This window comes from Salvelinus alpinus, chromosome 13, assembly GCF_045679555.1.
Source record: "Salvelinus alpinus chromosome 13, SLU_Salpinus.1, whole genome shotgun sequence".
Taxonomy (NCBI): Eukaryota; Metazoa; Chordata; class Actinopteri; order Salmoniformes; family Salmonidae; genus Salvelinus; species Salvelinus alpinus.
In genome coordinates this window covers 12,258,824-12,319,001 of record NC_092098.1, presented here as the reverse complement: position 1 = coordinate 12,319,001, position 60,178 = coordinate 12,258,824, and the positions used below count along the sequence as shown (strand labels likewise).

The 60,178-nt window shown below is 41.9% G+C and overlaps 3 protein-coding genes and 1 long non-coding RNA gene across 9 annotated transcripts; 2 read left to right on the top strand and 2 right to left on the bottom strand.

The window, feature by feature from the left end:
* The first annotated feature begins 1,887 nt into the window (after positions 1 to 1,887).
* Positions 1,888 to 18,482, top strand: LOC139537101 (nuclear RNA export factor 1-like). Of its 2 annotated transcripts, none has more exons than XM_071338001.1 (21): positions 1,888 to 2,093; positions 2,743 to 2,974; positions 3,079 to 3,223; positions 3,323 to 3,406; positions 3,542 to 3,646; positions 8,366 to 8,446; positions 8,571 to 8,640; positions 8,759 to 8,847; positions 8,928 to 9,035; positions 9,254 to 9,363; positions 12,437 to 12,473; positions 12,619 to 12,690; positions 12,801 to 12,856; positions 13,116 to 13,223; positions 14,862 to 14,920; positions 15,120 to 15,235; positions 15,327 to 15,369; positions 15,485 to 15,557; positions 16,772 to 16,954; positions 18,130 to 18,190; positions 18,308 to 18,482. In XM_071338001.1, the coding sequence occupies exons 1-21, from the start codon at positions 2,060 to 2,062 to the stop codon at positions 18,344 to 18,346; spliced, it is 1,905 nt and encodes a 634-aa protein (XP_071194102.1). In that variant the 5' UTR covers positions 1,888 to 2,059; the 3' UTR covers positions 18,347 to 18,482. The 2 variants fall into 2 exon arrangements, with proteins under 2 accessions (XP_071194102.1, XP_071194103.1); XM_071338002.1 differs by having other exon boundaries at positions 1,914 to 2,103.
* Positions 18,483 to 18,692: 210 nt separating this feature from the next.
* Positions 18,693 to 25,638, bottom strand: LOC139537104 (peroxiredoxin-5, mitochondrial-like). Its single transcript, XM_071338009.1, has 6 exons — positions 25,069 to 25,638; positions 22,036 to 22,170; positions 21,760 to 21,891; positions 19,252 to 19,290; positions 19,106 to 19,170; positions 18,693 to 18,976 (listed from the first exon to the last, which is right to left on the bottom strand). Exons 1-6 carry the CDS (start codon positions 25,159 to 25,161, stop codon positions 18,868 to 18,870), a joined length of 573 nt encoding a protein of 190 aa, XP_071194110.1. The 5' UTR covers positions 25,162 to 25,638; the 3' UTR covers positions 18,693 to 18,867.
* Positions 25,639 to 25,742: 104 nt separating this feature from the next.
* LOC139537105 (uncharacterized) lies at positions 25,743 to 40,080 on the top strand. Its single transcript, XR_011667465.1, has 2 exons — positions 25,743 to 25,838; positions 39,511 to 40,080. It is a non-coding gene; the product is annotated as an uncharacterized lncRNA (long non-coding RNA).
* Positions 36,633 to 58,922, bottom strand: LOC139537102 (steroid hormone receptor ERR1-like). Of its 5 annotated transcripts, XM_071338006.1 has the most exons (8): positions 58,430 to 58,922; positions 45,357 to 45,474; positions 42,213 to 42,596; positions 41,947 to 42,063; positions 41,626 to 41,739; positions 40,798 to 40,965; positions 40,260 to 40,529; positions 36,633 to 39,760 (listed from the first exon to the last, which is right to left on the bottom strand). In XM_071338006.1, exons 3-8 carry the CDS (start codon positions 42,589 to 42,591, stop codon positions 39,507 to 39,509), a joined length of 1,302 nt encoding a protein of 433 aa, XP_071194107.1. In that variant the 5' UTR covers positions 42,592 to 42,596; positions 45,357 to 45,474; positions 58,430 to 58,922; the 3' UTR covers positions 36,633 to 39,506. The 5 variants fall into 5 exon arrangements, with proteins under 5 accessions (XP_071194107.1, XP_071194105.1, XP_071194108.1 ...); XM_071338004.1 differs by lacking the exon at positions 45,357 to 45,474 and having other exon boundaries at positions 39,370 to 39,760; positions 58,430 to 58,563; XM_071338007.1 differs by lacking the exons at positions 45,357 to 45,474; positions 58,430 to 58,922 and adding an exon at positions 44,845 to 44,974 and having other exon boundaries at positions 39,370 to 39,760.
* Positions 58,923 to 60,178: the final 1,256 nt, after the last annotated feature.

The window sequence follows — 60,178 nt, the reverse complement described above, 5'->3', positions numbered from 1 at the left end:
TCTGATATGTGTTTGTGTGTGTCAAATTTCATTGGTGATGTTAATTCAAATGTGAATGAGGGTAATAATGCAATGAATAGAATATGTTTTGACTTGAGTATGAATAAAAGGTTATTTGAAATGTCTTCAAGATAATGTGAATTTTATCAGTATATAACTTGTCAGCTTTAATGCACAACTTAATAAATGAAAGGCAATACATTCAATCTTTATTAATCAGGTAAAATGAAGCTGATACATACATGTGTATGTTAAGGATAGACAACAAATATGAGGTTATTTTCTGGTGAAGTAGTTTTAGTTCATTTTGTCCTAGCAGTAGGATGGTAGTCTGTATTGTTATTCCAGTATGAAAAACAGTGATGTTGCTCTGTAACTTCCTGGCTTTTGTGAAATGTGAAATGTGTTTATATGACAGGGGTTTCTTTGTACCTAGTTCACACCAATGTTGAAAAAAGCCAGTGGTGTAAAGTACTTAAGAAAAATACTTTAAAGTACTACTTAAGTAGTTTTTGGGGATATCTGTACTTTATTTAGATTTTTGTACTTTACTTTGTACTTTACTACATTCCTAAAGAAAATTATGTGCTTCTTACTCCATACTTTTTCCCTGACACCCAAAAGTACTTGTTACATTTTCAATGCTTAGCAGGACAAAAATGGACCAATTCACACACTTATCAAGAGAACATCACATGTCATCTCTACTGCCTCTGATCTGGTGACTCACTAAACACGAATGCTTTGTTTCTGAATGATGTCTGAGTGTTGGAGTGTGCCCCTGGCTATTCATAAATAAAAAATTGTGCCACCTGGTTTGCTTAATATATGGAATTTGAAATTATTTATTATTTTACTTTGACTATTTATAATTTGACTTTGACTTTTGATACTTAAGTACATTTTTGCAATTACATTTACTTTTGACACTTAAGTATATTTAAAACCAAATACTTTTAGAATTTTACTCAAGTAGTATTTTACTGGGGAACTTTCACTTACTTGAGTAATTTCCAATTAAGGTATCTTTACTTTTACTCAAGCATGACAAATTGGTACTTTTTCCACAACTGAAAGACGCAGCTTCTGGTTTACAGTATCATATTAAATTGTTTTTAAAAATCCTAATTGAATATTGTATGTATATCACTGTAAATATTGATCACATTCCCTGTGCATGATCATATATTTTGATACATTGAATGTTAATATTGTGAAACTGTTATACATTTTAAAAATATACCTCATGTTTCAGGAAGTGATGTCACTGAGTACTGCCCCTATATACAGGACATTCCACTCCCACCTGAGATATGGATGCCTGATGAAGACCTAAGGGTCGAAACGTTGTTAATAAACATCACCTGGGAGCATGAGCAGCAGTGTGCAGTGTTTTCCATGAGTTTGCCTACAACTCAAGCACCTGCGGAAAGTACCTTGATGTGTGTATGTTCTTCAGCTTTGGTTTGACACTGAGCAATGGAGTTGGCAAGAGCACAAACAGATCTGGGACCATGGCCGTTTTCATAAAGCATCTCAGAATAGGGGTGCTAATCTAGGGGTGCTAACCCTGTTCATTCATAATAATCTAAAGGCCAAACGGATTCTTAATTTGTTTATTTATTTAACTAGGCATCAGATCCTAGGCCAGCCCAGCACATACTCTGAAATGCTTTATGAATATGGGCCCAGGTAGGCCTACTATGAAACAAAACATTAAAAAACGCACACAGTGAGATCAGTGTGAGATCCAACATCTGAGGACCACACACACATAATACTTGTATTGAAGACATATCATGAACATGTGTGAGAACTTTTCACAATGTTAGAGAAATAAGTTTTCATGACGTCATTATCAGAGAGTGTTGTGAGCAAAACGAGTTCAAATCGAATGCACATGCTCAGACTGCGGGGTCAAACATTGCATGCTACGAACAAAGCGAATGTCTTTGCTAGCTTCGGATGATACACTCGAATTGATCTACATATAGAAGTGATAATATCCAGTATTATTGAACTTACGTCTTCGTGTTAAGTGTGTGTTCGGTTCCTGATTATGTCAACAGCCGACGATTCACGTTACCACAACGGTACGATGAGGTTAGTTAGCTAACGCGTTAGCTAGCTGTTGTGGCTTAGCTAACTGACGTTAGCTAACAAACCTGTAAACAGCAATGTTCTTCCTTGCCAGCTAAAGTTTTTCGTAATACTAAATGTAATACGACAATAACTATCAATTGATACGTAGGTAGCTAACGTTAACTAGCTACATAAACAAGTTAGCCAGCGAACGTTAGGGGTTAGCCGCAGAAAGCAGCTAGATACTGTAGCTAGCCAGCCATCTATGTGTGGTTTATAAGTTAGCTAGCATTGTTTTTATTTTATTACACCCATGGCTCGCGTGCTGATACTCACTCTGACAGCATATATATCTGGCTAGCTAACATTCACACCTCTTGTGTGACATAAGTAACGTTAGGTAACTAGTTAGCTAGCCAACAGCAACGTTGAGTGATTCCATAGCTAGCTAGCTAACTACATCGTAACGTGGCTGCAAGTCTGAACGTGTCGGCGTAGTAAAAGAGTGCATTAGCTAGCGCTTCTGCCAAACATGTATGATAACAGACGACGATGACAATAAATATGGGCCATTACCAGGCTAATTGCTGTAACCTTGTTTAAGTACTTATTCTGTGAAAGCAAAAACAAAAAACTAATTTTGGTGACATTGTCCATCAGATCATGATGACAGAGTTGGAGGACAAACGTTTCGCAACCGCAAAGGCAGGGGCCCTTTTAGGGCCCATATGTATATTGACCAGGGGCCAGGAGCACCAGGGACAAGAACAAGATATCGTGGCGGCCAAAAAGGCGGTGGCGGCCAAGGATCCAGAGCGAGATTCGACGATGAGGATGGAGACGTGGCAATGACAGACAGCAACTCCCAAGATGGGTCCTCCCAACACAGATTGTGGGTTTGTCATGCAAATTCTGGAGAATATTTAATTTAACATGTTTATAGGTTTTATCTTGGAAGTTATCCTTTTAACTCTCTCATGGTTTTACCTTTTCCAGTAACCCTTACGGAAGGCCGAATCGCCGTGGTGAAGACCGCTTTGATCGTGGCCGCAGAGGTGGCGGTGGAGGAGGTCACAGGGGTCGTAGTAATAACAGAGGGGATGGAGGTGGAGATGGCCGCAATACCTGGTTCAAGATATTTGTGAGTCAACATTGTGAATGAATTGGGTGGCTTTACTGATCTACTAAGCTGTCATTGATTGGATTGTAATTAACTAATGCTAAATTGTGACTCTTACAGGTCCCCTATGGAAAGAAATATGACAAAGACTGGCTCATAACAGCTCTGCAGAATATCTGCTCCATGCCCTTCACCCCAGTACATGTAAGTGACCACTGCCTAATGGTTCTTTTGGTTAGTCCATATATAGTTTAATTCCCATGTCCCTTGAAATTGTTTCATTTTATTGTTTTTAATATAACCTAAACTACATTCTTTCTACACCTCTGTTTTCCAAAGTACCAAGTAGAGGGCAACCGAGCACAGTTCTATATTGACGATTCCACCACTGCGAATGCCTTGTTAAAGGTATCACGGAAGATCACAGACAAAGAAGGCTACAAGGTACTATTTTTTTTTCTCCTTCCACAAGACCTCTGCCAGTTTTATCAATTAGTGTTAAGTGGGACATTTTGGCAGACTGGGAACCAGACATGAATACACATTATGTCATCAGAATTGTTTTATTAAAGGCCCAGTGCAGTCAATTGTATTTTTCCTGTGTTTTATATAGGGCTGACCCCCAATTAGTCGACTTGTCGATTGTTTGGTCATTAGGCCGTTAGTCGACCACGATTGTTTTAGTCGAGCAGTAACAAATATATATATATGCGCCCATCTCAGTAAACTAATCCATTGCGGAGGCCTCGACTAAAAGACAATTTATGTTTGATCCGAAGATGTGGTCGGATGCGCCATATGCAGGGTGTGAAGTAATTGCGGAGCCTGCAGAGGCCAAATCGAGATCTGTACCCCATCACCTTACACCTCCCAAATTTTGTAACAATGCGGAGGGCTCTGTATAACTCTGCATTGACATGATTGGTTGACGGTAGATGGGGGCGGTTTATCCTATAGAAAACGCAAACTCACTTCATTGACAACTGCTCCACAAAGCTCAAGAAGTATGAAGCTCAAGAAGACTTCTGCTGAGGCCATATCGCCATAAATGCTGCATGGCCAGTGCAGATGTCAGATATACCACTTCTCTCTCCAGAATGCGCTCTCTCCCACCAATTTGTGCACGTATATTGTTTCATAACTTCATTGTGTGAATTGCTTGTGTTTGATTGTTAGTGTATTCAATTCCCCATTACATATATCACCAGTTGTACATTTACCGTTAATTCCTATAATTTCTAATCTACAGTGTTTGTTACTTTGATTTTGGTAATTTCTCTCAATTCATTCAATATTATTATTCCAGTCTTCCTGTTATCATTGTCGTAGTGGACACATTGTTGGCAGAGTGCACAACCTACAGTGGTTCCTCCTTTAAAAGTTGCGAGCTTACACTGCGGGACTTAGAGGTACTCAGCATCACGGCTTCATTGCTCCAGACCACCACAAGGGGGAGTTAGAGCACTCATTATGCATTTGGGTCCCAAGGTTTTTATATGACCAATCATATCGAGTGTGACTTCAGCAAAGATGGCTGACAAAACATTACAGGGAAGCAAATGTATGTAGTTATAACGTCATAACGAGTCCAGCAAAAAATGTGCAATTGAGAGGAATATGTTAGTTAATGTAGAGGCAAACGATTGTGCATATTATTTTGTCATAAAGTTAATTTACTAAAATCCCTATTTAAGCAAGTTTTTCCCCAGCCATATCCAATAACAGGTGTATCATTATAACAAGCAGGGAGCAGGTTTCGAACCCTCAAAATTCTAGCCCGAAGTCCAGCACGCTATGGACGGTGCCCAAATGTATTAATTGGGGTTGGGGCCGATTGTAGCTAAAAACACTATCAAACACTTTAACGTGGAAAGGGGGAAAAGTATTATTATTCGCTTTTCACAAGCGTAGCAGGATGGGCTATTAGCTGAACAATAGACTATTCAACCTTTACTAAAGAATTGTCTAATAGCCGAGCTAGGTGTGAACCGCCCTCCTCCCCAACTTGGAACAAATCATTTTCAGGACTATCTAGAAAAAGCAGCAGAGATGCGCAATAGGTTTCTAAGAAGAGGCTATTCTCCACAATGTGTGGATGCTCTTAAAACACGAGATGAACTGCTACAAAAAAGACCCGCTAAAGAACACTCTATAATGTTCACAACCACATATACTTTGAACTCGCAAAAAGTGGGACATGCGGTCAAGAAACACTGGCATGTTTTATTTACGTGATAAATTGGTCCGTGCCAACTGCCAGCCACAAAAGAAAATCAGCCAGAATGTTTTGGGATTTTCACCCTACAGACATGATTTCCTAGAGGTCTTAATGATGAAATGCATATGTATGTTATGTTGTAAATTTGAACATGAATTATGATGTTTTTCTTACACTGTACCCAAGGATTTATGAAAACTTGCTTGGTAGGTCGATGTCCCCATTGTGGTTTTACAGACGTGTTTACTACGTTTTATGTACACCCTTTATTTGAATATTTATGAAATGCATGTTATATTTGGTAGCACTTACTTGTTTTTCCTTCGCCTCCAACCCCTTCCGATGCGTGGAACGGATGTGGGTGTGGCTAGGTCTACATAACGGTGCTAATTTAAAAAACTCACAAAAGCCCTGGCGAAGGCCGTGAGGCCGATATGTAAAGCTTATTAAAGATCAGTGATAATATCAAGAGCAGTGTGCGGGTTCCTTCCTCTTTTTCCTCATCTTATCCGGCTGTTGCCATGCACCTGCAAAAAAGATAGCTCAGATGTGCGAGTGCCTTTTGAATTTGACTTTACAAACAACAAGAGGCCTTAATTGGCTTAATTGGAGTCTAAGTCTGCACGTTCTAACTAAAACAGTGTAACTAAAAAGAAAGCGCACATTAGTTATTCCCAAACTCTAAAAGTAATTGGAAAGATAGATACAAATGATGTGTGACATTGTGGTTACAATAAAGAATGTAGCCCATCATGCAAATGTTTCCTATTAGCAGGGCAATATACTTTTTATACCCGGCTACTGTTGTGAAAATCCCTCAACTTGCAATGTATTCGATGCTTCAGTTCTCTAAAGTGTTACGTTTCTAACTCAAAACAGCAGTACAGTATTTCTTCATCAACATCTTTATGCTTTCATAAATAAAATAACGAGAAAAAAGGACATTCAAATGTGGATGTTTATTTTTCACTTAATCTCCATTTGGGTATTGGTTAGACAAGAATTAGAAAATTAGGGTGTAGAAATTTTATGCTCTTAGTGTAAACTTTATTTAACTAGGCAAGTCAGTTATAAACAAATTTTTATTTACAATGACAGCCTACTCCTTCCTCGTAAATAGCCCAGTACTGTACTGCCGACCGTCATTTTCCGTTCCAGCAAGTACCAGTCAAAAGTTTGGACACACCTACTCATTCCAGGATTTTTCTATATTTTTACTATTTTCTACATTGTAGAATAATAGTGAAGAAATCACAACTATGAAATAACAACTATGGAATCAGTACAAGGACAGCCTACCCCGGTCTCCCGCGTGCCCTGCATTATGTTGTACAGACATGGCCTGCTCTCCCTTATGTAAGGAATTAGGGACTTGTTTTCTATAGTATGCATTGTAGACTGCACAGTAGCCTAATAAACAAATAAACACATTTCCTTAATAAAATAATGATAAATACTTTCAAAATGCAGATGTTGATTTAGTTATGGATCCATAACGAATTATTATGGGAATAAATATCACTGATTTACAGAAATATTGGAAAAAAGTTGTCTAATGAAGGCAAACAATTTAGAATCCTCCAATCCTGTAGCCTACTCTCGACCGTCATGTTGTACATCGCCATATTTTCCATTCCACCCTGAGGGTTTCGTTTTTCTCTGAATAGAAACACCATAATATTAATCAAATTAATTAAGCCACATTTCTTAAAATCAATCCCATATACTATGTTATTACAAAAAAGGTTTTACATTCTCTGGTAATGCCAATACGGAATACTATCAAACGCTTCTTAAAGATGCCCTCTGGTTGTCAAACTTGCAGTAACAGGAAAAATGGCTGAGAATTAAATGACGTGCTGCGGAAGCACACAAGGTGTGCCGCACTATGACGCAACTTTTAAAGGAGGAACCACTGTATGCTACACTTGTGAGAAACAAGTTTTGGTTTATTTCATTTCATTCATTCCATTTACAAGTTTTGTCAATTTAGTCATTGTCTGAAAACCATAACTGGCATGCAGACCTGTAGAAATGGTAAGATGAATTGGCATTCCACATGAGAAAGGTTGCCGACTCATCGCGTAGCTTATTACTGTCAACTTCAGGAGCGTAATGGCAGAATCTGAGTGAGGAGAAAAATTGGGTCAGGTTAAGTTTTTTTTCTTCTGGTTATCTAGATCTCTGGCACCCTCTTGAGGCATTTGTCTTGTTTCATCAAACCGCGAGCTCAATACATATAGTTGAATTTACTAAAACACAGGGTGTGTGTATATGGAGAAATACACGTACATGTTTAAAAAAAATTGACCAATCGATTGGTCAAAAGAACAGAACTTTCTGTTTTAGTCAAGGACAGCCCTAGTTTTATATCATATTGTACAACAGCATCTGATGAAACTAACACTGTAAAAGTGAGATGGGGGGAAAAAATCTGTGTTATTTCCGGGTAGTTGCTGGTCTACATAGGACCTACTAATCAGCAGATTTGCATGGGTGGGAGTTTCGGCTTTGCATGGTGACATCACCATGCGGTAAATTTAGTTTTTTAGACCAATAACAAAGACGTCCAAATAACGGCTAGTTTTCAGTTTTCCCCTCTCAACTCACACCACAGCCAGGCAGTCCTATAGCAAAATTATTTATTGATAAATAGTTTTTCGCTCAAAGGCTATTTTTGCCCATTTTAATGGAGATTATTACAGTACGGTTCTTAATTGTTACCCAGAAATGATTTGATATTGATATAAAAACAGCTGGGGCCAGGGTTAATGGTTTGAGGATGGCAAATCAGTAAGGATAGGACCATCAATAGGATCTTGAGAAGGGGTCAAGTGGTGGTTAATGATTAGGGCTTCCAATCGGAATTCAAGTACAACCATTTCCCCTTGGGGATACTCATTAGAAGACATGCCATTCACTCCTCCAACTTCCATCTTTTCCAGGTGACTGTACTGATGAATCCCTGTCCTCCACCCTCCTTTCTTCAGTCTGAACTAAAGCCAGCTGATCTGGAGCACCTAAAGGTAAGACAAGGAGACCAGCTGTTAACGAATAGGAGATGGCGTGATGGGTTTTAATAAAGTATATTATTATGTATGGAGAGATGTATGGGCTGAATGTCTATTAAAACCCTTTTCCCCTCATTAGCAATGCATGGCTAAACGCTTTGATGGCTCTCAACAAGCCCTGGACTTGAACAACATCCGGATAGACCCAGGTAAGCACACGGCAAGAGCAGTTAGTCACATCAAATGTTTTTCCCTGTACATTTACATTATAAGACATGGATTCTGGTAGTGCCATCTAACACTCCTACGCTTCCCTGATTTTCACAGACCTGGTTTCCCAGAACATTGATGTGACATTGAACAGAAAGAACTCTATGCACGCTGTTATAAAGATAATTGAGGAGAACATTCCAGAGGTATGGATGTGGTCCTTACTTGTAGCCAAATAATATGTATGCTTTCCTTTCCACTGATCCCTACTTGTTTCCTTCCACAGCTTGTTTGTCTGAACATCAGCAACAACAAGCTGTTTCGGCTGGATGACCTGTCAGAGCTGGTCAACAAGGCTCCAAACTTGAAGACACTCAATCTTTCTCATAATGAGGTGAGGAGACCGGGTCTGGTTGAGGCACAATGGGTTGTTACTCAAACACTGATTTTTACTGGGACTGCACAAAGTCTCGTTGCTGTTCAGTTATCCACATAATTCATTTCGTAAATTGACTGCTCTTGGGGACTAGGAGTTCTCTCTCTGTCAGGTCTTCAGAGTATCAATTAGGCTAGTGGTTGTTTGATTAGATTTTATTGTCCCTACCATTCCAGTTAAAGACAGAGCGTGAGCTGGATAGGATCAAGGGTCTTAAGCTGGTGGAGCTATGGCTGGAGAGGAATCCCCTTTGTGACTATTTCAAGGACCAGGCTTCTTACATAAGGTCAGTCTGTGCTCAGGATGGGTGGGTGGGTAATAGTATGATGTTGACAGTGTGTTGTGAGGTGTATGGGGGGGGGGGTAGTTTAGCTCTCTATTCTCTGTATTTCAGGGGGGAACTTGAATGTATTCAGAAAATTCCCGTGCTGTGGGAAATGACATGTTATTTATGGATTATATGATCCAGGAAGGACATGTTTGGTGTGGTACTACTGAATATGTTTGGTGTGGTACTACTGAACATGTTTGGTGTGGTACTACTGAATATGTTTGGTGTGGTACTAGTAACGCACCGCTCAAATTTGAAAGAACTGGAGTGGCTTAGTGAACACCATCCTATCAGAGAGTCTCTCACTGAGCCCTCCCACTTTACTACAGTAACATATGTGGTGAAGAAGTTAAGATTTCAGATGATCTGTTCTTAGACATTGTTTTGGTTTATGTTGGAATCCTACAAATACCCTACTCCATGCTTGTGGGGAAGCACCAGAATTCAAATGTAATGCCACCTTTATGATTCTTTTAATTTAAGGTCCATGCATGCCATACCTGCCGAAGTTTTGACATGATCAAACCATTAACCTCTTCACGCCATATACCTCAACATTAACTAGCTTAACACATGGTGTATTTGAGGATAATTGCTACATCTATCACTTTAAATATTCTCCACCCCTCCCCCCTTCTAGTTGCATGTTCAACTGTCTGAGTGCTCTTTGTCTGTCTCGCTCTACCTCTCTGAAACTCTGCAGCTCATCTTTACCTTCAATCTGTTTTCTGCAGTGGAGATGGCCCTGTGCCCCCTACAGACACCTCTGTATAAAATGTTTACATAAAAGAAGGAAATCCATATAATTTAAATGTCAAGAAGTATTCGCTCGAGCATACACACACACTTATCTTGGATAATACTGACCACAGCATTTTGACCCCTAGTAGTCATTGAGACCCATACTTTGGGAAGAGCTTGGATTAATAAAATGGCATTGTGGAAAGGGATTCCTTAAATATTCATATGGGAAACATGGTATTTACTATCTGCTTGTGCTACATGCTGATTGGGCTGATGGTACCTCCTTCCATCCTCCCCTATAACGGGTCCTGAAATGTGGCCAGTGAAGAGGGCTGGTTAGCCAATGACGGGTAAGATCCCACCTTTGATACCGGGACAACCTAAGACAGGCACAGCCGTGCATCTGGCCACATCGTACGCACGCACGTACATGCAGTATATGCTGAACAAAGAAGACATTGAAGTGAAGAAGAAAACGAAGGTGATGATTTGCTCTACAGGCCTGGGGTTGGAGAGGGAGAGAGGTTTCCACAAAGCCAAGCAGAGTCCCCAAATACAAGCTTTCTCATAATTCCCTTAAATATAACATGCCTTTACTTCAAGGCTTGTTTGATTTTCGCAGGTTGGTGGACACGTCCTCAGAATGTAACAGCCAGAGAGGAGGAGAGGCTTTGAAAATGAGGGACACAAAGATACATTTATTGAGAAACCCTCAATTAGTGGGATTTCAATATAGGAAGTTGATTTCCTTTTAAGGATATGACTCTTAAAGTTTCTTCTGTGGGCATAAAGACATGCAGTCATGTCAGAATCTTCACTGATCAAGTCCTCAGATATCGCTCTCAACATGTTTCCCTAAAAATATCAAACAAAAACACCTTTGCTTGAATGCCTTATTTATTTTTAACCACCCCCGGAATGTTAAAGTTGAAGTGGGGTCCAAAATGTAATTTATAATTTTTTCTGGTACAAAATGCGTTGTGTGAGATGCAGTATCAGTCTTACGTCAATCAATGCTAGCAACAAAGAGCTACTTCCAATAGTGCTCTGTCTGTAGTGGTGCTCAGGGCCCAACTCATGTTCTCTAGCACTCTGTTTATCTTTTCATTTCTATTTGTGTGTATTTTCTTCATCTGAAGGGGATGCTGTGCATGGTCTCCTCAACTTACTCGTTTTCTACTAGTGACATTGCATCATCTATCAAAGCTTTTCGTGAACTCCCCTTTGCTGTTTTGGTTTGATACGGCGACTCTGTCTTGTTCTATGTTACCATAAGTCTAGCGCTTCCCTCCATCCCCCTCTGTTCTACATATCGCTATGGCTTTGGTGAAATACACTGATGACAAGTGTGTAGTTGCTTTCTACATGAAACGACATGGTGTAACTTTAACCAGCCTTAATGTAATGGATTAACCCCTCATAACCCTGCTTCATGGAATTCAGTCATCTCCAACAGTCTCGATCATCACTTCTACATCTCATCCCTGCAGTCTTTAGATTCCATTTCACTATCTCTTGGTTCTATGACGTGTGTGTCGGACAGCTCAAACTTGCAACATCTAGTTTTACCACGGTACCACCCTTGTAGACTCTACCAATCACATTGGCCACATCACACGTCTGAATCACCAGTCCACTCCCCTATGTGTGTGAAAAGCACTGATCTTTCTCTTGTTGGTATGAGCGCTCACAACCAACGTTCACACCCCTACCCTACCCCTACCACCCCTTCCAAGACAGCGTGTGTCAGTGTGTTTCGGCGTGTAGGGGGGACGGTGAGTATCACAAAGGGGTGAGTACATTGCCACAGGAAAGGGGGCCGGGGTGGGTGGCGAAGTCGGGGCTGTCGCCGTAGATTTATTTTACATTTGATTTATCTGTATTATCTGTATCCCTGTTCATATTAGTACATGAGGACGTGTAGCATTTAAGTACCTCTTCACTGATATGCAGAGCTGATTAGTTCATGATCAGGCATGGGTGTGGTCTATCCTGAACAATCAAATATGAAGTTCAAACCACCCTGATAATGATGAATCAAGTCCGTTGGTCTTTGGCCAAATTCCTCCCCTAATTTTAGTTAATTGTCTGGACGGGGATTATATCAACAGTTGGGCAGCTATTAGAGATTATTATCCATGGATGAGTGCATGAGCAAACGTGTGTGTGTGTGTGTGTGTGGTTTAAATGGTATTCAGGGGGATGACTCCGAGTCTCTTATATTTGGTCAGCAGCACTAACTCCTGTCTCTTGTATCTTCTGTGTTTTTGTGAATGTCGGACAGCACGGTGAGAGAGAGGTTCCCCAGGCTTCTCAAACTGGTAAGGATTCTAAATGCATCCTTTTCCATTCAAGTTCATTTTTCCCCCAACTCGTTTTTGATATTATTATAATTCTATTTGTGAAGCTCAACTCTTTAATGAGTTATTTTAGTTCTCTCCTTGACCTCGCTCTGCCTCTCACTAGGATGGTCAGGATCTCCCCCCTCCTATAGTCTTTGATGTGGAGGTGACTCCTGCTGCTCTTCCACCCTGCAAGGTAATACATACAGCCAATTGTTTATCATGAGTGGCTGTGCATGTAACCACCTCTGTCAAAATAGATTTTTCTTTACTTTACAATTTCTTTACTTTTAACTGCTGTCACAGGCCAGCTACTTCTGCTCAGAAGAGATCAAGACTCCCATCCTCGCCTTCCTACAACAGTGAGTTTGCACTTAGCTCTTTATATGTGTAACAGGGGAAGACAAAGGAATCCACAGATACAGATTATTACTGTACACACTAAGCCTGAACCCAAAACACTGACTCACTACAACATATATTATTGTTATAACAAAAGGGGAGAATGATTTGATGTCATTTGGATTATTCTTTAAAAGACATTGATCTGCAATAGGTAGAACATCTATCTGTACTGACTGGAAATGTAAGTTGTATGTTTCTTTAACGTTTTTTTTTTAGGTACTACAGTGTGTATGACTCCGGGGACAGACAACCTTTGTTAGATGCCTATCATGATGGAGCGACCTTCTCCTTGAGCATGTTCATCACCATGCAGAACCCATCCAGGTACCCCCTCGGCTAGTTGTTAATGTCTCCAGCAGCATAAACAGTGTATTATAAACACACTCAGCAGCACCTACAGTTGAAGTCGGAAGTTTAAATACACTTAGGTTGTCATTAAAACTTGTCAATAAAACTTGTTTTTCAACCATTCCACAATTATTATTTTTTTTTAACTATAGTTTTGGCAAGTTGGTTAGGACATCTACTTTGTGCATGACACAAGTAATTTTCCCAACAATTGTTTACAGACAGGTTATTTAACTTATAATTCACTGTCTCACAATTCCAGTGGGTCAGACGTTTACATACACTAAGTTGACTGTGCCTTTAAACAGCTTGGAAAATTCCAGAAAATTATGTCCTGGATGTAGAAGCTTCTGATAGGTTAATTGACATAATTTGAGTCAATTGAAGGTGTATTTGTGGATGTATTTCAAGGCCTACTTTCAAACTCCGTGCCTCTTTGCTTGACATCATGGGAAAATCAAAAGAAATTAGCCAAGACCTCAGAAAACAAATTGTAGACTTCCACAAGTCTAGTTCATCCTTGGGAGCAATTTCCAAATGCCTGAAGGTACCACGTTCACCTGTATAAACACCATGGGATCACGCAGCCGTCATACCGCTCAGGAACGAGACGCGTTCTGTCTCCTAGAGATGAATGTACTCTGGTGTGAAAAGTACAAATCAATCCCAGAACAACAGCAAAAGACCTTGTGAAGGTGCTGGAGGAAAGGAAGAAGCCACTGCTCCAAAACCGCCATTAAAAAAAGCCAGACTACGGTTTGCTACTGCACATGGGGACAAAGATCGTACTTTTTGGAGAAATGTCCTCTGGTCTGATGAAACAAATATAGAACTGTTTGGCCATAATGACCATCTTTATGATTGGAGGAAAAAGGGGTATGCTTGCAAGCTGAAGAACACCATCCCAACCGTGAAGCACAGGGGTGGCAGCATCATGTTGTGGAGGGACTGGTGCACTACACAAAATGGATGGCATCATGAGGAAAATTGTGGATATATTGAAGCAACATCTCAAGACATCAGTTAGAAAGTTAAAGCTTGGTCGCAAATGGGTCTTCCAAATGGACAATGACCCCAAGCATACTTCCAAAGTTGTGGCAAAATGGCTTAAGGACAACAAAGTCAAGGTATTGGAGTGGCTATCACAAAGTCCTGACCTCAATCCTATAGAAAATGTGTGGGCAGAACTGAAAAAGCGTGTGCGAGCAAGGAGGCCTAGAAACCTGGCTTCGTTACACCAGCTCTGTCAGGAGGAATGGGCCAAAATTCACCCAACTATTGCTACCAGAAACGTTTGACCCAAGTTAAACAATTTAAAGGCAATGCTACCAAATACTAATTGAGTGTATGTAAACTTATGAACCACTGGGAATGTGATGAAATAAATAAATGCTGAAATAAATAATTCTCTCTACTATTATTCTGACATTTCACATTCTTAAAATTAAGTGGTGATCCTAACTGATCTAAGACAAGACAGGGAGTTTTTACTAGGATTAAATGTCAGGAATTGTGAAAAACTGAGTTTAAATGTATTTGGCTAAGGTGTATGTAAACTTCTGACTTCAACTGTATTTCTCACCTGTTTCTAACATAGTCAGTCACTGTTTCTAGGTGCAGTCTCGGAGATTACCATAAAGACACTCGCAACCTGAAAAAGCTCAAAGATCCCTGTGAGTCTCTTCTGATTCTCTAGTTCAAAGTTTTGAGAAGTAATGGTTGATGTCATTATGTCATCTCTTTCAGTGCAAATTTAGTCTCTGAATAAAGTAAACCTCTTGGTTGTGAAAGTCACTCATATTAAAGTAAAAGACTACATTGAGAGTAACATCTTTGTTCTTAAACAAATCCTCTTGCCCTCTGTTCTTTCAGCCACACGATTCCGCTTACTGAAGCACACCCGTCTGAATGTGGTGGCTTTCCTGAACGAACTTCCTAAAACGCACCATGACACTGCATCGCTAAATGTGGACGTCAACACCTTCACCGTGAGTAGAATTCACTCCTAACCATCAACTCACATGCATGACCATCCTTGATTTCATAGCTTCAATCTCTTCTCTCTCTCCACTTTTACAGAACACGTTACTGTCGTTCACAGTCACTGGAGTGTTCAAAGAAGGTATGTTTTTAAAAAAACTTATTATAATGCAAAATTATACTGTTTCCCACATACATTTTCATTAGCAAAAAAGTCATTAACCATGTATTTTTTTTCTCTCTCTCTTTCACCCTAGTTGAAGGTAAATCCCGAGACTCTGTCAGAGCTTTCTCTCGGGTGTTCATCACAGTGCCGGCTGGAGGGACAAGGTAGGCCTTGACATTTGTACCAGACCACAAGCTAGAGATGGTTCCTCAATATACTATGTAAACAAAAGTATGTGGACACCCCTTCAAATTAGTGGATTCGACTATTTCAGCCACACTCGTTGCTGACAGGTATATAAAATCGAGCACACAACCACGCAATCGCCATAGACAAACATTGGCAGTAGACTGGCCTTCATCGTGGCACCATCACAAGATGCCACCTTTCCAACAAGTCGGTTCGAATTTCTGTCCTGCTAGAGCTGCCCGGTCAAGTGTAAGTGCTGTTATTGTGAAGTGGAAACGTCTAGGAGCAACAACGCTCAGCCGCGAAGTGGTAGCCACACAAGCTCACAGAACGGGACCGCAGAGTGCTGAAGCGCTCTGTCCTCGGTTGCAACACTCACTACAGAGTTCCAACCTGCCTCTGGAAGCAACGTCAGCACAGGAACTGTTTGTCGGGCAGCTGCACACAGGCCTAAGATCACAATGCCAAACATTGGCTGGAGTGGTGTAAAGCTCGCTGCCATTGGACTCTAGAGCAGTGGAAACTCGTTCCGTGGAGTGATGAATCACACTTCACCATCTGGCAGTCCGACAGATTAATTTGAGTTTGGCGAAGGCCAGAAGAACGCTACCATAATGCCAACTGTTAAGTTTGGTGGAGGAGGAATAATGGTCTGGGGTTGTTTTTCATGGTTTGGGCTAGGCCCTTAGATTCTGTTCTTCCAACAATGTGGCAACTGTTTAGGGAAGACCATTCCTGTTTCTGCATGACAATGCCCCTGTGCACAAAGCGAGTTTCATACAGAAATGGTTTGTTGGGGTCGGTGTGGAAGAACTTGACTGGCCTGCACAGAGCCCTGACCTCAACCCCATCGAACACCTTTGGGATGAATTGGAACGCCGACTGCGAGCCAGGCCTATCGTCCAACATCCGTGCCTTACCTCACTAATGCTCTTGTGGCTGAATGGAAGCAAGTCACCGCAGCAATGTTCCAACATCTAGTGGAAAGCCTTCCCAGAAGAGTGGAGGCAACTCCATCTTAATGCCCATGATTTTGGAATGAGATGTTTGACGAGCAGGTGTCCACATACTTTTGGTCATGTAGTGTATTGACAACTCTGCTAGATTTGTCTTGACTGTAACTCAGTATAGTAAAAGATCATGGAAATGTGTAATGTCGTATTTTCTTGTGTTCGTCTTGTTTCAACAGTCTTTGCATAGTAAACGACGAGCTTTTTGTCCGTAATGCTACGACTGAGGAGATCCGGCGTGCCTTTGTTGCACCCGCCCCCACACCATCCAGCAGCCCTGTCCCCACCCTCTCAGCTCCCCAGCAAGAGATGCTTTCTGCCTTCTCCCTAAAGTCCGGCATGAACCTGGAATGGTCCCAGAAGTGAGTGGCACACAGTTACCTTGCATTAGATTTTACAGAGTGGCTGCGGATCTGACTTTTCTGGACCCTCTTCCCGATAGCTAAAGGCCCTGAAGCGTCTGTGAATGATTCTCTACTTACGCAGTCTGTGCTCTAGAGAACAGGCTACTCTGGTGAATGCTGCTCGTCTAATAAAGTTAGATCAAAGCTGAATCAATGTCTGCAAGATCACAATGCTAGTATTGTACATAACAGAACCCAATATAATAGCATAACGTTACTGTGTAAGACAAAAAAACACCTAATTTTGAGGATGATCGAATGGTCAATTTTTGTATTCATGTAGGCAGAACTCAACAGCGTGCCACTATGCAAAATATGTACATTTATTAAATTAAACCCAGGTAGGCTATGCTACAGTTTAGTGCCATTTGCTGTAAAGGTTGCTCACTGTACATAATTCGAAACGCACTGTTTAACTCAAGAAGTTCTAAAGCATCTCCCTGTGAAACTGAGAACAAATGGTTGGTATGCAGATGCTGCATGGACGTTTCACCTGTAATATGCATCATTGACAGTGGGACCACAATGTGTGTAAAGTAGATCTAAAGAAACATGCGCAGAATGTGATTAGGATCTTCAGCTCTGGGGAAAGGGGATCTGGGGGTGGACAGACACTAAAACCAGTAGATAGTGGTAGTGCTGTCGTCATCCTCTTGTTCCTATGGAAAACTCCCGATGGCGCATTAAGCATTTGAATTTAAAGTGTGCCATGTTTCTGAATGGTACCAACAAAAATCATGGTGAGAGTGGCCGTAACTAGCAAAGGGTCATGGTCGACGTAGTCGTTTTCATACTGCCCGAGTCAATTCATAGCATGCCGGCCTGTGATAAGTCTGTTTCAGCACGGATCACTATTTAATTAAATATCTCGATTTGTAGCGAATATTAAGTCATTTTAGAGCCAAAAACATTTGGGAGGGCCTATTGTAATTAACATGGGCACACCAGGACTTTTGCCACTGCTAGGTTGCAACGCAGTAGCGCTCATGCTTCAGACAGGACACTGGGTGCCTTCTCTCTACGGATCTGCAGCCTCGGCCTAGATTCTAAGTGGGCTCAAGTAGTGACAAACACAGCTTCGTATGAAGTTCAATTCATGTTGAGTTTTAACTTACTTGATCAATGTATTTCAGATGCCTGCAGGACAATGAGTGGGATTTCAACCGAGCAGGGCAGGTCTTCACAGACCTCAAGGTAAATGCTTGATCCTAGTATATCTAATGGAGCAATGTGTGTTGCTTTCGTTTGACTGAATGTCTAAGATGTTATGTACCCTTTTAAGCTTCATACTGAACTTCTGTTTCTCCTCAGGCTCATGGAAAGATCCCAGATGTCGCTTTCATAAAGTGATTAGGAATGATTGTGGAGCTTTTAAATTGTCACTTATTTCCTTTTGATTCTTATAATTCCCCTCCTGGATTACTAGATAACAAAAGCATATTTCATTCTGTCATTCTTATAATTAAAAGTGAACGTATTCATGTCTGCTTGTAGTCATTTTGCATTGTTGATTGCACAAACCTTAAGGATTCAAATTAACTGCCATGCCTTTTAAAGCATATCTAAAACTCTAGGATGAGGAGTTAATTTTATACGTTGAATTTGGCAATTAGTGAATCTCCAGTAACATCAAGTGGGACTGCCCTGCCATTATCCAGAAAGTCCCCAAGCAGGTGGGAAAAAAACAAGGAACATCTTTGCAGTCTACATGTTTTGCTTTAATCACAGTTTATGAACCATACAATGTCTACATTGAACCACATCTATTTTCACAGGCATGTGACATGGGTCAGGTGAAGTAGTATGACAGTGCATTGTAACTTAAGGTTAGACTTCTGCTGTCTGGTTGGAGTGAGCTAGTCCTAACAGGCCTACACCAGCTCAGAGAGCATGTTAGAGGCCAGGCTGCATGTCAGACCAGTACCGTCAGGCTCCACATTGATTTTCTTCACAACGCCGTCTTCCACCAACATAGCGTACCTGAGACATAAGGAATGTGGCAATTACTTTATTGGGGTTGATTATACTTTTTGCAGTGTGAAATCCAAATGTTACCCGTCTACAGTCTGTTGCAGCAAGTTAACACTGACATAGGAGAAAAGACCTCACCTCTGGGAGCGCTTGTTTCCAAGCACAGCAACAATCTGATCGTTGTCTAGCAACAGGTCCACTGCCTGTAAATAAAATGGGGGTTACATTCACACAATGTACAAAGTGTAAACTAATGAAATCAAGGCTTTGGAGATGTATCTGACCTTAGTGAATGCGCCAGTAGGATCAGCCAGCATTCGCACCTGCAAAAGACGGGCCGTAGACAGCACACACGCAAGTATAAATTGGGTACACTGTAGCTGTATGTATGATTAAACTACAAACGGTATATTCATTTCATGCTTGCATACATGTTTTATGTTCCACTCCTGCGCAGATTAGGGCTGGGATTCAATCCTAACCCAAGCCGTAGCATTCATGACATTTAATTAAAAGGTCATTTCCAATTGAGCATTGAGCCGACGTCTGCAGCTTTAACCTTGAACGCAATCTTCGCAAACGTAATATTGCCTTTAAAAGTCGGATTGATTCCTGGCCTAACACTCGAGATGCAAGATGTTCAAGAACAGGTCCTGTAAGTGACAGGAACTCAATGCCACAGCTATCAGACATGTCTAGACTGAAAGATCTCAATATACAGTACCAGGCAAAGGTTTGGACACACCTATTCAGTAAAAAAAAGAAACCCTTGAATATGTTCTACATTGTAGAATGGTGAAGACATCAAAATATTTGCCTTGTCAGCTTGGCATTCTCTCAACCAGCTTCATGAGATAGTCACCTGGAATGCATTTCAATTAACAGGTGTGCCTTGATAATTTCATTAATTTGAGCTAATCAGTTGTGTTGTTACATGGTAGGTGTGGTAGCCCTATTTGGTAAAAAGCCAAGTCCATATTATGGCAAAATTTCAAATAAGCAAAGATAAATGAGTCCATCCGGACAATTTCAAAGAACTCTGAAAGTTTCAAGTGCAGTCGTAAAAACTTTTCTAGCACTATGATGAAACTGGCTCTCATGAGGACCGCCACAGGAAAGGAAGACCCTATGTTACCTCTGCTGCAGAGGACAAGTTCATTAGAGTTACCAGCTTCAGAAATTGCAGGCCAAATAAATGCTTCAGAGTTCAAGTAACAGACATATCTCAACATCAACAGTTCAGAGGAGACTGCGTGAATCAGGCCTTCATGGTTGAGTTGCTGCAAAGAAACCACTACTAAAGGACACCAATAATAAGAGACTTGCTTGAACCAAGAAACATGAGCAATGGACATTAGACCTCTGTCCTTTGGTGTGATGAGTCCAAATGTGAGATTTTTGGTTCTAACCGCCGTGTCTTTGTGAGATGCAGAGTAGGTGAACGAATGATCTCCACGTGTGGTTCTCACCATGGAAGAGGTGTAATGGTGTGGGGGTGCTTTGCTGGTGACCCTGTCAGTGATCTATTTAGAATTCAAGGCACAGCATGGCTACCACAGCGATACACCATCCCATCTGGTTTGTACTTAGTGGGATTATCATTTGGTTTTCAACAGGACAATGACCCAAAACACCTCTCCAGGCTCTGTAAGGGCTATTTGACCAAGGAGAGTGATGGAGCGCTGCATCAGATAACCTGGCCTCCACAATTTTTATTTATTTTATTTTACCGTTATTTTACCAGGTAAGTTGACTGAGAACACGTTCTCATTTGCAGCAACGACCTGGGGAATAGTTACAGGGGAGAGGAGGGGGATGAATGAGCCAATTGTAAACTGGGGATTATTAGGTGACCGTGATGGTTGAGGGCCAGATTGGGAATTTAGCCAGGACACCGGGGTTAACACCCCTACTCTTACGATAAGTGCCATGGGATCTTTAATGACCTCAGAGAGTCAGGACACCCGTTTAACGTCCCATCCGAAAGACGGCACCCTACACAGAGCAGTGTCCCCAATCACTGCCCTGGGGCATTGGGATCTTTGTTTAGACCAGAGGAAAGAGTGCCTCCTACTGGCCCTCCAACACCACTTCCAGCAGCACCTGGTCTCCCATCCAGGGACTGACCAGGACCAACCCTGCTTAGCTTCAGAAGCAAGCCAGCAGTGGTATGCAGGGTGGTATGCTGCTGGCATCACCCGACCTCAACCAAATTGAGATGGTTTGGACTGCATAGTGAAGGAAAAGCAGCCAACAAGTGCTCAGCATATGTGCAAAGCTGTCATCAAGGCAAAGGGTGGCTACTTTGAAGAATCTAAAATATATTTGGATTTGTTAAACACTTTTTTTGGTTACAACATGATGTCACAACATAGTTGTGATGTCTTCTATTATGCTACTATGTAGAAAACAGTCAAAATAAAAACCCTTGAATGAGTAGGTGTGTCCAAACTTTTGACTGGTACTGTAATTCAACCAGTTATGGTCTTGTTGTAATAATGTCTCTGTTAGGGAAATAAGATATTTCCAATGAATGTTAGAGGCAATCTGCAGTTAAAACATCAAAGCGGTACACCCCGCCACTGTTTTTGGTAAACTGCTGAGGGATGGGGCTTGGGAAATGTAACCATTCAAATTCCTAGACAGCTAAGTCAAGTGCTGGAGACCAGAATAACAGAAGGGAGATATTCAGCCCAGGACTGAAGAATGCACCATGTAGACTACAAGAACAGACAATGTAGAAGGCTGAAGGTCAAGGCATCAGCGTGTTAATTTCAAACAGCATTCTGCACCTTGCCGCCTGCTCCATGCTCCTTCCCCCAGGCAGCCATAACGAATGCGTCGTTAACGGAGATGCAGGCGACCTCCTGCACACCCTTGCTCTTCAGCTCTGCTGCCTGCTCCACAAACCCTGGAAGGTGAGTCTGAGGGATACGAGCAAGGACTTGCGGTGAAACAGTGGTTTCAGATGATGCATGCAGAAAGTACATGGTGAACAAACAAAATAAATAGAGGAATGCACATCCAGGTAAATTCATTGAAATGAGGATGATCTGAATGGAGGTTACCTTGGAGCACCCAGGAGTGAAAGCCCCTGGCACAGCAAAGAGAACTCCCTTTTTCCCCTTGAAGAGTTGGTCCATCGACACCTTATTGCCTGGCTCATTCTCATGTACCTCCACTGCCGGAAGTTTTTCTCCAACCTAGTGAGTGTGAAGCATTCAGTCAAACACTGTTGATGGTCAATCAAATTATACATGAAAGCTGAAAATCATATTCTGTTCTGCAACCCCCATTCTATTAGTCACAGATACTGAATTTGGAACTTGACTCTGTATAGCAGCATTTGAATAATGTATTGGACCTGCAGGGAGTGGTAATGGATATTTTGCCACCACAATGGCCTTGAAAAGTTACTACTGGAGAATCGTGACTTCGCTGAATGTGTAGAGCCAAAAGCAGAGTGCTCTCCGGGGCACTCACTAACAGCAGCTGGCTCAGTCATGCGCAGTGTTGGTATGTCTACCACTGACTCAGCTATATTACCACAAATAAAAATGGCATGTTGGGGTAAATCTATGGACAGGGGTCTAAAGTGGTAAGTAGAAAGCATATGTTTGACAGAAAAGATGATTTCATGCCATTATACATCAGATCTGATTCCCTACAAATGATGTGGTCACAGTTTCCAAACCTGCCCCATCCGGTTATCTAATCTTGCACCTATAAAAAAAAAAAGTAGACTGAGTATGTTTACATTCACACTAATAATTAAAATATTAAACTGAAGGCTGAGTATGACAGTCATGTAAACACCTTATCTAAATCGGCGTAAGGTCAAAATCAGTCTTAAACTTCGAACACACCGATCGTCATTGCGCAAAATAGTACGCAGCATCATCTGGATATGTATGCAACATTCACCTTCTGCTACCATTTCTGTCGAGCTGTCTACGCATACAGTTTGACGCATACGTTCGATAAATCCAACGTATGCACCACACCGAACACACTGCAACTGCCTCTCGTCAGAGAAAGCATTTATTTTGGGAGATTGCCAAATATGACCTTGTCATTCAAGACATGATAAATATATTGTTTCAGGTGATAATTAAACATGTTTTGTTTAGTAACCTTTTCCTCAACCGTTTTTTATTTTATAGCAAATCAAGCTAGCTTGCGCAGCAGAGCAGCTAGCTAGCTAAAAGCTAGGCTGAAGATACCATTGTAGCTAGCGACCTCCACCTAATAATGATCAAAAACAAACGCCATTACCATCACAATAAACTTCAAACGGGAGGCAACAGTTATATAATTAGCTTAACAGCCAACGTGTATTATTTAACATTACTATTAAAATAGTACTCACTTATAGGAATGGGTCATTGTTTCCAAGTTGCTAGCTATCCCATTAAAACCCATCACCGAAAACCACATATTTTCATCATCTTCTGTACTTTGGTAACTTCCAGTTCTTCGACGGACTCTGGCTGGACTGAAGATGCAAAATTTGAACAATTTCAAAGTATGCAACATCATCCATCTCGCAATGGAGCATTCAACCGCAAAGGGGCGTTGTGTTTACACTCCGTTGTGGACGTCATCATTGAAATGCATGACATCCAGCGCAACGGAACATTTAGTGGTAATGTGAACGAGGCTTAAAGCCTCATGCCCACCATATAAATGTGCGTTTTGTTTTGCCAGATGTCTAGCTCGCATTTTTTCATACTTGACGAGCATGTGCTTCGGTTTTCAACTAGCTAAAAGATAGCTAGTTGGGGGTCTGTACTTCCGTTTGTACCCCAGCACAATAAAGCAACGCACGAGTTGAAAATATTGAACCCATGAGGTACACAGAACACACCCCAGCCTAATGCGGCACCCCCAACGCAGCTTTGCGGACTGCTCCATTGACAATGTATGGACTTCCAATGGAACGCAGAGTTCGATGCATCTGGTGGACATGAAGCCTCGTTCTGTGTACTGCTTGTGTTCAATATTTTCAACAAGTCATGTGTTGGCTTCACCGTGACACAAACGGAAGTACACATAGACTCCAGTTTGCTAGCGTAAAAGATTATAGATATACTGACAAGACACTTAAAAATGGGAGTAGTTGTCCACAAAGCGGCATGGCAGACTGTACAGCATCACGCGTATCCTTTGTTTGGATTGGTGGATACATCTCATTACTGCAATCATTTTTTGAATATTCGATGAGGGTTGTTGACATCAACTGCCTGTATTCAATGGAGAGATGCTATGCTACTTGCCTCATATTATGAAGATGGCAACTCCAATAAAGTGTTTTTCTCTCAAAGTGTCCTACTTATATAAGTACACTTTTAACTTAAGCATTATGAAAGTCTATTCGATCAAATAAACCGTATGTAGCAAACAAGCAATAGATCATTTTTTTTACCAAACTGACACTCATTGACCTCCATACACAAACTCTTTGTTTGGTGGGCCAAATGAAAAAACGCTTCCTGCTGGAGAGAAATAGATTATCCGCCGAGTTGGGCCGCAATCTTCAGCTTTGCTAGCTAGTTGAAAATCAAGGTTAAATGCGGGCTAGACATCTGGCAAAACAAAACGCATGCATCTGGTGGGTATTATGCTCAAGTGAAGTGAGTTCGGAAAGTATATGCATCTTATATAAAGTGTGTATGTGAAAACGATATGTCCGAATTTAAAATCAAATAGACTTCGCAAAAATAACATGGTCAGTGTGTAGTATAACTTTTATTTGGCTTGGCGATTTTCTGAATGTATTAAAAAGTCCCATAATGTAACTTCAGCCTGATTTCAGATGTGTCATGTATACAGGATTATTAAGGAAACTTTATTCTTGCGTTTGCGTGTGCATGTAACCGTGTTCACTGATTTAATGCATCAGTCGATCATGCTTTACCCATCCATCACCAGGCCATCGAGAAACGTTAGATAATGCGGCTTGAGCATGGAGGCTGTATGCATCACCGAGAATAAATAGAAAAATCACGTGTTTAAAAAAAACTCGGAATAAAGAGTTTGCAGTCAAGGTCATGAAGGAGCGTTATTTTTAGATCAAACATTTTTCTGACGGCATTTCTTACCTTGATAGGCATGTTGGCAATGAGTGTGGTGTGTAGCGGTCTGAAGCACTGGACGGCACGGGTCCCTTTGAGAAATGCTGAGCTGGAAATCATTGGCCTATGTTGAGACGAGCCCCTTTAACGTTGTTCGAGTGGTAGCAGAGGACAGACTGGCTGGCTGCCGCAAATTCAGTGTGGCTGTCACAAAAATTGGCTTACAAATGTTACCACAGACAGAACAATGAGACCAGATATTCACCGGATGTATAAATGTGAATCATCCGCTTGGCGTTTCCACTCACTACCAAATATGGTAGTAGAGGAAGCCCAGTGGCCGGCAGTGGGAGAATATGGAAGGAGATGGATTTTGGCCGATATTCTGCAAATGTTCTCATCGATGAAATATTTTATCTAAATTTTCTGTTCCCAAAACGAGAAATCTGTTATTAACAGAGTGCACTGAGTTTTGTAGACTTTCCCTTTTGTCAACGTTTTAAAAAATCGCGTTGTTTAGAAGAAGTGCAAAAGCGAATTAAGTTATTGCACACGCACACTTCACAGAGTAGTCGTTCCCTAACGGGATGTCACTAGAACGGGCCAATAGGATCTCGCTAGCTCTTGCTTGGCTCTGCCAAACTCATTGATTGTTCTGCCCACTATGACTAATTTGTTCCCGTTGGAAACGACAGGCTGTGGTCTATCTTGGTTTAGTTATAAAATGGGGTAATTAACTCGAGCGTCTGTCTGGTTGCAAGGGATATACTAAAAGCTACCGTCTCTCCACCTGGCAGGTACCTGGCACTGCCTTTCCAATCGCTCCGCTATGAACTGTTTTACCCATTTAACTATTTTTATTTCATGAAATTGAAAAAAGCACATATAAATACTACACTAAACCTTACATTACATATGAATCACGTAACACATTGATAAATTATATTTATATGATCATTACAAATTATACTGATTCTGAGGGGTTGGGTTAAATGCGGAAGACACATCTCCGTTGAATGCGTTCAGTTGTACAACTGACGAGGTATCCCCTTTCCATTATACCTTTTTAAAATGCGGAACTATGTGTCATTAAAGCACTGCAAAGGGTAAGCAAAAGCTGTTGCACTTCTTCCAGCGTTCCAATGAGAGGACAGTCTCAACAGGGTCCTCTCTGATCCAACCAATCAAACCCGAGAGACTTAACCATCGCACATATTTCGGTTTCATTAGTGTTAGTGAAAATATTTCTTGATTTTTAGCTCAGATGGCTAATACACTCCGACAGTGAGTAATATCTAACAAATTACACAACATAAGACTATATACATATAAGACTATATACAGTTGAAGCCTGAAGTTTACATACACCTTAGCCAAAGACATTTAAACTCAGTTTTTCAAATTCCTGACATTTAATCCTAGTAAAAATTCCCTGTCTTAGGTCAGTTAGGATCACCACTTTATTTTAAGAATGTGAAATGTCAGAAAAAATAGTAGAGAGAGTAATTTATTTCAGCTTTTATTTATTTGATCACATTCCCAGTGGGTCAGAAGTTTACATACACTCAATTAGTATTTGGTAGCATTGCCTTTAAATTGTTTAACTTGGGTCAAATGTTTCGGGTAGCCTTCCACAAGCTTCCCACAATAATTTGGGTGAATTTTGGCCCATTCCTCCTGACAGAGCTGGTGTAACTGAGTCAGGTTTGTAGGCCTCCTTGCTCGCACACGCCTTTTCAGTTCTGCCCTTGTAACGGATGTGAAATGGCTAGCTAGTTAGCGGGTACGCGCTAGTAGCGTTTCAATCAGTTACGTCACTTGCTCTGAAACCTATTAGTAGTGTTGCCCCTTGCTCTGCAAGGGCCGCGGCCTTTGTGGAGCGATGGGTAACGATGCTTCGTGGGCGACCGTTGTTGATGTGTGCAGAGGGTCCCTGGTTCGCGCCCGGGTCGGGGCGAGGGGACGCACTAAAGTTATACTGTTACACCCTCAATTTTTTTATGGGATTGAGGTCAGGGCTTTGTGATACAGTATATATATGTAACACATGTAAGCCCTTTACTATTGCCTTTCCAACCTTCCTGACTGATGTCTTGAGATGTTGCTTCAATATATCCACATAATTTTACTTCCTCATGATATCATCTATTTTGTGAAGTGCACCAGTCCCTCCTGCAGCAAAGCACCCCCACAACATGATGGTGCCACCCCCGTGCTTCACAGTTGGAATGATGTTCTTCGACTTGCAAGCCTCCCCCTTTTTCCTTCAAACATAACAATGGTTAATATGGCCAAACAGTTCTATTTTTGTTTCATCAGACTAGAGGACATTTCTCCAAAAAGTACAATCTTTGTCCCCATGTGCAGTTGCAAACCGTAGTCTGGCTTTTTTCATGTCGATTTTGGAGCAGTGGCTTCTTCCTTGCTGAGCGGCCTTTCAGGTTATGTCGATATTGGACTCGTTTTACTGTGGATACAGATACTTTTGTACCGGTTTCCTCCAGCATCTTCACAAGGTCCTTTGCTGTTGTTCTGGGATTGATTTGCACTTTTTGCACCAAAGTACGTTTATCTCTAGGAGACAGAACGAGTCTCCTTCCTGAGCGGTATGACGGCTGCGCGGTCCCATGGTGTTTATACAGATGAACGCGGTACCTTCAGGCATTTGGAAATTGCTCCCAAGGATGAACCAGACTTGTGGAGGTCTACAATTTTTTTTCTGAGGTCTTTGCTAATTTCTTTTGATTTTCCCATGATGTCAAGCAAAGAGGCACTGAGTTTGAAGGTGGGCCTTGAAATACATCCACAGGTACACCTCCAATTGACTCAAATTATGTCAATAAGCCTATCAGGAGCTTCTAAAGCCATGATATAATTTTCTGGAATTTTCCAAGCTGTTTAAAGGCACAGTCAACTTAGTGTATCTAAACTTCTGACCCACTGGACTTGTGATACAGTAAATTATAAGTGAAATAATCTGTATGTAAACAATTGTTGGAAAAATTAATTGTGTCATGGACAAGGTAGATGCCAAAACTATAGTTTGTTAACAAGAAATTTGTGGAGTGGTGGAAAAACGAGTTTTAATGACTCCAACCTAAGTGTATGTAAACTTCCGACTTCAACTGTACATATAAGACTATATCCATATATGGATGAGCGATGTCAGAGCTGAACGGACTAAGATACAGTAGAATGTTATAGAATACAGTATACACATATGAGATGAGTAATGCAAGATATGTAAACATTATTACGTGACTAAGATACCGTAGAATAGTATAGATAACAGTATACACATATGAGATGAGTGATGACAGATATGTAAAAAGTTAACCAAATCAATAATGTGCTAGTTAGGTTGTAATGGTTTCTTGCAGGCTACCAACATTATCATGTTGAAACTGTGTGAAATTATATCCAATGTAAGACAGAATATTGTCGCCCTATGTGTAGTGGCATAGCAAGCAACATAGGCTAACAAGCATAAGTGTTATACTAGCCTATTCCATTATATGCATAATATTATACTCATAAAGAGGTGATATAACTGCATACCTTTATCTTTTGCGCGTTTCTCTTCTTTCCTCTTTTTCCTAAACTGGGCATCTGATGTCTTAGACCTTTTCTTATTCATTTCTTTTGATTTGGCACTGGAGCATCAATACATTACCCATCTCCAAACACTGTCAACCAAGAATCAAGACTTAACCAATTCACCTTGGTGGTGTGCAGACTTGTTTTATATTATCCTTAACGATTTCACACAAACCAGAAAAAAATGCAACAATATGTCTGTGAAACTATATATTCAAAGTATTATGAATGAATTGTGGTTTATTTGGTAGCATTTCATAGTGTGACTGATTTTACTAATTGCATTAGTACTGTACAAAGTTAGAGGTGCGGTATTTGATATATTCCCCCAAATCTACCCTACCTCGGGCTTCCAGTGGGGAGACCTGAGGTCAACCTACCCCCGCCTCCCTCCCCATCTCGTACTTCTGAGTGGGAGATCTTCCTAGGCAGTAGCCTGCCTAGCTCACAAACTAGAATCAGGGCGCCCACTCCGACAAGGTTAATTGACCCACAGTCCCACACAGTGACATGATATCATTGACGTGACGTGCAAATGAGCGATAGAAAACCGATTGCGCAAATGTCACCATTCCTATTTTTTTGGTGCAGGCACCTTGTGCCCCCCCCAGCAAGATGCCGCCCTGGGCAGCTGCCCATGTCGCCCATACCTAAATCCGCCACTGCGTAGAATAGTATAGAATACAGTATATACAGTGGGGAGAACAAGTATTTGACACACTGCCAATTTTGCAGGTGTTCCTACTTACAAAGCATGTAGAGGTCTGTAATTCATAGGTACACTTCAACTGTGAAAGACGGAATCTAAAACAAAAATCCAGAAAATCACATTGTATGATTTTTAAGTAATTAATTAGCATTTTATTGCATGACATAAGTATTTGATACATCAGAAAAGAAGAACTTAATATTTGGTACAGAAACCTTTGTTTGCAATTACAGAGATCATACGTTTCCTGTAGTTTTTGACCAGGTTTGCGCACACTGCAGCAGGGATTTTGGCCCACTCCTCCATACAGACCTTCTCCAGATCCTTCAGGTTTCGGGGCTGTCGCTGGGCAATACGGACTTTCAGCTCCCTCCAAAGATTTTCTATTGGGTTCAGGTCTGGAGACTGGCTAGGCCACTCCAAGACCTTGAGATGCTTCTTACTCCTTAGTTGCCCTGGCTGTGTGTTTCGAGTCGTTGTCATGCTGGAAGACCCAGCCACGACCCATCTTCAATGCTCTTACTGAGGGAAGGAGGTTGTTGGCCAAGATCTCGCGATACATGGCCCCATCCATCCTCCCCTCAATACGGTGCAGTCGTCCTGTCCCCTTTGCAGAAAAGCATCCCCAAAGAATGATGTTTCCACCTCCATGCTTCACGGTTGGGATGGTGTTCTTGGGGTTGTACTCATCCTTCTTCTTCCTCCAAACACGGCGAGTGGAGTTTAGACCAAAAAGCTCTATTTTTGTCTCATCAGACCACATAACCTTCTCCCATTCCTCCTCTGGATCATCCAGATGGTCATTGGCAAACTTCAGACGGGCCTGGACATGCGCTGGCTTGAGCAGGGGGACCTTGTGTGCGCTGCAGGATTTTAATCCATGACGGCGTAGTGTGTTACTAATGGTTTTCTTTGAGACTGTGGTCCCAGCTCTCCTCAGGTCATTGACCAGGTCCTGCCGTGTAGTTCTGGGCTGATCCCTCACCTTCCTCATGATCATTGATGCCCCACGAGGTGAGATCTTGCATGGAGCCCCAGACCGAGGGTGATTGACCGTCATCTTGAACTTCTTCCATTTTCTAATAATTGCGCCAACAGTTGTTGCCTTCTCACCAAGCTGCTTGCCTATTGTCCTGTAGCCCATCCCAGCCTTGTGCAGGTCTACAATTTTATCCCTGATGTCCTTACACAGCTCTCTGGTCTTGGCCATTGTGGAGAGGTTGGAGTCTGTTTGATTGAGTGTGTGGACAGGTGTCTTTTATACAGGTAAAGAGTTCAAACAGGTGCAGTTAATACAGGTAATGAGTGGAGAACAGGAGGGCTTCTTAAAGAAAAACTAACAGGTCTGTGAGAGCCGGAATTCTTACTGGTTGGTCATGCAATAAAATGTAAATTAATTACTTAAAAATCATACAATGTGATTTTCTGGATTTTTGTTTTAGATTCCGTCTCTCAGTTGAAGTGTACCTATGATAAAAATTACAGACCTCTACATGCTTCGTAAGTAGGAAAACCTGCAAAATCGGCAGTGTATCAAATACTTGTTCTCCCCACTGTACATATGAGATGAGTAATGCAAGATATGTAAACATTAAGTGACTAAGATACCGTAGAATAGCATAGAATACAATATATACATATGAGATGACTAATGCCAGATATGTAAACATTATTAATGTGACTAGTGTTCCATTCCTTAAAGTGGCCAGTGGTTTCTAGGCTATGCCTATAGGCAGTAGCCTCTAATGTGCTAGTGATGGCTGTTTGACAGTCTGATGGCCTTGAGATAGAAGCTGTTTTTCACTCTCTCGGTCCCAGGTTTGATGCACCTGTACTGACCTCGCCTTCTGGATGACAGTGGGGTGAACAGGCAGTGGCTCAGGTGGTTGATGTCCTTGATGATCTTTTTGGCCTTCCTGTGACATCGGGTACTGTAGGTGTCCTGGAGGGCGGGTAGTTTGCCCCCGGTAATGCGTTGTGCAGACCGCACCGCCCTCTGGAGAACTTTGCGGTTGCGGGCGGTGCAGTTGCCGTACTAGGCGGTGATACAGCCTGACAGGATGCTTTCAATTGTGCATCTGTAAAATCTTGTGAGGGTTTTAAGTGACTAGCCACATTTCTTTAGCCTCCTGAGGTTGAAGAGGCTCTGTTGCACCTTCTTCATCACACTGTTTGTGTGGGTGATCCATTTCAGTTTGTCAGTGATGTGTATGCCAAGGAACTTGAAGCTTTCCACCTTCTCCGCTGTGGTCCCTTCGATGTAGATAGGGGGGTGCACCCTCTGCTGTTTCCTGAAGTCCACAATCATCTCCTTTGTTTTGTTGACATTGAATGAGAGGTTGTTTTCCAGGCACCACACTTCCAGAACCCTCACCTCCTCCCTGTAGGCTGTCTCGTCATCGTTGGTAATCAAGCCCACTACTGTTGTGTCGTCTTACTTACTGATTTTATTGTCCCCATGGGGAAATTTTGTTGCAGTGTCATGTACATGTTTAAAGTGGCGTTTAAATACAAAACAAAATTGACAATACAACTTTCACAACAGTTACATACCAATAAACATTAAAAAATAAATAAAAAAAGACTAGCCCGCTGGCCTTACTGAGTTGATAGGAACATTAGCCTGAGCTATTTAGGAGGGATATCACACCTGGCACAAATGCTTGTCTAGTTCTGTTTTTCTTGCTGAGGGGTGCCCTATACCTGCACCCAAAGGGGAGTAGTTCAAAGTCCGGGTACAGGGGTGACTTGGGTCTAAAACGTGGTGATTGAGATGGAGGCGTGCTTGGCCACGCAGTCATGAGTGAACAGGGACTACAGGAGGGGGCTGAGCATGCACCCTTGTGGGGCCTCAGTGTTGAGGAACAGTGGAGTGGAGGTGATGTTTCCTACCTTCACCACCTGGGGGCGGCCCGTCAGGAAGTCCAGGACCCAGTTGCACAGGGCGGGGTTCAGACCCAGGGCCTCAAGCTTAATGATGAGCTTGGAGGGTACTATGGTGTTGAATGTTGAGCTGTAGTCAATGAACATCCTTCTTACATGGGTATTCCTCTTGTCCAGATGGGATAGGGCAGTGTGCAGTGTGATGGCGAATGTATCGTCTGTGGACCTGTTGGGGCGGTATGCAAACTGAAGTGGGTCTAGGGTGGCAGGTAAGGTGGAGGTGATATGATCCTTGACTAGTCTCTCAAAGTACTTCATTATGACAGAAGTGAGTGCTACGGGGCGGTAGTCATTTAGTTCAGTTATCTTTGCCTTCTTGGGTACAGGAACAATGGTGGCCATCTTGAAGCATGTGGGGACAGCAGACTGGGATAGGGAGACATTGAATATGCCATGGTTAAATGCGGTGGTTCGCGCTTTCAGTTTCGCGCGAATGCTACCGTGGTTAGGGTAGGTTTTAATAGTCACAGTGGGTACTACATCTTCAATACACGTCCTTATAAACTCAGTCACCGTATCCGTGTATGCATCTAGATTATTTTCGCAAGCTCCCCGAACATATCCCAGTTCACGTGATCAAAATAATCCTGAAGCGTGGATTCCGAATGGTCAGACCAGCGTTGAATAGTCCTTAGCACGGGTACTTCCTGTTTTAGTTTCTGCCTATAGAAAGGGAGGAGCAAGATGGAGTCGTGGTCAGATTTGACGAAAGGAGGGCAGGGGAGGGCCTTGTAAGCATTCCGGAAATTTGAATAGCAATGGTTGAGAGTCTTAGCAGCGCGAGTAGTACAGTCGATATGTTGATAGAACTTCAGCAGCCTGGTCCTCAAATTTGCTTGGTTAAAATCCCAGCTACAATTAATGCAATCTCAGGATATGCGGTTTGCATAAATTCCAGTGAAGTTCTTTGAGGGCCGTCGTGGTATCGGCTTGAGGAGTGATGTAAACGGCCGTGGCAATGACGGAGGAGAATTCTCTTGGGATCTTGGGAGATCACATTTGATTGTGAGGTATTCTAGGTCGGGTGAACAAAAGGACTTGAGTTCCTGTATGTTCCTAGAATTACACCATGAGTCGTTAATCATGAAACACACCTCTCCGCCCTTCTGCTTCCCGGGGAGAGATATTTATTCCGGTCTGCACGATGTACTGATAATCATGCTGGCTTTACCAACTCCAACAGAGTATCCCGAGAGAGCCATGTTTCCGTGAAACAAAGTATGTTACAAGTCCCGATGTCTCTCTGGAAAAAAAATCCTTGCTCTGAGCTCATAAACTTTGTTATCCAAAGACTAAAACATTAGCGAGTAATATACTCGGAAGCGGTGGGTGGTGTGCCCGCCTCCAAAGTCGAACCAGCTGGCCACCTCGAGTGCCTCTCTTCCGCCGGTGATGTTTTGGGTCGGCCTCTGGAATAAGTAAAAATTTTCTGGGGAGAGCGAACAAAGGATCTGCTTCAGGGAAGTCATTTTCTTGGTCGTACTGCTGGTAGTTCTGGTAAGTTACCGCTGCTCTAATATCCACATAGATAGATAATGTTCACCATGCTGTAGTGTAGATGGTGATGGGCTGAGGTATAGCCCTAGATCCAGAGATATGTACAGTGCATTTGGAAAGTATTAAGACCCCTTCACTTTTCCCACATTTTGTTATGTAACAGCCTTATTCTAAAATTGATAAAAAAAAAAAATCCTCATCAATCTACACACAATACCCCATAATGACAAAGCAAAAACAAGTTTTTGGAAATTATTTACATAAGTAATCAGACCCTTTGCTATGAGACTCAAAATTGAGGTCAGATGCATCCTGTTTCGATTGATCATCCTTGAGATGTTTCTAAAACTTGATTGGAGTCCACCTGTGGTAAATTCAATTGATTAGACATTTGGAAAGGCACACACCTGTCTATATAAGGTCTCACTTGACAGTGCATGTCAGAGCAAAAACAAAGCCATGAGATCGAAGGAATTGTCCGTAGAGCTCCGAGACAGGATTGTGTCGAGGCACAGATCCGGGGAAGGGTACCAAAACATTTCTGCAGCATTTAAGGTCCCCAAGAACACAACACAGTGGCCTCCATTATTATTTAATGGAAGAAGTTTGGAACCACCAACATTCTTCCTAGTGCTGGCTGCCCGGCCAAACTGAGCAATCAGGGGAGAAGGGCCTTGGTCAGGGAGGTGACCAAAACCCGATGGTCACTCTGTGACAGAGCTCCAGAGTTTTTCTGTGGAGATGGGAGAACCTTCCAGAAGGACAACCATCTCTGCAGCACTCCACCAATCAGGCCTTTATGGTAGAGTGGCCAGACGGAAGCCACTCCTCAGTAAAAGGCACATGACAGCCGCTTGGAGTTTGCCGAAAGGCAACTAAAGGACTCTCAGCCCATGAGAAACAAGATTCTCTGGTCTGCTGAAACCAAGATTGAACTCCTTGGCCTGAATGCCAAGCGTCACATCTGGAGGAAACCTGTTACCATCCCCTACGATGAAGCATGGTGGCGGCAGCATCATGCTGTGGGGATATTTTTCAGCGGAAGGGACTGGGAGACTAGTCAGGATTGATGGCAAGATGAACGAAGCCAAGTACAGAGAGATCCTTGATGAAAACCTGCTCCAGAGCGCTCAGGACCTCAGACTGGGGCGAAGGTTGACCTTCCAACAGGAAAACAACCTGAAGCACACAGCCAAGACAACGCAGGGGTGGCTTCGGGACAAGTCTCCGAATGTCCTTGATTGGCCCGGACAGAGCCTGAACTTGAAACCGATCAAACATCTCTGGACAGACCTGAAAATAGATAGTTGACCTGAAAATAGTTGTGAGCGACGCTCCCCGTCCAACCTGACAGAGCTTGAGAGGATCTGCAGAGAAGAATGGGAAAAACTCTCCAAATACAGGTGTGCCAAGCTTGTAGCATCATACCCAGGAAGACTCGAGGCTGTAATCACTGCCAAAGGTGCATCAACAAAGTACTGAGTAAAGGGGATGAATAATTATTTCAGTTTTTTATTTTTAATACATTTGCAAACATTTCTAAAACATGTTTTTGCTTTGTCATTATGGGTTATTGTGTGTAGGTTGATGAGAAAAAAACTAAATTTAATCAATTTTAGAATAAGGCAGTAAAGTAACAAAATGTTGAAAAAGTCAACAGTTTCCAAATGTGTCTTCAGAAAGTATTCACACCCCTTCACTTATTCCACATTTTGTTGTGCTACAGCCTTATTCTAGAATTGATTAAATAAATAAAAAATCATCATTAATCAACACACAATACCTCATAATGACAAAGCAAAAACAGGTTTTTGGAAATTTTGGTTAATTTATCAAATAAAATAAAACTGAATTATCTTATTTACATAAGTATTCAGACCCTTGCTATGAGACTCAAAATTGAACTTAGGTGCACCCCTTGACTTATTACACATTCAAAATGGATAAAATGTTTTTTTTTCTCACCCATCTACACACAATGCCCCATAATGACAGTGAAAACATGTTTTTAGATTTTTCAAATTGATTGACAATACAGAAATATTTAATTAAATAAGTATTCACATTGAGTCAATACTTTGTAGAAGCACCTTTGGCAGTGATTACAGCTGTGAGTCAGGGTATCTAAGAGCGTTCCACAACTGTAATGTGCAACAATTGCCCATTTATTATTTTCAAAATTCTTCAAACTCTGTCAAATTGGTTATTGATCATTGCCAGACAACCATTTTCAGGTTTTTCCATAGATTTTAAAATAGATTTAAGTCAAAACTGTAACTCGGCCACTCAGGAATGTTCACTGTTTTCTTACTAAGCAACTCCGGTGTAGATTTGGCTTTGTGTTTTAGGTTATTATCCTGCTGAAAGGTGAATTCAAATATGGAGAGTGGTACTCAGTGATGTGATGTATTGGATTTGCCCCAAACATAACACAATCTAGATGTGGAAAAGTCTGAGACTTACCCAGAAAGACTCACAACTGTAATCACTGAAAAATATGCTTCTACAAAGTATTGACTCAGGGGTGTTAATACTTAGATATTTCTGTATTTCATTTTCATATTCACAAACATTTCAAAAAACATTTTTACTTATGAGGTATTGTGTGTAGAATGTAATCCATTTTGAATTCAGGCTGTACCACAACCAAAAGTAGAATAAATCAAGGGGGTATGAATACTTTCTGAAGGCACAATCCATAGAATTGCATATTAGAACTAATTTAAGAGGATCTCTGTGTTTATATCTGACTCATGAACTTTGGTGAGCAGGACAGGAAACAGTTTATAACATGACAGCAGCAGACAGACAAACAAATCATGACAGAAGACGTACGAGACCAATGAAATGTGATGGTGTGTGTTCATTTATTACAAAACACAAAGCACCTACAATATTTGAATCTACCCCTTGTTTAATTCAGTGTAGCATTTGTCTTTTCTAAATAGTAATTTAATTATGAACATTTTGTTTAGACAGTCACATCAAAATAACCATTGTAGCTTACTGAAAAACAGTACATACACACACACACACACACACACACACACACACACACACACACACATACAGACATTCACAGCCATTAGACTTAAACCCACACAAAAGATAAAATGAGTATCAACAAATATCAGCAAATTGAGTAAAAAATAGAATTTAATATTTTAAATACAAATATTGATTTGAACTTTTCCATGTTATAAGCTTTAGTACTACTATTAATTGTCGTTATTCTTATTATTATTACTGTTTATGTTTAATTTACATTGTGACTATACAAGGAAATGTGAAACAGAGTTTTGGTAATTTCTTGTATTGCTCATTTTACAACAACCACCAATGATTTTACATCCTCTAAATTGTGATACTCTAAATGCCGCCCCGAACCGTACCTATATATGACAGACAAAGTGACATTACATAATGCGTATCCTTCTGAAAACACTACCTTTGTACTATTATATTAGTTATTATTGACACAAACATTTACATTTTTTACAACTTTCTTAAACTGGACCCAGGCATCCATGTTTGTTTACACATTTTCAAAAATTCCAAGTCGCCTTTGAGAAACAAAATGTACAAATAATGATAGAACAAAGCACAAATCAGACCGCAAGATATAGAACAGAGTTGAGCCAATTGTCACCTAATGCTACTGTTCAATTGAAGAAAAAAAACAGAATTAAAATAGTCACAAATCAAAACGTCAAATGCAAACATCCACAGCCGTGAAGAACAGAAATGAACGGGTACATTATAAACCTAGAACATTTGTTTGGGAGAGTTTACAGACTGCAAAATCTCTGACAGATAATGTAGGTGGGGTCCTTAAGAGGGGAGTATGTCAATTCAGTAACGGTGTAACAATTTCTAAAGAACATGGTTTTGTTCACAGATTCAATGCATTGTCAGAAGAAAAAAATTCATACTAAAATCCATTTGAAAAACATAACAATCACAACATTCTCAATGGATTGCTTTATTTCAGTACCAAACCTGAGGCCAAGTGTAACAATTGAAATGCAAGATAGCCTTAAAATCCAAGAAAGAAAAAACTACGGTGGAAAATCCAGATACTCAAGCATGAATTTCAATTAACAGTGGCAACGAGTCTAATCTATTCCATCATTCATGTCAGGGACCATCTCCCATATTTACAGGCTTCAGCTCTCATTGGCATGTTCAAACGTTTTCTTTAACAGTGAATCATAACGGTTTTCAGTTATTTCTAGTAATACGTCTATTCCACGTTGGTTCAATGTTGTTTCATTGAAATTACGTGGAAACAACATTGATTCAACCAGTGTGTGCTCAGTGGGTTTGAAAAGGATTAAAACTATGGTATCAGTCAGACTGGGCTGTAGCTTCCCATATGAGGCTGAATGTGTTGCATTCAATGCCCCATTTGGTCACCAACAATCTTGCAGTTCAAAGATCATACACAGTACGAGGACCTCCAGGTCAAAACAACAGAGGTCCCTTTCTTCAGTCTTTCAGCGGCTGCAAGAGCTGCAGCAATCTGTTCCGCTGGCACAACATGTAAAATATAACAGTTTAAATTCCTAATTTTAGCCCCAAGTCAATTTGATCACTAATAATGGCAAATTCAGTTAATCAAACTAACGGTTTTAAGCAGCACAGTCCATCTGAATCAGACGGGTTAAAGAGAACTAGCGAAGAGATCTGGAAGATCAATTATTCCAAAAAGTAGAACTGTCGCTTTCCCCCCCGATGTTGCTGCACCTTCATTGCTTCAGTGTGGTGCCAACAGTGCAGTAAACCTTCCCTTCTGTCTCGCGCACAACTACTTGAGCAGTATTCCGTTTTTTGTGTACCTATTGAGTCTACTTACAGTATAAATAAAATCTAACAACTTCCAAGTAAAGAGACACGTCAACATTTTGTTGACAATCATAATACTCCCTTTTCTTGGACTAATAATCAATTGCACAGCCTTTTATAAAGCAGTTTTCCCACACCCACCTGGCCACCTAAGCCTATATGTATAGCCAGTCATTGCCATACGAGTCACAACTATTATTTTTCTTGCCATTAATTGTGTGTAAAGTATTGTATTGCTTAAAAACATATTGCAAGTAATTCATATGAATGAATTGTAAGACTGTGTATGTAGACAAACCTAACAATACTCTTATGGGTGCATGTTGGTCTGACCCCATACTGCAGTCTTTGTCAATGGCTATTTCTTTGTCTGGTATTTTAGTATGGCTTTTGTGTGGAGGGAGATCTTGCATCGTTCGCAATAAAGTCTAAGCCACAAGGTTACAGTCTGGTCTTAGACATCTCACTGCAGTCCTTCAGTGGTTTATCATCTGAAGGTTAGGGATAGTGGGCATCTAATATGATTCTGGCATTCAGATTGATTGGCTGTAGTTTATTCCCATATTTGAACTGACCGAGTCTTGGAGTCTTTCAACAAAGTTTGGCGGTCATGTATTAAGGAGTTATATTCCACCATCAACCTCCACAGAGGAGATCTAATACATGTATATGGGTTTTCTCTGTTTTTAAACACAGTTGAATCTCTGAAGAGGCGATGATAAAAAAAACTATCCAGAGATAATCTCCACATTCTTCATTATCAAAATCTAATAAAAACTTCTCCATTCACACCAGCCAGCCATTCACTCTTTGTAGATTCCCCGTCTCTCCTCATGCCCTTGCATCCTCTTTCCTTGGCTTTCCTCCCTTCTCTCTAGGGCGAGTCCATCATGGCTTCCAGCATCTCTAGGAAGAGTTTGTGCATGGGCACGCCGCCTCGGGTCTTGATGCTATAGAAGGTGGTGAGGGCGCGACCAGCCGTCTGGCGGAGGAGGGGGAGGGTGAAGAGGAGACGCCCCGCCCGCTGGGGGTCCTCGGGGCGTCGCTGGCACTCCATCTCCAACAGGGTCTGGTGGAGGAGGTCCCTCAGCTTCTGCACCGCCTCCATGTCCTCTATGTACACAGAGTCTGGCAGCGGAGAGGGGGAGCATGGTCAGACTATTTCTAAAAGCTTCCTTTTGGACAGAGGGTTTTGTAAGATTGTGTTTGGCAGTAAACGTAGGTGATTAAGTAATAGGACGCACTGGTCCATAACATTACAAATATTTTTTTTTAAAGTGCCTTTGTGCGCTAAGCAGACCATGGGGGTGAATTTGCTGTTTACAGTAATCGTCTGTCAGTCCCTCAGGGCCGGAGTTATTACAAATCTTTACTAATCTGTCTGCGCTGATTTTTGTTGGGTGTATTTTCTTTGAAATAAACTGTTTGGACCAATCTGCTAAATGAAACTGAAGTAGAGTAGTGCTTCAAATAAAGAATGTTGTCATATTAGTAACTAATTGTACATATGGAGGGTTCGATATTTCAGTCTCACCTACTGCTTTCATCACATTTTCATGTATTGTCACTCCACATAATGCTGATTGGATGGATATTCTATGATTATACTTCTGTATAGCTAGTTTACCTGAGTTGGTGAGTGCAATGGCTTTGAGCATGACAAACTCCTCCCGGTCCAGCTGCAGGGAGCGGAAGCGTCGGGCCAGCTGGCTGACGGCTGCGTTGAGCTCTGTCAGTCCAGCCACGCGAGACATCTCCTCATCAAGGACAAAGTCCTCTGCGAACACTACCTCATCCTCACAGCCTAGGGAGCGGAAGGCCACACCCAGCACCAGCACCTCCAGCCACACCGACTGCAGCACCGACATCTGGTCTGCCAGGGACAGCGACAGGAAGCCTGCAAGGGTGGACACATGAAGGGGAGGGAGGGTTAGGGTTAGAGCAGACTGACTGCTCAATCACTAGGCAGACAGCTGATACAAAGAGACAGCATTCTAGTCCCTGAATAAGACATAGTGAACCACTGCAGGGCTACTGATAAGTGCTGAGGGCTAGTTCCAACCAACTTATTTCACCGTAGACCCATACTACATTCCTACACTCCTCCATTCTCTTCCCATGCCAATCTCCCTCCCCCACCCACCCCTCTTCCCTGCCCCCCTTACCGGGGATGTGTTTGGCCCAGCCAATGATGACGACCAGTTCGCGGTCGGCGAGGTCACAGAGAGTGGTTAGTGTGCGCTGAGCCGTATCAGGCTGCAGGGGGTCAGGCATGGCAAACAGTTTCTCTGGCTCTGCCACCAGGAGGTGGGACACAATGATGTTGGAGGATCCTGGGTCACACACACAGAAAGCAAGCATTATGGCACAACAGCTACATTTACCATAAAACTAAATATATTTTGTTAATATAATGGTTCTGTTGGGAAATGAGGGCTCTTTAGAAAACTTGCCTGCACAGTTGTGTTCTTTCTTTTTGCCCCTTTTTCTCCCCAATTATGTGGCATCCAATTTATAGTTACAGTCTTGTCTCATTGCTGCAACTCCCGTACGGACTCGGGAGACGCGAAGGTCAATAGCTGTGCATCTTCCGAAACAGAACCCAACCAAGACACACTGCTTCTTGACACAATGCCCACTTAACAAGGAAGCCAGCCACACCAATGTGTCAGAGGAAACACCATACACCTGGCAGCCGTGTCAGCGTGCACTACACCCAGCCCAACACAGGAGTCGCTAGTGTGTGATGGGACAAGGACATCCCTGCCGGCCAAACCCTCCCCTAACCCAGACGACGCTGGGCCAATTGTGCGCCGCCCCATGGGTCACCCGGTCACGGCCGGCTGCAACAGAGCCTGGACTTGAACCCAGAATCTCTAGTGCCACAGCTAGCACTGCGATGCAGTACCCTAGACCACTGCGCCACTCGGGAGGCCCACAGTTGTGTTCTTTCAAGACAAAACCTGACAAGGTCTTCTCAGTCCCTTCCTTACCTTTCTCTCCTTCCTTCCTAAGCGGTAAAGGGGCACTCTGATAGGTCGCGCTCTCCATCTCTGGACGTCTTTTATACTTCTGCCTCCCACCTCTGACTCGGTCCAGACGGACTCCTGCGACACACAACACCGCAACAATGAAGAGAGCGTGATAAAGAGAGTAGGGGAGAGAGAAAGAGAGACAAACAAGCTCCCTTTGCTTGGAGAAGTATGGAGATAAAGAGGCAGATCTTAATCAAATAACTACTTGTCACACGGCATCAAACAGTGCCTCCAGACCAGACCGGTCCACTAGTTAAGGGCTCTGGATCATACGCTCACCCTCTTTCAGCATGCCCACTTTGAGGCACTTGGTGAAGCGGCACGCCTGGCAAGCCTTTCTGCGCCTCTTGGTGATCTCACATTCGTTTGACGCCGGACAGCTATATTCAATGTTACCTTAGGTAAGGCAAGGAGGTGGAAAGAAGGACAGAGAGACGAGAAGGAAGAAACAGCGATATGAGACTTTTGTCAAAGCAATCAAGGTCTACCCCATTTCAATCCTTATACTGACACACACTCAACTTCACCCCCACAAGCATCCTTACCCTGGATGGTTCTCTTGAAAAAGGCCTTGCAGGCTTCACACGAGGCTACACCGTAGTGGTAGCCAGAGGCTACGTCTCCACATACTAAACACAGTCTCTTAGGTAGCGTGCTCAGGGCATACTTGCACCGCCCTCCTCCGCTACCTGTGGATCCCTCCTCCACCCCATCCCCACCCTCCTCCTTGAAGTGGCAGCGCAGGGCTGGGGTGTACAGAGGGGGTGAGTAGCGCCCAACCCCGTCTCTTCTATTTCCACCTCCACCACTCTGGGAGGAGTCTGAGGAGGCTCCCCCTGGGCTGGCCCGGCCCCCACCACCTCCCTCTGGACTGCTGGGCTCTGCCTTGATGTACAGGTCTGACCGACGCTCCCTGGAAGACATGATCACTGCAGATGGAGGGAGAGATGGGAGGGGGTGGGAGGGAAAAAAGTGAGACAGAGGTATTAGACTGTCACACACCCACTTCTAATGTGCCATCCTTTCATTACATTTTAGTATCAATAGACCCCTCTAGACAACCAGGACAATCATCAATCCTGGCAGATAGCCTAGTGGTTAGAGTGTTGGGCCAGTAACCGAAAGGTTGCTAGATCGAATCCCCGAGCTGACAAGGTCGAAGTCTGTTGTTCTTCCCCTGAACGAGGCACTTAACCCACTGTTCCTAGGCCGTCATTGTAAATAAGAATTTGTTCTTAACTGACATGCCACTGCCGCCCTATAAATAAATAAATATACTGCGCAACAACAAGTAGCCTATAAGAAAAATGGCTGCTGCAAACCAGCAAAGCATAATCTGACATAATAATAATGGGATATTTTGAAGAGACAGAGAATGGGGAGTGAAGGGCAAGTGAGAGTGTTTGTGCGTGCGTGTGGGAGTACTGTATGTTTGTGCTAAGTGCTGTGCGAGAGACCATAATCCCAGCTCCAACCTACTCTGCCCTCTCCAGATTAGGGTAATTAATCCACAGCAGAAGAGCAGCAATCCCTTGATGAAACCCACATAAGGAATTCCCAGTAAGGAGATGGACGACTCTCCATTATGTCCCACCAGAACCTAGAGACAGCATCAGAGGCAATTCTGTGTTCTATTGAATGATGACACTTTTGCAAGGGCGATTGTACAATTCACTTAATCATCTGAACAATTGAAGAAAGAGAACACTTTCAAAATGCAATGTAAAAATGTAACTTCAAATACAGAGATTCTGGGATTATGACAGCACACAGACAGGGATAGTGTGAAACGGGGAATTTCTGTCTGAACTCTAGACTGTAGGCCACTGGGTTTACCCCGACTCCTGCTTTCCACAACTCAGCAGGTGGTGAAATGTGGGACATAGTACTTCTGTTGGTTCAGTGGCCCAATGCTTCTCAAACGCTGTACACTCTGGCCTGTAATCTTTACGCCTTTACATAACATGTCAACGTTTATATTACTACTCCACCCTACTACAGTGTAAAGATTGTACGGCTGTTGTAGCTCCCACATTTGGCATGGATGACAATTTATTTCCCATGTATTAATTCCCCATCATTTGTGAAGATATTCAATAATTAACATTGTCTGATAATGATGATCCCTAGCTACATATAAAAATACTTTCCAGACTTCACAAATTAACATGTCTTAGACTTGAAGTGCCAAAACAGACATGTAAATGATCTGACAAATGCCGGGAGGTCTTCACGCCCCCGGCATTTGTGTACGTAAGAGAAATGTGTACGTAAGAGTTAGCTAGGTAGCAAGCTAAAGGTGTTAGCAGCAATGCATTTGCTAGCTATTTGAATGTACTTGAAGCCGGGCAAAGCCATTCGTGAGATTGTGAAAGAGGCAGGTTGAGCAGATAAAGGAAAGAGTGAGGACAATAACAAAATGAATGCCACCGAGCAGGTAAAGGAAAGAGTGAGGATAATAAGAAAATTAATGCCACATCCCTATTATGTTGCTAGAATTTATGAGGAATTTGGCTATACAATTAGCTAACGTTACAGCTAGTTATCACAGTTAGCCGTTAGTTTAGTTTATTAATTCGACCATTTAAAAAAACAAACACACATAAAACTTAAAAGCCATACATGCACATGAATAAAATCATCGAGGATAACACACAATAAAGTCTGGGACTTATTTCCATTGTGGTCCTCTTGAGACAAGATGGCTATATAAGATCGAACACAGTATGGCAGTGAAATAATAAAACAAAAACATAAAAGAAGAACATCTATCTCATCATTCCAGTTACATCATAGGGGTTATTCATATGGGCACAGAGGACATCAAACATATTTTTACTTTATTTTTAAAGCTGTCCAGAGAGGACGTTGTTTGAAGTTCCATGTGTGGCGTTTGTACATCCTCAAGACAACTAGCCTTTCGGCAAATATTAACTATTAAGATCTGTGTGGATGTTCAGGTATTTAGCTGAATGGAAAACGTACATTTACGTTAGTTAACAGCTAGGTAGCTAAAGTTAGTTAATCACAAGTTTAAGTGCTAAAGAAAATAACCAGGCAGTAGCTAGCTAGCATGCCATTATTATGTGTTGGCTTTCCTCATCAGGTGACATCAACTTACTTCTAGCTAGCTAGCTAGTTAGTTACCAAACTAACTAGCCAACTCCCTCAAGGTACCTTGAGTTCCCCAAGTATCAGGTTGCCCTCGGCGATATTATCACGGGCGTTTGTGTTGACAGGATACACAACGTAGCTAACGCGCTATAACGCTTCTAAAAACGTGTCGAATTCAAATGTTGGTTTTCAGACAGGATTGGGAGATGGGAGGTCTCTTGCATGATAGGAAGTAGCTAATAATATTTCAATGACAGACAAGGGTGACACAGTAATGGGGTAGTGGCTACTACAGTTCGCTGCATATGACAAAAGGCAGGGGGAAAAAATAAAACACTTTACCTTCTGATCTGTGAAATAATTCAACTCCTCAAACTTTTATGAAGTTTGTCCACAGGCTGAGAGTGTATAGGCCAACGCTTTATCTTAGTGCTTAAAATCAATCAGTTTGACCATATCTTCAAAATAGTTTCAGCATACAACTTCACAACAGCAATATTTAGATCACTGGCTATTTTACATCCATAATTATTGGTGGTTCAGATTTGATTAAAGGCCATAGAAAAAGCAATTACCTGTGTGCTGTGCTGCAGGAAAGCCTTATTGGTCTCTTCTGCTGGTAACCCCACTCACTTTCTATTGGTTTAGAATTGTGGCAATGGTCTGGGTAGAACAGTCCAATTATTAGGAAACCTAAGAAGGCAAACAAAACATTTACTGATTTCTCCTCACGCCATGTCTTATTATGTGCATGTTCATGTGTCCTGAAGAGTGTATCACAGGACAAGGACATAACACATTAACTCTTGGTCTCCCAATTCTGACTTTATATTTTCTAAATCTTAACTCCAACACTATACATAAATGTTGCTTTATCCAACATAAGCCTGGAGATGCTAGCATTCATCCTTGTCATGGAGGACTCAATCGTATTTTAAGCACTCTGTCTAGGTGTTTCAAGCTTATTAGGGTATGGAAATGTTTAGCCAAGAAAGTGTGTGTTGGAGAAAGAGAGTTACAGAGATTTGTGAAAAGCTTTGTAAAACTACTAAGCTACTCCTTATCTCTAAACCAAATAGTAAGGTATAACTGAGTGACTGTATCATACACTTTGTCCTGTTCTCTTCATCAACACCATTTGGTTTAAATTGCTGACAGAAGTCGAAACCATTGCTTTGACTTTCTCACAGGCACAATTTAGCTCATTGCAGTAGCCTTTTCTCATTACCATACAAGTACTCAAGCACATGTTTCTGCACACTACACCCAACCACCCCTCCCCCTTACTCACACCCTCTAACACATTCCAAAGGTCAAAGTCACAGGAAAGCTTGAAGGACAGATAGAGTAACTGCAATTCTGCCTCTCTCACACACATGCACACACACACACAAGGCTTACATTGGGTGATAATTCAAAGTTTTGAGAGAAGGGGGCAAAACAAATATTGGAAGAAATGTTAGGGGATAAGATGACAAAATGGGTATATTACTGGGTAAAATATATAATTATAAAATATCTCTGATTTACATGTCTAAGTATAACATTTTCATATTTGAGGTAAAAAAAAATACTTGTCTTTGGGATATGACACAGTGCCATAACTATTGTTCACACGCATCACACTAGTTTAATTTAAAGTGAAGCTTTAAAACGATCCAGTTTACCCGACAGACAAATAACAAGTCTAAAACAGTTTCTAGATAGCGTCATCTGTTTACTAACACAAGTTCTGCATGATTATAGCTCATCTAGTACATTATGAAAAGGTTAAAAAGGCTTTGAATGACCATTGTGAGCTCTGAGCACAGTAAACCTATCTTGACAGTTGACACTTCAAACACAATGTCAACAGCATCATCAAAAGACCCTTCTGTCTCTACTTCCTTTGTCTGGTATTAGTTTTTTTTAGTTAACTATATACTGTACCAGTCAAAAGTTTGGACACACCTACTCATTCAAGGGTTTTTCTTTATTTTTACAATTTTCTGCATTGTAGAATAATAGTGAAGACATCAGAACTATGAAATAACACATATGGAATAATGTAGTAACCAAAAAAGTGTTAAACAAATCAAAATACATTTTATATTCTTCAAAGTAGCCACCCTTTGCCTTCATGACAGCTTTGCACACTCTTGGCATTCTGTCAACCAGCTTCACACTGAATGGTTTTCCAACAGACTTGAAAGAGTTCCCATATATACTGAGCACTTGTTGGCTGCTTTTCCTTCTTCTTGCGGTCCAACTCATCCCAAACCATCTCAATTGGGTTGAGGTCAGGTGATTGTGGAGGCCAGGTCATCTGATGCAGCACTCCATCACTCTCCTTTTTGGTCAAATAGCCTTTACACAGCCTGGAGGTGTGTTTTGGGTCATTGTCCTGTTGAAAAACTAATGATAGTCCCACTTAATGCAAACCAGATGGGATGGCGTATCGCTGCAGAATGCTGTGGTAGCCATGCTGGTTAAGTGTGCCTTGAATTCAAAATAAATCACTGACAGTGTCACCAGCAAAGAACCCCCACACCATCACACCTCCTCTTCCATGCTTCACAGTGGGAACCACACATGTGGAGATCATCCGTTCACCTACTCGGCGTCTCACAAAGAGGAGAAGAAGGAGAGTGATGGTGCTGCATCAGATGACCTGGCCTCCATAATCACCCGACCTCAACCCAATTGAGATGGTTTGGGATGAGTTGGACCGCATAGTGAAGGAAAAGCAGCCAACAAGTGCTCAGTATATGTGGGAACTCCTTCAACCATGTGAAGCTGGTTGAGAGAATGCCAAGAGTGTGCAATGCTGTCATGAAGGCAAAGGGTGGCTACTTTGAAGAATATAAAATGTATTTTGATTTGTTTAACACTTTTTTGGTTACCACATGATTCAATTTGTGCTATTTCGTCATTTTGATGTCATCACTATTCTACAATGTAGAAAATAGTACAAATAAAGAAAAACCCTTGAATGAGTAGGTGTGTTCAGACTTTTGACTGGAACTGTATGTAAATGTTCCTTATCTCAGAGTAAGAACTATTACAGCACAACTGTTGTTCTGTGTAAGTGAGGACTGAGGAGTATGACATATATAAAGTTCATGAAAGCTTTGCATGTGCCACACTGGAGACATTGAGGACAGCAGAAGTGGGCCTTGCCCACTTATCTCAGACTGGTGAAAGGTTAATTGCAAAATGGGATTATTGCTTCATGTGTAATTGGTCAGATGCTCGATTAAGTTCTGTGTCCATACGTGTAAAGATAAGAAATAGAACGAGGATTCGGAACCAGAACGAAGAGCTCCACTCTCTCTCTTTGTAAGTTACAGACAAGTCTATGGGCCAATTGTCCCCTCCCCTTCCAAAATTCGAAAGATGCTAACACCTGCAAAATCGTGATTGTCAAAAGCACCGGAACTTGTGCTGCTCGTTATCTCAATCTCACGCATACACTTGTATTCTGAAAGATCTATGGTACCATTTATGTTTACATAGTCTGTACATTATGGCTTCTTACAGGCCCATTGCAGTCAAAAATATGATTTTCCTATGTTTTAGATATACATTGCATTCAGAAAGTATTCAGACCCCTTCACTTTTTCCACTTTGTTACGTTACAGCTTTATTCTAAAATGGATTAAATTGTTTTTTTCCCTCATCAATCTACACATAATACCCCATAATGACCAAGCAAAAACTGAAATATCACATTTACGTAAGTATTCAGACCCTTTACTTTGTTGAAGCACCTTTGGCAGCGATTACAGCCTCAAGTCTTCATGGGAATGACGCTACAAGCTTGGCACACCTGTATTTTTTTGTTGAGTTGCACCCCTTCTGAAAAAACCTACACTCGATCCCTCCGATGTCAACAACTACAGACCAGTATCCCTTCTTTCTTTTCTCTCCAAAACTCTTGAACGTGCCGTCCTTGGCCAGCTCTCCTGCTATCTCTCTCAGAATGACCTTCTTGATCCAAATCAGTCAGGTTTCAAGACTAGTCATTCAACTGAGACTGCTCTTCTCTGTGTCACGGAGGCGCTCCGCACTGCTAAAGCTAACTCTCTCTCCTCTGCTCTCATCCTTCTAGACCTATCGGCTGCCTTTGATACTGTGAACCATCAGATCCTCCTCTCCACCCTCTCCGAGCTGGGCATCTCCGGCGCGGCCCACGCTTGGATTGCGTCCTACCTGACAGGTCGCTCCTACCAGGTGGCGTGGCGAGAATCTGTCTCCGCACCACGTGCTCTCACCACTGGTGTCCCCCAGGGCTCTGTTCTAGGCCCTCTCCTATTCTCGCTATACACCAAGTCACTTGGCTCTGTCATATCCTCACATGGTCTCTCCTATCATTGCTATGCAGACGACACACAATTAATCTTCTCCTTTCCCCCCTCTGATAACCAGGTGGTGAATCGCATCTCTGCATGTCTGGCAGACATATCAGTGTGGATGACGGATCACCACCTCAAGCTGAACCTCGGCAAGACGGAGCTGCTCTTCCTCCCGGGGAAGGACTGCCCGTTCCATGATCTCGCCATCACGGTTGACAACTCCATTGTGTCCTCCTCCCAGAGTGCTAAGAACCTTGGCGTGATCCTGGACAACACCCTGTCGTTCTCAACTAACATCAAGGCGGTGACCCGTTCCTGTAGGTTCATGCTCTACAACATTCGCAGAGTACGACCCTGCCTCACGCAGGAAGCGGCGCAGGTCCTAATCCAGGCACTTGTCATCTCCCGTCTGGATTACTGCAACTCGCTGTTGGCTGGGCTCCCTGCCTGTGCCATTAAACCCCTACAACTCATCCAGAACGCCGCAGCCCGTCTGGTGTTCAACTTTCCCAAGTTCTCTCACGTCACCCCGCTCCTCCGCTCTCTCCACTGGCTTCCAGTTGAAGCTCGCATCCGCTACAAGACCATGGTGCTTGCCTACGGAGCTGTGAGGGGAACGGCACCTCCGTACCTTCAGGCTCTGATCAGGCCCTACACCCAAACAAGGGCACTGCGTTCATCCACCTCTGGCCTGCTCGCCTCCCTACCTCTGAGGAAGTACAGTTCCCGCTCAGCCCAGTCAAAACTGTTCGCTGCTCTGGCACCCCAATGGTGGAACAAACTCCCTCACGACGCCAGGTCAGCGGAGTCAATCACCACCTTCCGGAGACACCTGAAACCCCACCTCTTTAAGGAATACCTAGGATAGGATAAAGTAATCCTTCTAACCCCCCCCCCCCTTAAAAGAGTTAGATGCACTATTGTAAAGTGGTTGTTCCACTGGATATCATAAGGTGAATGCACCAATTTGTAAGTCGCTCTGGATAAGAGCGTCTGCTAAATGACTTAAATGTAAATGTATTTGGGAAGTTTCTCCCATTCTTCTCTGTAGATCCTCTCAAGCTCTGTCAGGTTGGATGGGGAGCGTCGCTGCACAGCTATTTTCAGGTCTCCAGAGATGTTAGATCAGGTTCAAGTCCGGGCTTTGGCTGGGCCACTCAAGGACACTCGGAGACTTGTCCCGAAGCCACTCCTGCGTTGTCTTGGCTGTGTGCTTAGGGTTGTTGTCCTGTTGGAACGTGAACCTTCGCCCCAGTCAGGTCCTGAGTGCTCTGGAGTGGTTTTCATTAAGGATCTCTCTGTACTTTGCTCCGTTCATCTTTCCCTCGATCCTGACTAATCTCCCAGTCCCTGCCACTGAAAAACATCCCCACAGCATGATGCTGCCACCACCATGCTTCACCGTTGGGATTTTTAAATGTTTTAAATGTAGCCTTTATTTAACTAGGCAAGTCAGTTAAGTACAAATTCTTATTTACAATGACGGCCTACACCGGCCAAACCCGGACGACGCTGGGACAATTGTGCGCCGCCCAATGGTGCTAGGTTTCCTCCAGATGTGACGCTTGGCATTGAGGCCAAAGAGTTCAATCTTGATTTTATCAGACGAGAGAATCTTGTTTCTCATGGTCTGAGAGTCCTTTACGTGCCTTTTGGCAAACTCCAAGCAGGCTGGCACGTGTCTTTTACTGAGGAGTGGGTTCCGTCTGGCCACTCTACCATAAAGGCCTGATTGGTGGAGTGCTGCAGAGATGGTTGTCCTTCTGGAAGGTTTTCTCTTCTCCACAGAGGAACTCTGGAGCTCTGTCAGAGGGACCATCGGGTTCTTGGTCACCTCCCTGACCAAGACCCTTCTCCCCAGAATGCTCAGTTTGGCCGGGCAGCCAGCTTTAGGAAGAGTCTTGGTGGTTCCAAACTTCTTCCATTTAAGAATGATGGAGGCGACTGTGTTCTTGGGGACCTTCAACGCTGAAGACATTTTTTGGTACCCTTCCCCAGATCTGTGCCTCGACACAATCCTGTCGCGGAGCTCTACAGACAATTCCTTCGACCTCATGACTTGGTTTTTGCTCTGACATGCACTGTCAACTGAGGAACCGTATATAGGTGTGTCTATATACAGTTGAAGTCAGGAGTTTACATACAGTCGTGGCCAAAAGTTTTGAGAATGACACAAATATTAATTTTCACAAAATCTGCTGCCTCAGTTTGTATGATGGCAATTTGCATATACTCCAGAATGTTATGAAGAGTGATTAGATGAATTTCAATTAATTGCAAAGTCCCTCTTTCCCGTGCAAATGAACTGAAACCCCAAAAACATTTCCACCGCATTTCAGCCCTGCCACAAAAGGACCAGCTGACATCATGTCAGTGATTCTCTGGAGATCACTCTGTCATGCTGATTGAGTTCGAATAACAGACTGGATGCTTCTAAAGGAGGGTGGTGCTTGGAATCCTTGTTCTTCCTCTGTCAACCATGGTTACCTGCAAGGAAACATGTGCTGTCATCATTGCTTTGCACAAAAAGGGCTTCACAGGCAAGGATATTGCTGCCAGTAAGATTGCACCTAAATCAACCATTTATCGGATCATAAAGAACTTAAAGGAGAGCGGTTCAATTGTTGTGAAGAAGGCTTCAGGGCGCCCAATAAAGTCCAGCAAGCGCCAGGACCGTCTCCTAAAGTTGATTCAGCTGCGTGATCGGGGCACCCTCAGTACAGAACTTGCTCAGGAATGGCAGCAGGCAGGTGTGAGTGCATCTGCACGCACAGTGAGGCGAAGACTTTTGGTGTCAAGAAGGGCAGCAAAGAAGCCACTTCTCTCCAGGAAAAACATTGGGGACAGACTGATATTCTGCAAAAGGTACAGGGATTGGACTGCTGAGGACTGGGGTAAAGTCATTTCCCCTTTCCGATTGTTTGGGGCATCCAGAAAAAAGCTTATCCGGAGAAGACAAGGTGAGCACTACCATCAGTCCTGTGTCATGCCAACAGTAAAGCATCCTGAGACCATTCATGTGTGGGGTTGCTTCTCAGCCAAGGGAGTGGGCTCACTCACAATTTTGCCTAAGAACACAGCCATGAATAAAGAATGGTACCAACACATCCTCTGAGAGCAACTTCTTCCAACCATCCAGGAACAGTTTGGTGACGAACAATGCCTTTTCCAGCATGATGGAGCACCTTGCCATAAGGCAAAAGTGATAACTAAGTGGCTCAGGGAACAAAACATCGATATTTCGGGTCCATGGCCAGGAAACTCCCCAGACCTTAATCCCATTGAGAACTTGTGGTCAATCCTTAAGAGGCATGTGGACAAAGACAAACCACAAGTTCTGACAAACTCCAAGCATTGATTATGCAAGAATGGGCTGCCATCAGTCAGGATGTGGCCAAGAAGTTAATTGGCAGCATGCCAGGGCGGATTGCAGAGGTCTTGAAAAAGAAGGGTCAACACTGCAAATATTGACTCTTTGCATCAACTTCATGTAATTGTCAATACAAGGCTTTGACACTTATGAAATGCTTGTAATTATACTTCAGTATTCCATAGTAACATCTGACAAAAATATCTAAAGAGACTGAAGCAGCAAACTTTGTGAAAATTTATATTTGTGTCATTCTCAAACTTTTGGCCATGACTGTACACTTAGGTTGGAGTCAGTTTTTCAACTTCTCCACAAGTTTCTTGTTAACAAACTATAGTTTTGGCAAGTCGGTTAGGACATCTACTGTGTGCATGACGCAAGTCATTTTTTCAACAGTTGTTTACAGACAGATTATTTCACTTATAATTCACTGTATCACAATTTCAGTGGGTCAGAAGTTTACATACACTAAGTTGACTGCCTTTAAACAGCTTGGAAAATTCCAGAAAATTATGTCATGGCCTTAGAAGCTTCTGATAGGCTAATTGACATAATTTGAGTCAATTGGAGGTGTACCTGTGGATGTATTTCAAGGCCTACCTTCAAACTCAGTGCCTCTTTGCTTGACATCATGGGAAAATTAAAGGAAATCAGCCAAGACCTCAGAAAGAAAATGGTAGACCTCCACAAGTTTGGTTCATCCTTGGGAGCAATTTCCAAATTCCTGAAGGTACCACGTTCATCTGTACAAACAATAGTACGCAAGTATAAACACCAAGGGACCACGCAGCCGTCATTCCGCTCAGGAAGGAGACGCGTTCTGTCTCCTAGAGATGAACGTACTTTGGTGCAAAAAGTGCAAATCAATCCCAGAACAACAGAAAGGACCTTGTGAAGATGTTGGAGGAAACCGGTACAAAAGTATCTCTGTCCACAGTAAAACGAGTCCTATATCAACATAACCCGAAAGGCCACTCAGCAAGGAAGAAGCCACTGCTCCAAAACCGCCATAAAAAAGGGGGAGGCTTGCCAGCCGAAGAATACCATCCCAACCGTGAAGCACGGGGGTGGCAGCTTCATGTTGTGGTGGTGCTTTGCTGCAGGAGGGACTGGTGCACGTCACAAAATAGATGGCATCATGAGGAAGGAACATTATGTAGCTATATTGAAGCAACATCTCAAGACATCAGTCAGAAAGTTAAAGCTTGGTCGCAAATTGGTCTTCCAAATGGACAATGACCCCAAGCATACTTCCAAAGTTGTGGTAAAATGGCTTAAGGACAACAAAGTCAAGGTATTGGAGTGGCCATCACAAAGCCCTGACCTCAATCCCATAGAAAATATGTGGGCAGAACTGAAAAAGTGTGTGCGAGCAAGGAGACCTACAAACTAGAAATCGACCGATTATGATTTTTCAACGCCAATACCGATACCGATTATTGGAGGACCAAAAAAGCCGACACCGATTAATCGTCTGATTAAAAAATAAAAAATAAATGATTTATTCATTTATTAGTAATAATGACAATTACAACAATTCTGAATGAAAACTTTTATTTTAACTTAATATAATACATCAATCAAATCAATTTAGCCTCAAATAAATAATGAAACATGTTCAATTTGGTTTAAATAATGCAAAAACTAAGTGTTGGAGAAGAAAGTATAAGTGCCATATGTGCCATGTAAAAAAGTTAACGTTTAAGTTCCTTGCTCAGAACATGAGAACATATGAAAGCTGGTGGTTCGTTTTAACATGAGTCTTCAATATTCCCAGGTAAGAAGTTTTAAGTTGAGGTTATTATAGGAATTATAGGACTATTTCTCTCTATACCATTTGTATTTCATATACCTTTGACTATTGGATGTTCTTATAGGCACTTTTGTATTGCCAGTGTAACAGTATAGCTTCCGTCCCTCTCCTCACCCCTACCTGGGCTCGAACCAGGAACACATCGACAACAGCCACCCTCGAAGCATCGTTACCCATCGCTCCACAAAAGCCGCGACCCTTGCAGACAAGGGGAACAACTACTCCAAGTCTCAGAGGGAGTGACGTTTGAAACACTATTAGCGCGCACCCCGCTAACTAGCTAGCCATTTTACATCGATTACACCAGCCTAATCTCGGGAGTTGATAGGCTTGAAGTCATAAACAGCGCAATGCTTGAAGCATTGCGAAGAGCTGCTGGCAAACGCACTAAAGTGCTGTTTGAATGAATGCTTACGAGCCTGCTGCTGCCTACCACCGCTCAGTCAGACTGCTCTATCAAATATCAAATCATAGACTTAATTATAACATGATAACACGCAGAAATACGAGCCTTAGGTCATTAATATGGTCAAATCCGGAAACTATCATTTTGAAAATAAAACGTTTATTCTTTCAGTGAAATACAGAACCGTTCCGTATTTTATCTAACGGGTGGCATCCGTAAGTCTAAATATTCCTGTTACATTGCACAACCTTCAATGTTATGTCATAATTACGTAACATTCTGGCAAATTACTTCGCAACGAGCCAGGCGGCCCAAACTGTTGCATATACCCTGACTCTGCGTGCAATGAACGCAAGAGAAGTGACACAATTTCCCTAGTTTAATATTGACTGCTAAGATGAATTTCTTTTAACTAAATATGCAGGTTTAAAAATATATACTTCTGTGTATTGATTTTAAGAAAGGCATTGATGTTTATGGTTAGGTACATTCATGCAACGATTGTGCTTTTTTCGCAAATGCGCTTTTGTTAAATTATCCCCCGTTTGGCGAAGTTGGCTGTCTTTGTTAGGAAGAAATAGTCTTCACGGTTCGCAACGAGCCAGGCGGCCCAAACTGCTGCATATACCCTGACTCTGTTGCACAGAACGCAAGAGAAGTGACACAATTTCCCTAGTTAAATGAAATTCATGTTAGTAGGCAATATTAACAAAATATGCAGGTTTAAAAATATATACTTGTGTATTGATTTTAAGAAAGGCGTTGATGTTTATGGTTAGGTACACATTGGTGCAAGTAGGTGTTTTTTCGCGAATGTGCTTGTTAAATCACCCGTTTGGCGAAGTAGGCTGTGATTCAATGATAAATGACCAGGCTCCGCATCGATTATATGCAACGCAGGACAAACTAGATAAACTAGTAATATCATCAACCATGTGTAGTTAACTAATGATTATGTTAAGATTGATTGTTTTTTATAAGATACGTTTAATGCTAGCTAGCACCTTACCTTGGCTCCTTGCTGCACTCACATAACAGGTAGTCAGCCTGCCACGCAGTCTCCTCGTGGAGTGCAATGTAATCGGCCATGATCAGTGTCCAAAAATGACGATTACCGATTGTTATGTAAACTTGAAATCGGCCCTAATTAATCGGCCATTCCGATTAATCGGTCGACCTCTACTACAAACCTGACTCAGTTACTCCAGCTCTGTCAGGAGGAATGGGCCAAAATTCACCCAATTTATTGTGGGAAGCTTGTGGAAGGCCACCCGAAATGTTTGACACAAGTTAAACAATTTAAAGGCAATGCTATCAAATACTAATTGAGTGTATGTAAACTTCTGACCCACTGGGAATGTGATGAAAGAAATAAAAGCTGAAATAAATCATTCTCTCTATTATTATTCTGACATTTCACATTCTTAAAATAAAGTGGTGATCCTAACTGACCTAAGACAGGGAATTTTTACTATAATTAAATGTTAGTAATTGTGAAAAACTGAGTTTAAATGTCTTTGGCTAAGGTGTATGTAAACTTCCGACATCAACTGTAAGTCATGTCCAATCACTTGAATTTACAAAAGTTGGACTCCAATCAAGTTATATAAACATCTCAAGGATGATCGGTGGAAATAGTATGCACGTGAGCTCAATTTCAAGTCTCATTGGAAAGGGTTTGAATACTTATGTAAACTTGATTTAAATTTTGTATTATTTTTTTATTTGCTAAAATTTTGAAAAACATGTTTTCACTTTGTCATTATGGGGTATTGTGTGTAGATTGATGAAGCAATTTTTTTATTTAATCCATTTTAGGATACGGCTGTAAAGTAACAAAATGTGGAAAAGGGACGGGGTCTGAATATTTTCTGAATGCACTATATTTCCACAATAGGAGGTTGGAATAATACTGTGAAATTGTGAAAATTATAATGTCCTTTAGTGTGAGAGCTGTTTGAAAAGACCACCTGAAATTCCAGCCTGTTTTGGTGAAAGGGAGTTTTGGCCTTCCACGGTGACGTCACCATGGGATAAATTAGTTAATAGACCAATAAGAAAGAGTTCCAAACCTCTGCCAATAACAGCTCGTTTTCAATTTCCCCCTCCCCACTCAAAACAATTCCCAGACAGTCCTAGCAAAATTGTTGTTTGAGAAATTGCTCTCAGCTAAAAATATTTTTGTTTTAAAATAAAAATTGTAAAAAAAAAGAAAACAATCACAGTAAGGTACTTCATTGTTACCCAGAAATGATTTGATATTGAAAACGACTGCATCAGACACAGTGAAATACCATTCTTGCAAGCTCTAACCCCAACAATGCAGTAATCAATAACAATGTAATACTAAAAATAACAAGGTAGAAAAAAACAAGATATAAAAATAATAATAATAAGAAGAAGATGATAAAGTAAGTAAGCTTACTATCTATATACAGGGTCAGTTCCAGTACTATGTTTACAATGTGTAGGGATACTGGATCAGGAATCTCAATCAGGTCCTGGAGGGCCATAATTTGCACAGGTCATTCGTGGGGAGACTATTCCAGGGGTGTCAGTTGTGTACAATTATGTATATAAACCCTGGATTGCTGATGCTATGTATTGGGCAATAAGAGGCTTTTATGCCACCGGTAGGTCATATTGGCACTCCCCAGAAGAATCAGTCCTCCATAGGAATGAGTGGAATTCTACAGTATTAAAATAGAAAAAAATATGTGTCAAAATTACAAGTTTTTAAAGTATGTTGTTGTTGTAGTGGGGACAGTAACACTTTCCCAAAAGTGTACTTTAAGGAAAATGTTTCTATATTTTTTATTTCATTTTTATGTTTAGCTCACACAATATAATTTAAAAGTATGAATTTAGGTAGAATAAACGTGGCAAAAATAAATGTAGACATTAATAAATGCATTTCTATAGCTTCCAAAATAGGTTTTACAACGGTGAGGGAGTGCCAAGGAGGCGCGTTGGCTTCAAAACAGTGCCCCCTGTCAGTCATCTAGTGTATATATATATAATGGCTGGCTCAAGACCAAAAATGTAAAAGTAGGCTTTGCCATACGCAAGGTTTAGCTGAACTGACGCCATTGCATATTCAATTGCATTCTGAACACCGATTAAATGTAGGTTACTAACTCAACAGCAGTTGAGAAACTGGACTGTATGTGTGTTGAACATGACTGTGTAAAGCATCAGACTGTTCAAATTATGGTTGTCACTCAGTATGCCATCAAAGACAATTGGTCAGGACTAGCCTTTACCTGGAGAAAATAATTTTATGCGGTAGGCAAAGTCCAGAAACCAGAAGTAGTCAATTGCAGTCCAAAAACCATATCCACTATCGCTAAAGTAAAGCTACTTTATACATTTGTTTGGTTCTATTTCATACCAATCTGGTTGGATTGATACATGCTGTAGACTTTATGGGAATCTGTAGTTGACCAAATTGTGCTGAAGACTGACAGTACAGGTAGGCTATATACAATAGGTTATAGAGGGGGTGGGTCTTGCTCATTGGATCAGTCACGAAGTCCTAGAGACACAACACACATGCCAAAGCATTTGGTAGTTTATTATTACAGCAACGCACGGTTACCATTATCGTTGTCACGCAAAGTTAATCAGCTGCGGAATAGAGGAACCGTGCGAGCCAATTATTCAGAAGTAATACAGTAAACTATATGTGCGCAGATTTACAATGTTAATCATTATGAAATACTTACTTGCATTTGTGAGAACATCGCTGGAAATAGTTCTCAACCCAGGCAGTACCGCAGCTACGGAAGCCACAGATAACTCCACTACAATGATGTATGTCGACCGGTTTAGCCACGGTTAAGATCACGGTGTTTTCGACATTGCCACAAGATTGGATGCAGATCGTGAACCCCTTCCCAAAAAATCATATAACATTTATGTAGGCCTATATTTAAATAGCAGGATCTCAGAGGCGATGAGTCGTAGCGCAAAATGTTTCCAAAATTATTGCTTGAAAATAAAAACAATGTATCAAGGGACACAGCGTTGAAAGACTGATTGCAGGTGATACAATTGGTCAACCCAATTTGGTAGGCTATTTAATCCATAGGCTATTCTCTTATCCAGCCTAGTCCCGCATATTGATGTTACTTTATGTAGCCTACTGTGTGTTCTATATTATCTTCGCTGCTACAATTGAGGTTCTAGTTACGTATATCCCTTATCCATTCTCCTCCCTCTCTCCACTTGCGTCTGCTGTGTCTCCGTAATCCGTTACGTCCGTGCACGCCCTCCAATCCAGCCTACTTCCATTTGCGTAATCGGCGTTGCAACAATGAAAAATCCTAGGCCTACCGTAGTCTAATGTAGCGTCTGCCTGATCCACTGGTTTAGTTTTTTTTAATACGACGCATGTATTAAAAAAATAAATGTTGTGATCATTACCCAGGCCATATAGGTCCTATGCTATTTAGATCATTCTCACTACCAACATGAGAAAGCGCAGTAAGATTACCTGGTTTATTCTTGTATCTAATATTGAATGATGTACTGCTTCTAGGCTCCAATGCAAACCAGTAATATGCCATCATTTGTTTAATTAACAGGTTTCAGGGATTTCAATAGAAATGTACATGTGTAACCTACATTTGAAATGTTAAATAGTTGGATCGATATAATGCCTAGAACTACCCCGTAGTTATGCCTACACACTTCCATAAAGGCTGCTCTTTGGATTGCCTATGCAGTTTGATCATTTGTAGGTCTACTTAATTTCTGAGGTGGCTATTTAATTATGAAATCCGCATTTAATTAGGCTACACAATGTAAATTCTGCACTCTTCCTAGTCCTGTCATACCTGCGTTCCTAATAATAGGCTTCAAGTGGTTTATTATACGCCAATTTACAAAATTCATTAGGCCTATATTCGTACTTTTCTGTAATGCAGTGGAATTAATGTTCCCCTATGGATCACACTACACCATAGTAGATCACACAGCGTTTAGGATGGCATGGAAAATGTTTGCAGCCACGCTTAGTCAACTCGGTCTTGTGACACTGACCCGGCTCACTCCGCTACAGGCCCCACCACTCGTTAACTGGTACACCGAGTTTTTGGATCGAGGCGAAGGAAGTGGGGGTCAGTGGATGACTGTAAGGAGATGAGAAGAGCTAGAACCGGAGTCTCGAATCCGCTTGGTAACATGACCATAACAGCTGGCATCGAGAGAGGAAGGGAGAGGGGTGCGCGTTCTCCCTGGGCTCGTGCAATGGTTTCACCAAAAAGTGCGGACAACCCCCGTCTCGGAAAATTCATTTTAAAACACAGATCAGTTGAAAACTGGAATTATTGAGTACTATTTGTTAAAATAGCTTATCACGAGGAACACCGTATGTGGTAGTCTCCTATCATAACACATAGGCCTATTTGACATGAAATATGCTTTAATCAAACTCACCAATCATAAAATAATTACGTTATAATAATGTACAT

Bases quoted from the DNA above. Each gene is read 5' to 3' on its own strand.
- LOC139537101 (XM_071338001.1), top strand. From the start codon at position 2,060: ATGTCAACAGCCGACGATTCACGTTACCACAACG. The intron at 3,647-8,365 runs GTACTATTTTTT...CATCTTTTCCAG, and splicing joins CAGACAAAGAAGGCTACAAG to GTGACTGTACTGATGAATCC. The intron at 16,955-18,129 runs GTGAGTGGCACA...AATGTATTTCAG, and splicing joins AACCTGGAATGGTCCCAGAA to ATGCCTGCAGGACAATGAGT.
- LOC139537104 (XM_071338009.1), bottom strand. From the start codon at position 25,161: ATGATTTCCAGCTCAGCATTTCTCAAAGGGACCCGTGCCGTCCAGTGC. The intron at 22,171-25,068 runs GTAAGAAATGCC...CACACTCACTAG, and splicing joins TTGCCAACATGCCTATCAAG to GTTGGAGAAAAACTTCCGGC. The intron at 21,892-22,035 runs GTAACCTCCATT...CGTATCCCTCAG, and splicing joins TCACTCCTGGGTGCTCCAAG to ACTCACCTTCCAGGGTTTGT.
- LOC139537102 (XM_071338004.1), bottom strand. The intron at 41,740-41,946 runs GTGAGCGTATGA...TGTGTGTCGCAG, and splicing joins AGTGGGCATGCTGAAAGAGG to GAGTCCGTCTGGACCGAGTC. The intron at 40,530-40,797 runs GTAAGGGGGGCA...CCACCCTTGCAG, and splicing joins CTGGGCCAAACACATCCCCG to GCTTCCTGTCGCTGTCCCTG.